The following is a 66,761-nucleotide window of genomic DNA, read 5'->3' as shown; positions in this document are numbered from 1 at the left end:
TGTGAAAATTATGATTATGCTCTTTCAGTGTAAGAGCTGTTTGAAAAGAATTCCTTAAATTTCAGCCTGTTTAAGTGGGATGGAGTTTTGGCCTTCCATGGTGACATCACCATGCAGTAAATTAGTTAACAGACCAATATTAAGAAAGAGAGTTCCAAACCTCTGTGTTAAATTTTCATTTACCCGCTACCCAGTCAGACCACTCCCAGAAAGTCCTCGAAAAATTATTGCTTGAGAAAGTGCTCTTAGCTAAGAAGCTATTTTTGTTTCTTTTTGACCATTTAAATTTAAAACAATCACAGTAAGGTACTTAGTCATTAACCAGAAATGATGTGATATTGAGATAAAAACAGATGCATTGGACCTTTAAATAGTAATGTAGAAGGATGTTGATATGGGCGGCGAGGAGGAGGGGCAGAGTAACGAAACAACAATAATGTCTAATCATCATCATTACCATCGTCATCATCATCATAATACTCAGATGTGCTGCATTTTCAGAAACACCATTATCATTATTATTGCTAATATTACCGATGACGAGGATTCCACGGCCCCTGACTGGCCCCGGCAGAGACGTCGTCATGCTAGCAGATGACAGAATGCCACAAATCTTTATTGAATTATGCTAAAAGCCATTCAGAGCAAATGGGGCTTGAACTCTTCGCAATCTGATGAAGAGTAGCAATGGGTAACATCATTGAGCAGACATACACAGACAGCGAGAGAGAGAGAGAGAGAGAGAGAGAGAGAGAGAGAGCAGCCAGACAGAGCACTGAGAGGCCATAGCCTATGTCTGACAAGACACAGATTCACTCGGACAGATCAACTTTTTGTGTTGTTGCATTGTTACACAATACACATTAGAACTAGATAAAGCCGCTAAACTGTGCATGCCACCTCTCTTCAATAAAACACCTGTTTCTATCAATGCCCTGTGTCGGAGAGTTACAGGTTGGTTGAGCATTCATTGAAATAGTTAAATGTGCATGATGGGAAAACGTATTTATCTGCTGAAATCATCCATCAACTCAACACTTCTGATCTATCTGGTCTGATCTATCAAAGTAGTCAGGCACGGTGGGAAAGTACATTGTGGTAAATCACTCAGGAAGTTGTAGTGGCTGGTATCGTCACCCCTTCCCAGCTACACCATATATACAAAAGCATATGGACATCCCTTAAAATTAGTGGATTTGGCTATTTCAGCCAAACACGTTGCTGATCGGTGTATGAAACCGAGCATACAGCCATGCAATCTCCATAGACAAACATTGGCAGTAGAATTGCCTTACTGAAGAACTCAGTGACTTTCAACGTGCCACCATCATAGGATGCCACCTTTCCAACAAGTCAGTTCATCACATTTTTGCCCCGTAAGAGCTGCCAAGGTCAACTGTAAGTGCTGAACAGCCGAATGCTGAAGCGCATAGCGTGTAAAAATAGCCTGTCTTTCGGTTGCAACACTCACTACCGAGTTCCAAACGGCCTCTGGAAGAAACGTCAGCACAATAACTGGGAGCTTCATGAAATGGGTTTCCATGGCCAAGTAGCCACACACAAGCCTAAGATCCCCATGCGCAGTCCCAAGCATCGGCTGGAGTGGTGTAAAGCTCGCCGCCATTGGACTCTGGAGCAGTGGACGCGTACGCGTTCTCTGGAGTGATGAATCATGCTTCACCGGCTGACAGCCCGACGGACTAATCTGGGTTTGACGAATGCCACGAGAATGCTACCTATAACAATGCATAGTGCCAACTGTAAAGTTTGGTGGAGGATGAATAATGGTCTGGGGCTGTTTTTCAGGGTTTGGGTTAGGCCCCTTAGTTCCAGTGAAGGGGAATCTTAACTAAGAATGCACAGAGCACTTTACTTATTCGGCAACTTTGTTTTGCTATACATTTGTGCTGCTGCTAATGTTGATCACTAGTAGGCCTACTGTATATATTTGTATTGATGGCTGTCAGACCTATGACTTGATCAACTAGCTCATTGTATTCACTATAACTGTGTGTCATTGTGATCCATATAGATTGTATATGTTCAAGGTTATTTTTGCTGCAAAACCAATTGCCCTCTGGGACAAATACAGTTTAATCTTGAACTAGAAGTGAGCTTATAACGTCATCAGAGAAATTATCTAGAATACGAATACGTTATTAGATATACAGTGGGGAGAACAAGTATTTGACACACTGCCGTATTGCAGGTTTTCCTACTTACAAAGCATGTAGAGGTCTGTAATGTCTATCATAGGTACACTTCAACTGTGAGAGACGGAATCTAAAAAAAAAATCCAGAAAATCACATTGTATGATTTTTAAGTAATTCATTTGCATTTTATTGCATGACATAAGTATTTGATACATCAGAAAAGCAGAACTTAACATTTACTACAGAAACCTTTGTTTGCAATTTCAGAGATTATACGTTTCTTGTAGTTCTTGACCAGGTTTGCACACACTGCAGCAGGGATTTTGGCCCACTCCTCCATACAGATCTCCAGATCCTTCAGGTTTTGGGGCTGTCGCTGGGCAATATGGACTTTCAGCTCCCTACAAAGATTTTCTATTGGGTTCAGGTCTGGAGACTGGCTAGGCCACTCCAGGACCTTGAAATGCTTCTTACGGAGCCACTCCTTAGTTGCCCTGGCTGTGTGTTTTGGATAGTTGTCATGCTGGAAGACCCAGCCACGACCCATCTTCAATGCTCTTACTGAGGGAAGGAGGTTGTTGGCCAAGATCTCGCAATACATGGCCCCATCCATCCTCCCCTCAATACGGTGCGGTTGTCCTGTCCCCTTTGCAGAAAAGCATCCCCAAAGAATGATGTTTCCACCTCCACGCTTCACGGTTGGGATGGTGTTCTTGGGGTTGTACTCATCCTTCTTCTTCCTCCAAACACAGCGAATGGAGTTTAGACCAAAAAGCTCTATTTTTGTCTCATCAGACCACATGACCTTCTTCCATTCCTCCTCTGGATCATCCAGATGGTCATTGGCAAACTTCAGACGGGCCTGGACATGCGCTGGCTTGAGCAGGGTGACCTTACGTGCGCTGCAGGATTTTAATTCATGACGGCGTAGTGTGTTACTAATGGTTTTCTATGAGACTGTGGTCCCAGCTCTCTTCAGGTCATTGACCAGGTCCTGCCATGTAGTTCTGGGCTGATCCCTCACCTTCCTCATGATCATTGATGCCCCAAGAGGTGAGATCTTGCATGGAGCCCCAGACCGAGGGTGACTGACCGTCATCTTGAACTTCTTCCATTTTCTAATAATTGCGCTAACAGTTGTCGCCTTCTCACCAAGCTGCTTGCCTATTGTCCTGTAGCCCATCCCAGCCTTGTGCAGGTCTACAATTTTATCCCTGATGTCCTTACACCCTCTCTGGTCTTGGCCATTGTGGAGAAGTTGGAGTCTGTTTGATTGAGTGTGTGGACAGGTGTCTTTTATACAGGTATCGGGTTCAAACAGGTGCAGTTAATACAGGTAATGAGTGGAGAACAGGAGGGCTTCTTAAAGAAAAACTAACAGGTCTGTGAGAGCCGGAATTCTTACTGGTTGGTAGGTGATCAAATACTTATGTCATGCAATAAAATGCAAATAAATTACTTAAAAATCATACAATGTGATTTTCTGGATTTTTGTTTTAGATTCCGTCTCTCACAGTTGAAGTGTACCTATGATAGAAATTACAGACCTCTACATGCTTTGTAAGTAGGAAAACCTGCAAAATCGGCAGTGTATCAAATACTTGTTCTCCCCACTGTATATATATATTAAGTCAACTGTATGCTAATGTGTGACTAATGAAAGCCTTTTGATCTATGAACTGTCATGTGCCTGTCTTCTACTTCTCTCTTCTACAGCAGAGTATAAATGAAGGAATTAGAGGCAGTTTGTCTCATAGTCTCTCTGCGCACAATGCATAAATCCTGTTCCCGCATTAATATGTAAGAAATGATCTTTGAAAACATTTTTTTTTTTTGTATTGAGATTTTTATTTTATTTTTATAAACTAAAAATAATCTAAAGAGAGAAAATGGGCTGTTGATTAAAAAGTCCTCGCCTTGAACAACAATAAAGAATAATTAAGATGATTTGACTTCGTATGCATCGCCAGTTACTGTGTGGAGGGGCTTTTAAAAATATAAAAAAGCTTCTCTGAAGGATTTCATCTCCTTTGAATGGTGTTTATGACCTGTCTTCATCATTTACAGCAGTTTATGGTTAGATTAATCCTGACACTAGAGCTAACATTGATACCAAATTATAACGTTTCTGGTCACCATCTACTAATGTGTCATGTCCGCAATAGTCATGTGAAGTGACGTGTATATTTTGGGATGTGAACACTCAGTTTGTTTGTTTGACCTGACGAAGATCTGCTTGGGATTGAAATGTCGATACATCAGTGAATTGGGAGCTTTAACAGTGTGCGGGCCTTCTTTTCTTTACATTATCTGCTCATCAAACCAACAAGTTATCTTGTACCCCAGAACATGTGCGTCTGTGAGGGGTGGATATACAGTAGGAGTTAAACACAGAACAACATTTGATGAGACCACAGGAGGTTGGTGGCACCTTAATTGGGGAGGACGGGCTCGTGGTAATGGCTGGAGCAGAGTCGGTGGAATGGTATCAAATACATGGTTTCTTTGTGTTTGACGCCATTCCATTTGTTCCGTTCCAGACACTATTATGAGCCGTCTTCCCCTCAGCAGCCTTCACTGGATGAAACTGAACCTGTGTGGCTGGACTTTTTAGTGACCAAAAAGAGGTAGAACATACAAACAAATGACAAATCAGTAAGAGATATTACATACAATACAACACATACAAATGACATGCATACAAAATAAGATTGAAATACAGACATTTTTATATAGGTGACATTATCGTGACCAAATTATCTTGAATCATAAGGGACTCACACAGTGAAAAGCAGGAAGCCACTAAATGTACTTTTGCGTTGTGAATCGTCAAAGATGTGTGTGTTGGCCGCAAGACGCATGTACACCTGATCTCCCCTGTTCAGCTGAAAGGTAGCTCCATTCGCCACTGTGTCAGCAATGTCCGTTCTACTGGAATGATCCATAGCAGTGACCACTCTTTGTCCATTTTTGAACAAGGCACACACTATTCTCCATTCACCCCCTGCATGGCTGTAGAAAGTGAAGAAGTATACTCCTCTCACTGGTGCTGTGAATAATCCTGAACCAAGAGAGAGGGTGTATTACCACCAGAGCACGTACAGTAGATTATCGTACTTCAGATGCATCAACACAAACACACACACACACACACACACACCCACCAACGCATGCTCGCATGCTCGCTACACATACACACAAAAACCATTACCTCATCCAATGGCATATATCAATGGTCAATTCTAGATACTCCCATCTCAAATACAACCCCAATGAGACAGTGAGCCTCTTAGGTCATATACTACGTCAACATCAGAGGGGACATACAATGGTTCCAGACACTGCCATACTCTTCCCCAAATGGGAAAAGTAGGGAGTGACAAGCACACAGACATTGTGGAGCCAAGAGATAATTGGTTCCCCCTCAATCATCCCTTCACATGGTTTAAAAGATACGTTCACATATGAAGACAAACCTGACCTCTCCCCTCTCTGGGGCCCGAGTAACTTTGCCCACATAAGTATACTTATGAAAATTGACAAAACATCTTATTTATCAATGTTACCTAATTAATCACTACTCACTGGACCCTTATGATCACTCGGCTAAGCATGCCTCTCCGTAATGTCAATATGCATTGTCTATTGCTGTTCTGGTTAGTGTTTATTGGCTTATTTCACTGTAGAGCCTCTAGCCCTGCTCATTATACCTTATCCAACCTCTCAGTTCCACCACCCACACATGCGATGACATCACCTGGTTTCAATGATGTTTCTAGAGACAATATCGCTCTCATCATCACTCAATGCATAGGTTTACTTACACTGTATTCACATCCTACCATATCTTTGTCTGTACATTATACTTTGAAGCTATTTTATTGCCCCCAGAAACCTCCTTTTACTCTCTGTTCTGGACGTCCTAGACGACCAATTCTCATAGCTTTTAGCCGTACCCTTATCCTACTCCTCCTCGGTTCCTCTGGTGATGTAGAGGTGAATCCAGGCCCTGCAGTGCCTAGCTCCACTCCTATTCCCCAGGCGCTCTCTTTTGATGACTTCTGTAACTGTAATAGCCTTGCTTTCATGCATGTTAACATTAGAAGCCTCCTCCCTAAGTTTGTTTAATTCACTGCTTTAGCACACTCTGCCAACCAGGATGTCCTAGCCGTGTCTGAATCCTGGCTTAGGAAGACCACCAAAAACTCTGAAATCTCCATCCCTAACTACAACATTTTCAGACAAGATAGAACGGCCAAAGGGTTGCAATCTACTGCAGAGATAGCCTGCAGAGTTCTGTCCTACTATCCAGGTCTGTACCCAAACAATTTGAACTTCTACTTTTACAAATACAACTCTCTAAAAACAAGTCTCTCACCGTTCCCGCCTGCTATAGACCACCCTCTGCCCCCAGCTGTGCTCTGGACACCATATGTGAACTGATTGCCCCCCATCTATCTTCAGAGCTCGTGCTGCTAGGTGACCTAAACTGGAACATGCTTAACAGCCCAGGCATCCTACAATCTAAACTTGATGCCCTCAATCTCACACAAATGATCAATGAACCTACCAGGTACCACCCCAAAGCCGTTAACACGGGCACCCTCATAGATATCATCCTAACCAACTTTCCCTCTAAATACACCTCTGCTGTCTTCAACCAAGATCTCAGCGATCACTGCCTCATTGCCTGCATCCGTAATGGGTCAGCGGTCAAACGACCTCCACTCATCACTGTCAAACGCTCCCTAAAACACTTCAGCGAGCAGGCCTTTCTAATTGACCTGGCCCGGGTATCCTGGAAGGATATTGACCTCATCCTGTCAGTAAGGATGCCTGGTTATTCTTTAAAAGTGCCTTCCTCGCCATCTTAAAACTTCTTATGGGCAGGTGGGACGCTACCGACCAGGCATCCTCATCCTCATTTTTTTTAAATGCCTTCCTCACCATCTTAAATGAGCATGCCCCATTAAAGAAATTTAGAACCAGGAACAGATATAGCCCTTGGTTGTCTCCAGACCTCACTGCCCTTAACCAACACAAAAACATCCTATTTCGTTCTACATTAGCATCGAACAGCCCCCGTGATATGCAACTTTTCAGGGAAGTTAGAAACTAATACACACAAGCAGTTAGAAAAGCCAATGCTAGCTTTTTCAAGCAGAAATTTGCTACCTGCAACACAAAAGTCCATGGAGAATAAGAACACCTCCTCCCAGCTGCCCACTGCACTGAGGATAGGAAACTCTGTCACCACCGATAAATCCACTATAATTGAGAATTTCAATAAGCATTTTTCTACGCCTGGCCATGCTTTCCACCTGGCTACCCATACCCCGGCCAAGCCTTCCCCATTTCTCCTTCTGCCAAATCCAGTCAGCTGATGTTCTGAAAGAGCTGCAAAATCTGGACCTCTACAAATCAGTTGGGCTAGACAATCTGGACCCTTTCTTTCTAAAATGATCTGCCGAAATTGTTGCAACCCCTATTACTAGCCTGTTCAACCTCTCTTTCGTGTCGTCTGAGATTCCCAAAGATTGGAAAGCAGCTGCGATCATCCCTCTCTTCAAAGGGGGACACACTCTTGACCCAAACTGCTACAGACCTATATCTATCCTACCCTGCCTTTCTAAGGTCTTCGAAAGCCAAATCAGCAAACAGATTACCGACAATTTCGAATCCCACCGCACCTTCTCCGCTATGCAATCTGGTTTCAGAGCTGGTCATGGGTGCACCTCAGCCATGCTCAAGGTCCTAAATGATATCTTAACTGCCATCGATAAGAAACAATACTGTGCAGCCGTATTCATTGACCTGGCCAAGGCTTTCGACTCTGTCAATCACCACATCCTCATCGGCAGACTCGATAGCCTTGGTTTCTCAAATGATTGCCTCGCCTGGTTCACCAACTACTTCTCTGATAGAGTCCAGTGTGTCAAATCGGAGGGCCTGTTGTCCGGGCCTCTGGCAGTCTCTATGGGGGTGCCACAGGGTTCAATTCTTGGGCCGACTCTCTTCTCTGCATACATCAATGATGTCGCTCTTGCTGCTGGTAAGTCTCTGATCCACCTCTACGCAGACGACACCATTCTGTATACTTCTGGCCCTTCCGTGGCCTCCAACTGCTCTTAAATACAAGTAAAACTAAATGCATGCTCTTCAACCGATCGCTGCCTGCACCTGCCCGCCCGTCCAGCATCACTACTCTGGACGGTTCTGACTTAGAATATGTGGACAACTACAAATACCTAGGTGTCTGATTAGACTGTAAACTCTCCTTCATGACTCACATCAAACATCTCCAATCCAAAGTTAAATCTAGAATTGGCTTCCTATTTCGCAACAAAGCATCCTTCACTCATGCTGCCAAACATACCCTCGTAAAACTGACCATCCTACCGATCCTCGACTTCGGTGATGTCATTTACAAAATAGCCTCCAATACCCTACTCAATAAATTGGATGCAATCTATCACAGTGCCATCCATTTTGTCACCAAAGCCCCATATACTACCCACCACTGTGACCTGTACGCTCTCGTTGGCTGGCCCTCGCTTCTTACTCGTCGCAAACCCACTGGCTCCAGGTCATCTACAAGACCCTGCTAGGTAAAGTCCCTGCTTATCTCAGCTCGCTGGTCACCTGTAGCACACGCTCCAGCAGGTATATCTCTCTGGTCACCCCAAAAACCAATTCTATCTCTGGCCGCCTCTCCTTCCAGTTCTCTGCTGCCAATGACTGGAACGAACTACAAAAATCTCTCAAACTGGAAACACTTATCTCCCTCACTAGCTTTAAGCACCAGCTGTCAGAGCAGCTCACAGATTACTGCACCTGTACATAGTCCATCTATTATTTAGCCCAAACAACTACCTCTTCCCCTACTGTATTTATTTATTTTGCTCATTTGCACCCCATTATTTTTATTTCTACTTTGCACATTCTTAAACTGCAAATTTACCATTCCAGTGTTTTACGTGCTATATTGTATTTACTTTGCCACCATGGCCTTTTTTTTGCCTTTACCTCCCTTATCTCACCTCATTTGCTCACATCGTATATAGATTTATTTTTCTACTGTATTATTGACTGTATGTTTGTTTTACTCCATGTGTAACTCTGTGTTGTTATATGTGTCGAACTGCTTTGCTTTATCTTGGCCAGGTCACAATTGTAAATGAGAACTTGTTCTCAACTTGCCTGCCTGGTTAAAAAAAAAATCTGTTTTTATTATATCAAGTTAAAATTACATTAACGTTTTATCATGATGTGAGAAATCAAGCCTCATGAAAGTCTCCTCTGTTACAAAAGAACAACTACAGTATAGAACATCACTGGTATGGTAAAATACTGTACCTCTTCTCTGTATGCTCAGTCTCTGCAGCATGGTGCTCTGCTTCCGAAGTGTAGCTCTCAGCTCAGACACCAGGACTCTCTTCTCTTCTAAGAGACCCTCAGCAGCTGTCAGCCTGGCCTCCAATGACGGGGAGTCAGACACCTTCTCTACCCCCTGCACCTCAGCCTGAATGATATTCATCCTCATCCTCTGGCACCCACTCTCTCTCTCTCTCCCACCGTCTCTCCCTCTCTCTTACCCCACCCCCTCGCTTTTACTATCTCTCCTCTTCTCTGACCCTCACCCCACTCCCTCTCTCCCTCTATCTGTCCTTCTCCTGTGAGGACCTGTTTCTCCATGGTATCATTAGTGAGACCCTGTGCTCCAAGCAGGCACAGAAACACTAGAGTCAGAGTTAGAGTTGCTCACTCTATCATTATTCTGTGCTGGAAGTTAAGTATTGTTTTTCTTCTGTAGGCTACAGTTAAGTCTTCTTTTTCTACTCCTCAGTCCCACTGCCTTTTATACATGTTGCACTAAACCACATGTTAAATACCAGTAGCAGGTACTGATTTGGTAATGTAAATGTTGTAAAACTGTTATTAAACTAAGGTCAAAGTGTATGTTTATGGGCATAGATCGGTCTTCATTTGCCCATAACATACACTTTGACCTTGGTTTTATAACAGTTTTATAACATTTACATTACCTGCTGCTAATATTTAACATGTGGTTTAGTACAACATTGATAAATCTTAATTTGTTTTCAATAGTAAAACGTGTCTGATAAATAACTCTAACTGTGCGTCGTAGGTCGTTCTAACAATTTGAAGATGTGTATATTGGTGAAGAATATTTTTGATTTCAGCTCTTTTTAACATTCTGTCATAAGAACACATGTTCAACTTAATAAATAAAAAAATCCCATCTCAAGAGGTTAAATAAAAAAAATACTATAGTAAGTGCCAATTAAGTGCCCAATAAAGTAACAGGGTTGACAATTTCATCTTACAGTGCATTCGGAAAGTATTCAGACTGCTTGACTTTCTCCACATTTTGTTTCATTACAGCCTTATTCTAAAATGGATTTAAAAAAATTAAAAAATCCCCATCAATCTACACACAATAACCCATAATGACAAAGTGAAAACTGATTTTTAGAAATGTTTTCTAATTTATTAAACCTTAAAAACAGAAATAAGTAGTCAGACCCTTTGCTATGAGACTTGAAATTGAGCTCAAGTGCATCCTGTTTCCATTGATCATCCTTGAGACATTTCTACAACTTGATTGGAGTCCACCCGTGGTAAATTTGATTGATTGGACATGAATTGGAAAGGCACCCACCTGTCTATATAAGGTCCCACAGTTGACAGTGCATGTCAGAGCAAAAACCAAGCCATGAGGTCGAAGGAATTGTCTGTAGAGCTCCGAGACAGGATTGTGTCGAGTCACAAATCTGTGGAAGGGCACCAAAACATTTCTGCAGCATTAAAGGTCCCCAAGAACACATTGGCCTCCATCATTCTAAAATGGAAGAAGTTTGGAACCACCAAGACTCTTCCTAGAGCTAGCCTCCCGGCCAAACTGAGCAATCGGGGAAGAAGGGCCTTGGTCAGGGAGGTGACCAAGAACCTGATGGTCACTCTGGCAGAGCTCCAGAGTTCCTCTGTGGAGATGGGAGAATCAGAACCAGGCCTTTATGGTAGAGTGGCCAGACGGAGCCCTGTCCTCAGTGCAAGATCTATGACAGCTCGCATGGAATTTGCCAAAAGGCACCTAAAGGACTCTCGGACCATGAGAAATAAGATTCTCTGGTCTGATGAAACCAAGATTGAACTCTTTTGCCAGAATGCCAAGTGTCACGTCTGGAGGAAACTTGGCACCATCCCTACGGTGTAGCATGGTGGTGGCGGCATCAAGCTTTGGGGATGTTTTTCAGCGGCAGGGACTGGGAGACTAATCAGGATCGAGGGAAAGATGAAGGGAGCAAAGTACAGAGAGATCCTTAATGAAAACATGCTCCAGAGCACTCAGGACCTCAGACTAGGGCGAAGGTTCACCTTCAAACAGGACAAAAACCCTAAGTACATACACAGCCAAGACAACACAGGAGTGGCTTCAGGACAAGTCTCTGAATGTCCTTGAGTGGCCCAGCCAGAGCCCGGTCTTGAACCCGATCAAACATCTCTGGAGAGACCTGAAAATAGCTGTGCATCGAAGCTTCCCATCCAAGATAGGCTTGAGAGGATCTGCAGAAAAGAATGGGAGGAACTCCCCAAATACTGTCCCAAGCTTGTGGTCATACACAAGAAGACTCAAGGCTGTAATCTCTGCGAACGGTGCTTCAGCAAAGTACTGATTAAAGGATCTGAATACTTATGTAAATGTATATTTCCGTTTTTATTTTAAATACATTTGGAAACAATTCTAAAAACCTGTTTTTGTTTTGTCTTTATGGGTATTGTGTGTAGATTGATGAGAAAAAACAATCTAATCCATTTTAGAATAAGGCTGTAACATAAGAAAAGGCGGAATGCACTGTAAATCAGCCATAAATCCCCTTGTGACAGGTGAAATGGAAGCTGGGTGCAACAGGGAGGGGCAATTCAATGCAAACTTCATCCCGAAAATATAACAATTCAAACATTCCTAGCCTGTCCATCTGTGAGTAATAGGGCTGGCGTGTTGTGCTCATCCCACTCAGTTTTCCATCACAAAAATATAAAACATGCTAATAATTGTAGAACCACAATGATATTACTATTAGATGTTCTATGTTCTATACTTTCACCATATTAAAATGAGAGTTCAGTCCATGTACCAGGGTTGACCTTAAAATGACAACAATTACCCATCTATCAATAGATTTGCTGATGCGTTATAAAATAAGGTCAAAGTGTATATTTATGGGCATAGGTCAGTCTTAATTTGGATACAATAAATGTTCATTTGTTTTCAATAGTATAACGTGTTTGGTAAATAACTCTGATTAACTGTGCATGTGACCGTGTGGGTGTGTCTTTATGCGTCAAGTGTTTGTGTAAGTGTGCGTGACTGTACTGTATGTGAGCAGACACACACACACACACACACACACACACACACACACATACCTCCAATCATGTCTGATGAGAAGTTTTATGATTCCATGCTATTGGAAAACTTGTAACTTGTAAACTTGTAATTACAGTAAGATGTATCTGCCATTCAAGCCATTAACACTGAACCCCCACGACCTTGGATCTTACAGGTCACTAATATGTGAAATGTTATTTACCATTTCCCCATGTTACATTCATTGCAAAATGACAAGACTGACTTCTAATCAAAACAACTTTTTACAGTAGTTCATTTATTTTGAATGGAATAATAACTGAGCAGGTGAGAACATGCCTATCTACCTAGCTTAGTCTGTCTGGTAAAAGTCAAGTTGACTGATCAGGAACTTTGTGGTTCAGCATGGAGACAGGAGATTTGTGCCATATTACAGAAACACTCATCAGTAGCAGCTCCATTTTATAAGTGTTTAATGTGTGATGAAACAAATAGTAAATCACAGCTTAAATGTCATTCTGCATCCAATGCATTGCTGTTTAAAACGACCACTTCAAATATAACTCATGCATCAATGGAATGAACTCTTAAAACAAATAATACATTTTATTTTCAACAAAAACAGATTCAAAGATAGTTAATCAGAAGATGACAAAGCAGGAATGAATTAATGCACACACACACACACACACACACACACACACCCTTTGCATATTTTGCCTTTTCTTCTACAATTAGGCAATTGACCTACACTACATTTGCTAGAGTGAAATAATTTGCATACAAAATTTGAGTGATGTCCCTCAACTATGTTGATCAGAAAAGACTAAGACACTTTTACATTTTACTGTCAGTCAAAGAGACAAGTACGTGGACATTATGACAGATCGATGTAAGAAAGCATAGTTGTCAGAGAGAAAGAAACCAAAACAAAAAGAGAAAAAGAGAAAGAAACCAAAACACTATACTGTATCATGTGTCTATAATACAGCTGTTGCCAGTGGATCAATATCAATATTCACATTTCAATGTCTTTTAAATCCAGAGAGGATGATCTAGGCATAGAACAGATGGGTAGTGCCACATACAACAAGGCATTTGTTGGCATAATGTCTTTCAAATTGGATCCTCAACAGTTAAAGGTCCAATGCAGCCATTTTATCTCAATGTCAAAGAATTTCTAGGTAACAATTAAGTACCTTACTGTGGTTGTTTTTAGTTAAAATGGTCAAAAAGAAACAACAATAGCTTATTAGCAAATAGCAATTTCTCAAGCAAAAATGTTGCTAGGACTGTCTGGGAGTGGTCTGAGTGAGGACGGGAAAACTGAACATTTGCTGTTAATTGGCAGAGAGGTTTGGAACTCTCTTTCTTATTGGTGTATTAACTAATTTAGCGTCTGGTGATGTCACCAGGCAGGCCAAAGCTCCACCCCACCAAAACAGGCAAAAATGTTCAAACAGCTCTTACACTGAAAGGGCATTATCATACTTTTCACAATTTCACTGTTTTATTCCAACCTCAGTGAGGAAATATATCCAAAACACAGGAGAATCTAGTTTTTGACTGCACTGGGCCTTTAAACTAACTCTGCATACATGTATAACTACATAATTTCATTTATTTTCACAGTTAGTCTTTAATTGAAATGTTTCATTACAAATATGGGAAACACCTATAACACCATATCATTCATTACTAAAGTTCTTCAGAAAAGGCTAATATTATTTTCTGCAGAGCTAGATGAGTCTATCAAATTGATGCCTTCTCATTGGGTTAAAGGGGACAACTAGTGGATGGACTCATGTTATTCATCAGAGTCATGTGGTTGGGCAGTCTCAGATTGGTTAGAATCATGTTGTTCTTCCTCTAGGATGGCGACGGCGTTAGTCTGACTGCTCACATCCAACTCTTTCAAAATGGCGTCCTCCTCCCCTTTCCCCTCTATTTCCTCTTCCTGCTCCATATCCCATTTGTCCAGCGAGATCTACAGTCCACTCCTCCCCTGTAGTTCTCTTAGGCTGGGTTGGGCCTGCTCCATTATAGAAGAGCTGGTCCTGGTCCGTGTGGTGTTGGTTGTGATTCTCTCTGTGGTTGTGGTCCTGGCTCGGATGTTGGTTGTGTTGGATCTCACTGTAGTGCTGTCTATGGTTCTGGTGAGTGTAGCTGTGGTGCTGGCTGTGGAAGAAGCTGAGGATGGTGTGTTTGGGCAGGCCCAGCTGGGCTGACAGTGTGTGGACAGCCTCCTCGTCTGGGTTCAGACCAACGTCCTGGATGAAGCTCTGCAGGATCCCCTGTGCCTCTCGGGACACCCGAAACCCCTCGCCATCACTCCCACCATCGCACTCGCCGTTAGTCTGTCTGCCCCCCGCCCACCGTCCCTCTCCCCCTTCCTTGTCATTGTTACACACACCCCTAACCCTGCCCTGGCCCCAACCCCTACAGCCCCTGCCAGTAATATCATCTTCCCTCCCATCACCCAGACTACTTCCCCACCAGGTCCTCAGTTGCCCCCTACCCCCCTCAGTCTCGGCTGGTGATGCTGTGGATGGTTGTCGTGGCGGCAGGCGAGGCTCCGCCTGGGGCTGCAAGGGCAGCTGGGACAGAGCGGTCAGTGTTCGTTGATGGTGTTGTTGTTGCAATGGGGAGTGGCGTTGGAGCTGGTGGAGACAGATGGATGTTAAGTTACAAACAAACCAATGGGAGCTGATGATATACACATTTGAGTGTGTATATATGCATGTACATTTACACTGTAGAATTGTGTTTGTGTTGTGTGCGTGTGCTTCCATGCGTGTATGTAGGCTATCCAGAGTAGACTGACCAGTGTGTTGTTGTTGACTAGCTGTGTGAGTCTGTCTGTACAGTGTTGTTGTAGAGTGTTGCTCTCCTGTTCATAGATGGCGTCTCGTTCCATCTGGGCCAGACTCAGGAAGCGCCGGATCATACACAGGTTCTCCCACAGGGTTCGGTTCTCTGGGGACGGATCCTCCTTCCAGCGCAGCAGCTCACACAGCCAGCCCTGCAGAACACACACACCCACACCCACATCAGAACCCGGTCAGAGAATCCATAGAATAGAAATACAAACCTTCTCAGAACCCATTCAAGTAAGGTACTAAAATATACTATCTCTTGTAAAGATACTGAAACACAGCTTCTGTTTTTATGACCAGAAAACAACATTGTAATTGATGTTTTATATAAAATAACTACAGTTCAAACGACTAGTCAACAGAGGAGAGGAGGAGGCAGAAAGGGAGAGGAGGAGGCAGAGAGGGAGCGGAGGAGGCAGAGAGGGCGAGGAGGAGGCAGCGAGGGAGTGGAGGAGGCAGAGAGGGAGAGGAGGCAGAGAGGGAGAGGAGGAGGCAGCGAGGGAGCGGAGGAGGCAGAGAGGGAGAGGAGGAGGCAGCGAGGGAGAGGAGGAGGCAGAGAGGGAGAGGAGGAGGCAGAGAGAGAGAGGAGGAGGCAGAGAGAGAGAGGAGGAGGCAGAGAGGGAGAGGAGGAGGCAGAAAGGGAGAGGAGGAGGCAGAGAGGGAGAGGAGGAGGCAGAAAGGGAGAGGAGGAGGCAGAGAGGGAGAGGAGGAGGCAGAGAGGGAGAGGAGGAGGCAGAGAGGGAGAGGAGGCAGAGAGGGAGAGGAGGAGGCAGCGAGGGAGAGGAGGAGGCAGAGAGGGAGAGGAGGAGGCAGCGAGGGAGAGGAGGAGGCAGAGAGGGAGAGGAGGAGGCAGAGAGGGAGAGGAGGCAGAGAGGGAGAGGAGGAGGCAGCGAGGGAGCGGAGGAGGCAGAGAGGGAGAGGAGGAGGCAGCGAGGGAGAGGAGGAGGCAGAGAGAGAGAGGAGGAGGCAGAGAGAGAGAGGAGGAGGCAGAGAGGGAGAGGAGGAGGCAGAGAGGGAGAGGAGGAGAAAGCGAGGGAGAGGAGGAGGCAGAGAGGGAGAGGAGGAGGCAGAGAGGGAGAGGAGGAGGCAGAGAGGGAGAGGAGGAGGCAGCGAGGGAGAGGAGGAGGCAGAGAGGGAGAGGAGGAGGCAGCGAGGGAGCGGAGGAGGCAGAGAGGGAGAGGAGGAGGCAGAGAGGGAGAGGAGGAGGCAGCGAGGGAGAGGAGGCGGCAGAGAGGGAGAGGAGGAGGCAGAGAGGGAGGCAGCGAGGGAGAGGGGAAGCAGCGAGGCAGGCAGCGAGGGAGAGGAGGAGGCAGAGAGGGAGAGGGGAAGCAGCGAGGGAGGCAGCGAGGGAGAGGGGAAGCAGCGAGGGAGGCAGCGAGGGAGAGGAGGAGGCAGAGAGGGAGAGGGGAAGCAGCGAGGGAGAGGAGGAGGCAGAGGGGAAGCAGCGAGGGAGAGGAGGAGGCAGAGAGGGAGAGGAGGAGGCGGAGAGGGAGAGGAGGAGGCAGCGAGGGAGAGGAGGAGGCAGCGAGGGAGAGGAGGAGGCAGAGAGGGAGAGGAGAAGGCGGAGAGGGAGAGGAGGAGGCAGAGAGGGAGAGGAGAAGGCGGAGAGGTAGAGGAGGAGGAGGCAGCGAGGGAGAGGAGGGGAGGAGGGAGAGGAGGCAGAGAGGGAGAGGAGGAGGCAGAGAGGGAGCGGAGGAGGCAGAGAGGGAGAGGAGGAGGCAGAGAGGGAGCGGAGGAGGGAAAGAGGGAGAGGAGAAGGCAGAGAGGGAGAGGAGGAAGCAGCGAGGGAGAGGAGGAGGCAGCGAGGGAGCGGAGGAGGCAGAGAGGGAGAGGAGGCAGAGAGGGAGACGAGGAGGCAGCGAGGGAGCGGAGGAGGCAGAGAGGGAGAGGAGGAGGCAGTGAGGGAGAGGAGGGGGCAGCGAGGGAAAGTAGCGACAGTGCCAAGCTCTTATCCTCTACACAATTACTTTGGCACACACACACCTGGCCGTAGCCCAGCAATAGCACACAAAGCCATGCAGTGACAGTGAGAAGATACAACAAAGAGCTCTAACATGGTGCTGCCTGCCAAACAGCCCTACACGAACGTGAGCTCCAACATGGTGCAGCCTGCCAAACAGCCCTACACTAACGTGAGCTCCAACATGGTGCTGCCTGCCAAACAGCCCAACGTGAGCTCCATGGTGCTGCCTGCCAAACAGCCCTACACTAACGTGAGCTCCATTGTGCTGCCTGACAAACAGCCCTACACTAATGTGAGCTCCAACATGGTGCTGCCTGCCAAACAGCCCATTAATAATGTGAGCTCCAACATGGTGCTGCCTGCCAAACAGCCCTACACGAACGTGAGCTCCAACATGGTGCAGCCTGCCAAACAGCCCTACACTAACGTGAGCTCCAACATGGTGCTGCCTGCCAAACAGCCCAACGTGAGCTCCATGGTGCTGCCTGCCAAAGAGCCCTACACTAACGTGAGCTCCATGATGCTGCCTGCCAAACAGCCCTACACTAACGTGAGCTCCATGGTGCTGCCTGCCAAACAGCCCTACACTAACGTGAGCTCCATTGTGCTGCCTGACAAACAGCCCTACACTAATGTGAGCTCCAACATGGTGCTGCCTGCCAAACAGCCCATTAATAATGTGAGCTCCAACATGGTGCTGCCTGCCTAACAGCCCTACACGAACGTGAGCTCCAACATGGTGCTGCCTGCCAAACAGCCCTACACTAACGTGAGCTCCATGGTGCTGCCTGCCAAACAGCCCTACACTAATGTTAGCTCCATGGTGCTGCCTGCCAAACAGCCCTACACTAATGTGAACTCCATGGTGCTACCTGCCAAACAGCCCTACACTAACGTGAGCTCCATGGTGCTGCCTGCCAAACAGCCCTACACTAACGTGAGCTCCATGGTGCTGCCTGCCAAACAGCCCTACACTACCGTGAGCTCCAACATGGTGCTGCCTGCCAAACAGCCCTGCACTAAACAGCCCTACACTAATGTGAGCTCCATGGTGCTGCCTGACAAACAGCCCTACACTAACGTGAGCTCCAACATGGTGCAGCCTGCCAAACAGCCCTACACTAACGTGAGCTCCAACATGGTGCTGCCTGCCAAACAGCCCAACGTGAGCTCCATGGTGCTGCCTGCCTAACAGCCCTACACTAATGTGAACTCCATGGTGCTACCTGCCAAACAGCCCTACACTAATGTGAGCTCTTTGGTGCTGCCTGCCAAACAGCCCTACACGAACGTGAGCTCCAACATGGTGCAGCCTGCCAAACAGCCCTACACTAACGTGAGCTCCAACATGGTGCTGCCTGCCAAACAGCCCAACGTGAGCTCCATGGTGCTGCCTGCCATACAGCCCTACACTAACGTGAGCTCCATGGTGCTGCCTGCCAAACAGCCCTACACTAATGTCAGCTCCAACATGGTGCAGCCTGCCAAACAGCCCTACACTAATGTGAGCTCCATGGTGCTGCCTGCCAAACAGCCCTACACTAACGTGAGCTCCATGGTGCTGCCTGCCAAACAGCCCTACACTCATGTCAGCTCCAACATGGTGCAGCCTGCCAAACAGCCCTACACTAATGTGAGCTCCATGGTGCAGCCTGCCAAACAGCCCTGTACTAATGTGAGCTCCAACATGGTGCAGCCTGCCAAACAGCCCTACACTAATGTGAGCTCCATGGTGCTGCCTGCCAAACAGGCAAGACGGGAAGCTAGAAAGAGAGTGAAAGAAAAGCAGAGAGAGAAAGACAGAAATCACTCCATTCTACAGAGGGAAATGATCCAAAAACAAAAGGCAATAACAAGCTTATGGTTCTGCCTGCACAATGGAACCACCAGTGTGTCTGTGTGTTGGCACGCATTTGGTGTGTGTTCAAGTGTGTGTGTGTTTGTGTATAAGTGTGTGCGCATGTGTGTGACATGTGCGTGTTTATGGGTGTGTGCACATTCATGCAAGCGGGTGTGTGTACACTGGTGATTTATAGAACAATAACTGTCTGATGCGGTGATCAGAGCTCTCCATAGACAGCAGCTGCTAGTTGATCATTTCCTACACAACCGGTTACTGCCCAACTTGGCTCTGTGTAAAGATGTTTTCATAAATTCATACATCACATACGAAATCTGATATTATAGGAACTTGCGGAAATGTGTGTGTGTTACACACTTACTAATATCAGTCTGTAATAAACGTTTTCTTCTGTTTCAGTGCAAGATTAGCATTGTTTCCATAGGTATCCCTCAGTCAGTGAGTACCATACTCTCTTTTCTTTGTGCTTGTGTGAGTGTTTGTGTGAGTGTTTGTGTATACCTGACTCTTGGACGCAGCCATCTTGGCAAACATGGCCTGAGAAACCTTGGCTCTCTTCATCTCCTGTTGGATCTCCTCATAGATAGAACTGTTGATGTCTAGAACACATCCCAGGTTCTTCACCCCTCTGTCTAGAACACATCCCTCGCTCTTCACTCCTCTGTCTAGAACACATCCCTCGCTCTTCACCCCTCTGTCTAGAACACATCCCTCGCTCTTCACCCCTCTGTCTAGAACACATCCCTCGCTCTTCACCCCTCTGTCTAGAACACATCCCACATTCTTCACCCCTTTGTCTAGAACACATCCCTCGCTCTTCACTCCTCTGTCTAGAACACATCCCACATTCTTCACCCCTCTGTCTAGAACACATCCCTCGCTCTTCACCCCTCTGTCTAGAACACATCCCTCGCTCTTCACTCCTCTGTCTAGAACACATCCCTTGCTCTTCACCCCTCTGTTTACTACTGCTACTGGAGACAGCCTCACCTGCAGAGGGGAGAGAGGCGTTGATGTGGTTACTAAAACAGCTGTATCGTTTGATTAGTAAAGATATTTCCGTTCTGATTTCAGTTTGATTAGCAGAGAAGTTGCCATTGTCACTTTGGCTATAAAGCATTTACACTTTGAGAGAGAGAGAGAGAGAGAGAGAGAGAGAGAGAGAGAGAGAGAGAGAGAGAGAGAGAGAGAGAGAGAGAGAGAGAGAGAGAGAGAGAGAGCTTACTTTAGGAAATACAATGGAAACCTGGGAGGGCCAATCTTCAGCCTTAACAAAGTTTCCCTCTTCCTTTCTGGTCTGAAACATCAGAGGAATACATCTTAGACTATCATGAACAAGATATAACTTCAACCCACACACACATGCACACACACACACTCCATCTCGCTCTGTCTGTCCGACCTGTGTGTGGCGAGGTGTGGTAGTGTTGTTGGGTGAATGGTTGATAATGGTCCACGTGGTCAGACTCCTCTCTCTCTCCTCCTGGTAGATACGGTCGCGGTCACCTTCCGGTATCTGTAGGAAACTCTGCATGGACCGCAGGTTGACCAGGAGAGACTGAGACGCACTCTTAGGATTCTCCTCCTTCCGCAGGATCTCAGACAGCAGGCCCTGACACACAGGATAGAAAGACACATGAAGACAAGATACACACCATGGAAATAGAATCACTACGTTGTGAAAACAGCTGCTACACTGGACATGCAACTTTTGTTAGCATGAGCAGAGCAGGAATTTGCCTGACGACTCAAACTGAATTCTTCCGCAGCTCTGTCGTTCGCTACATACTTCAGGTTGAGATTGCCATCATTGAAGTAATTTGTGGTGACGAGGGGCACTGTACAAACCAAAGCCATCAGCGATTGGTCTAATCAGAGTATCAAAGCCAATGACAATTTTTCTCCACGCCGCTTTACCCACGTGTGTTCTGGCTCTGGCCCAACCCATCAGTTTCTGGGACCAATCAGACGGTCTAGGATGGATTTCCATTCTAGAACTCGTTGGGAGGTACTCAGATCCAAACTCATTGTGGAGAATGAACTCATGTCCATGGGCGTGTTGTAGAGTTTGGCTGGAGCAAGGAGTTTGTGTAGCCAGGCAAAGCATGAATCACTTCATCAACCTGGGTGGGGGCTCCTGGGCAAGAGAAAGATGAAGACCCCTGATTTAAATGAATGAGAGTGTATCACACTTGGCAAGTTAGACTTCCAGGGTTGCAGCCCTGTAATGTTGACCAGGCCAAGAGAAACTTATAGACAATGATAAAGATAAATTATTAACACCATCAAACAAAACCCGAATGGAAAGTTTTGTGCAGGTTAGCATTTTGGTCATGAATGTTGTTCTGCAGGAAGCTCTGTAGAGTGGTCAATAGCTGGCACAGCCACAATGTCATAAAGTCTGATTTTAAACCTAACCCTAACCTTAACTCTAACCTTAACCACACTGCTAACCCTAATGTCTAACTCTAACATTAAAAAAGCGAATAAACATCAACCTGCAAGTTTCATACTAAAACTGTCTGAAGGCCATTAGTCTAGACTAGGATAACCTCTGAACATAGAGACTCACACCCACCCAGACAGCACACGTCCTCACAGGGAGTGTTTTTCCCTTTACAGTGCTGGAGTCAACATAGCAGATGACCAACTCCAGACACCTTCTAAAGCACTGCTAATAAACGGATTAGTCCCTTATTAAGTTATCTGTCAGCTCCTGCTCGTACAGCAGTCACTCACTCTTCCATACAATGGGACTCTAATAGGGGGTTGCTCTGCTCTCCCTCCCACCCAAAATATATGTAATTTTGTTAGGACTATACCCCTCTAATGTAGACCCCCCTCACTCCTCACACACACACACCCTAGCTATTAAGCCTTCACACTCCAATAAGGTCTTTACACTCCAAGCCCCATCCACTCTACTCCTTGGCACCTTGCCCAGGTGAGACATTCCTTCCTCTGCCCCACTCCCTTCTACCTGTTCGCAGAGCCCAGTTGTCACAGCGACAGAGAAATGCAGGGCAGGTGGCTATAATTGCGGCCTTTGATCATTATAATGACACCCATGATGATGCTGGTGATAATGACGGTAATAGTAACAGTGGGCTAGGTCTCTCTCGAAGCCATTAATGTGAGTGCCTTCTAACTGCAGGAGCAGACAGGATAGACAGAGGGAGGGAGGGAGGAAGGAAGGGAGGGAGCGAGAAAGGTATGAAATGGGGAAAGGAGAAAGATTTAAATGAAATGAGAAAAACAAGGTATAGACCTGTCAAATGGAGACGTCATGAAGTTGGATACAGATAAAAGGTGGAAATACATATAGGAAATATAAAAAGAAAGGAAGATAGTAAGTGATGGACAGAGAAAAGAAGATATAGAGAGGTAGATGTAGAGAGATGGACAGAGAGTGATAGAGAGATGAGAAAGAATAATGGAGGGATGGAGAGAAACAGAGGGAGAGACTGTGGAAGTGTGATTAGAGAGGGAGAGGTAGAGACTATGGGGAAGTGTGAATAGAGAGGTAGAAACTCTGGGGACGTGTGATTAGAGAGGGAGAGGTAGAGACTCTCTGGGGAAGTGTGGTTAGAGATGGAGAGGTAGAGAATCTTGGGAAGTTTGAATAGAGAGGTAAAGACTCTCTGGGGAGGTGTGATTAGAGAGGGAGAGGTAGAGACTCAGGATAATTGTGATAAGAATGATAGAGACTATGAGGAAGTGTGATTAGAGAGGGAGAGGTAGAGACTCTCTGGGGAAGTGTGATTAGAGAGATAAAGACTCTGGGGAATCGTGATTAGAGAGGTAGAGACTCTCTGGGGAAGTGATTAGAGAGGGAGAGGTAGGGACTCTCTGTGGATGTGTGATTAGAGAGGGATAGGCAGAGACTCTGGGGAAGTGTGATTAGAGAGGGAGAGGTAAAGACTCTGGAGAATTGTGATTAGAGATGTAGAGACTCTATGGAGAAGTGTGATTAGAGAGGGAGAGGTAGAGACTCTTTGTAATTGTGATTAGAGAGATAGAGACTCTCTGGGAAAGTGTGATTAGAGATGGAGAGACTCTCTGGGGAAGTGTGATTATAGAGGTAGAGGTAGAGACTCTCTGTGGAAGTGTAATTAGAGAGGTAGAGGTAGAGACTCTCTGGGAAAGTGTGATTAGAGAGGGAGAGGTAGAGACTCGGAAAGTGAGATTCGAGAGGTAGAGGTAGAGACTCTGGGGAAGTGTGATTATAGAGTTAGAGGTAGAGACTCTCTGGGGAAGTGTGATTAGAGAGGTAAAGACTTTGGGGAATCGTGATTAGAGAGGTAGAAGTAGAGACTATATTGGGAAGTGATTAGAGAGGGAGAGGTAGGGACTCTCTGTGGATGTGTGATTAGAGGGAGAGGTAGGGACTCTCTGGGGAAGCGTGATTAGAGAGGTAGGGGTAGAGACTCTCTGGGGAAGTGTGATTAGAGAGGGAGAGTTAGGGGCCCTGGGGAAATGTATTAGAGAGGAAGAGGTAGAGACTCTGGGGAAGTGTGATTAGAGAGATAGAGGTAGAGACTCTGGGGAGGTGTGATTAGAGAAGGAGAGGTAAAGACTCTGGGGAGGTGTGATTAGAGAGGGAGAGGTAGAGACTCTGGGGAAGTGTGATTAGAGAGGGAGAGGTAAAGACTCTGGAGAATTGTGATTAGAGATGTAGAGACTCTATGGAGAAGTGTGATTAGAGAGGGAGAGGTAGAGACTCTTTGTAATTGTGATTAGAGAGATAGAGACTCTCTGGGAAAGTGTGATTAGAGATGGAGAGACTCTCTGGGGAAGTGTGATTATAGAGGTAGAGGTAGAGACTCTCTGTGGAAGTGTAATTAGAGAGGTAGAGGTAGAGACTCTCTGGGAAAGTGTGATTAGAGAGGGAGAGGTAGAGACTCGGAAAGTGAGATTCGAGAGGTAGAGGTAGAGACTCTGGGGAAGTGTGATTATAGAGTTAGAGGTAGAGACTCTCTGGGGAAGTGTGATTAGAGAGGTAAAGACTTTGGGGAATCGTGATTAGAGAGGTAGAAGTAGAGACTATATTGGGAAGTGATTAGAGAGGGAGAGGTAGGGACTCTCTGTGGATGTGTGATTAGAGGGAGAGGTAGGGACTCTCTGGGGAAGCGTGATTAGAGAGGTAGGGGTAGAGACTCTCTGGGGAAGTGTGATTAGAGAGGGAGAGTTAGGGGCCCTGGGGAAATGTATTAGAGAGGAAGAGGTAGAGACTCTGGGGAAGTGTGATTAGAGAGATAGAGGTAGAGACTCTGGGGAGGTGTGATTAGAGAAGGAGAGGTAAAGACTCTGGGGAGGTGTGATTAGAGAGGGAGAGGTAGAGACTCTGGGGAAGTGATTAGAGAGGGAGAGGTAGGGACTCTAGGGAAGTGATTAGAGAGGGAAAGGTAGAGACTGTGGAAGTGTGATTAGAGAGGTAGAGGTAGAGACCCTCTGGGGAAGTGATTAGAGAGGTAGAGGTAGAGACTCTCTGGGGAAGTGATTAGAGAGGTAGAGGTAGAGACTCTCTGGGGAAGTGATTAGAGAGGGAGAGGTAGGAACTCTGGGGAATCGTGATTAGAGAGGGTGAGGTAGAGACTCTCTGGGGAAGTGATTAGAGAGGGAGAGGTAGGGACTCTGGGGAAGTGTGATTTTAGAGGTACAGACTTTCTGGGTAAGTGTGATTAGATAGGGAGAGGTAGAGACTCTCTGAGGGAGAGTGACTAGCTGACCCAGCAGCTGCTTCACCACTGGCATGAGTTGCTACTGCAGAGAAGAGCTGGCACACACACGCACACACAGACAGACAGAGCACACACACACACATTCACCAGCACATGTATTCACACACACACACACACACACACACACACACACACACACACACACACACACACACACACACACACACACACACACACACACACACACACACATACACACACAGACACACACACAGAACAGACAATGCGGCAAAGGCCATGCCAAGAGCTATAATCACCATGCACACGCGCACACACTCAATCCGATAACACCAGCACACAGTTTACACACACCATAACACTCTGTCCTTCACTAACCCCACCCCCTAATTACTCCCTAACCCTTAGTTTACAGCACAGTCCCATACATACAGTACCCCTATCTCCCTGTCTGTGTCCTACCTGGGTCCTGTTGAAGGCCACACGGGCGAACACAGCCTGGGAGATGCCTGCTCTCTTCAGCTCCTCTCTCACCCACTGGTAGATCTCACATGAGATGTCTGATGGTCCACACACCTGGCTCTGGGACCCAGACCCGGGTCCTGGTGGTCCAGCCTGATGCAGGGGGTCGAGGCCCTTGGCTAGGGCCAGGGAGGGGGGAGGCCTCCCCACAGGGGGGTGGTTGAGGAACTGCTGGGGGGAGGTGGAAACAGATACAGACAGGCTTTGCTGGGCTAGCATATGGCTGACTGCATACTGCTGGTTGAGGAACTGGGCCATGACTATCTGTTGGGGGCTGACTAGCTGGGGGCTGAGGGGGGCGGTCACCAGCCCCGGGGGGCAGAGACTTGGGGCCAGACAACTACGCCCAGAAGTGTGGGTGGCACCCCCGTGAGGAAAGGGGAGGGGTGAGGAGCAGACCTGCTCGGCTGTGCTGCCTGGGAATGATTGTTTGGTTGATGGGTGTGTGGAGCTCGTTTGGGATTGGTCAGAGAAGCTGTCAATCTCTGAAGTGAGGAAAAGAATAGTGGAGAGAGGGATGAAGGAAGAGAAACAGAAATGAGAGGGGGAGTAAATATCAATAGTCAAAGCTACTATTTGCTAACATTAGCATTGAGGATCAATATAAGTGAACTACCCCTTTAAGCCCCCCTGTAGTCTTACCCATGATGCCTTTGGTATTCATGAAGTGCTTATACCAATGGCCAAACTCGTGGCACTTGGAGGCCGACACATTTGCATAGTAGGTGCTGTTAACAATGGAGGAGATCATACTCTGAGAGAGAGGGACAAAAGACACAAAAAAATAGAAGAAGATGGAGTCGTAACAGTGGCAGGGAAAAGCATTATGAATACTAAACCACAGCAGATCAATGCAACATATAGTACTATTAAATAGAATGCATGTTATATACTGTACATACGCTAGCCTGAGGCCCAGTCTATTAAATAGAATGCATGTTATATACTGTACATACGCTAGCCTGAGGCCCAGTCTATTAAATAGAATGCATGTTATATACTGTACATACGCTAGCCTGAGGCCCAGTCTATTAAATAGAATGCATGTTATATACTGTACATACGCTAGCCTGAGGCCCAGTCTATTAAATAGAATGCATGTTATATACTGTACATACGCTAGCCTGAGGCCCAGTCTATTAAATAGAATGCATGTTATATACTGTACATACGCTAGCCTGAGGCCCAGTCTATTAAATAGAATGCATGTTATATACTGTACATACGCTAGCCTGAGGCCCAGTCTATTAAATAGAATGCATGTTATATACTGTACATACGCTAGCCTGAGGCCCAGTCTATTAAATAGAATGCATGTTATTTATATACTGTACATACGCTAGCCTGAGGCCCAGTCTATTAAATAGAATGCATGTTATATACTGTACATACGCTAGCCTGAGGCCCAGTCTTTTAAATAGAATGCATGTTATATACTGTACATACGCTAGCCTGAGGCCCAGTCTATTAAATAGAATGCATGTTATATACTGTACATACGCTAGCCTGAGGCCCAGTCTATTAAATAGAATGCATGTTATATACTGTACATACGCTAGCCTGAGGCCCAGTCTATTAAATAGAATGCATGTTATATACTGTACATACGCTAGCCTGAGGCCCAGTCTATTAAATAGAATGCATGTTATATACTGTACATACGCTAGCCTGAGGCCCAGTCTATTAAATAGAATGCATGTTATATACTGTACATACACTAGCCTGAGGCCCAGTCTATTAAATAGAATGCATGTTATATACTGTACATACGCTAGCCTGAGGCCCAGTCTATTAAATAGAATGCATGTTATATACTGTACATACGCTAGCCTGAGGCCCAGTCTATTAAATAGAATGCATGTTATTTATATACTGTACATACGCTAGCCTGAGGCCCAGTCTATTAAATAGAATGCATGTTATATACTGTACATACGCTAGCCTGAGGCCCAGTCTATTAAATAGAATGCATGTTATATACTGTACATACACTAGCCTGAGGCCCAGTCTTTTAAATAGAATGCATGTTATATACTGTACATATGCTAGCCTGAGGCCCAGTCTATTAAATAGAATGCATGTTATATACTGTACATACGCTAGCCTGAGGCCCAGTCTATTAAATAGAATGCATGTTATATACTGTACATACGCTAGCCTGAGGCCCAGTCTATTAAATAGAATGCATGTTATATACTGTACATACGCTAGCCTGAGGCCCAGTCTATTAAATAGAATGCATGTTATTTATATACTGTACATACGCTAGCCTGAGGCCCAGTCTATTAAATAGAATGCATGTTATTTATATACTGTACATACGCTAGCCTGAGGCCCAGTCTATTAAATAGAATGCATGTTATATACTGTACATACGCTAGCCTGAGGCCCAGTCTATTAAATAGAATGCATGTTATATACTGTACATACACTAGCCTGAGGCCCAGTCTTTTAAATAGAATGCATGTTATATACTGTACATATGCTAGCCTGAGGCCCAGTCTATTAAATAGAATGCATGTTATATACTGTACATATGCTAGCCTGAGGCCCAGTCTATTTTCCTCTTGGCAACAGAGCTCAAGAACTGGGCAATAATTGCACTTGAAGTCAGAAATAACTTATTATACATCAGTTTCAATAAAAGCGACAAATAAGTAACAATTCACATTTTAAATAATCGCTCTGTCTCTCATTTTGTCTTAGTTTTAACAGACTCCATTTCTCTCCCTGGGTGTGTGTGTGTCTCAGCTGAACATAGAATGTTTGATGATAACGGATTCAGACCGGGGTTATTAAAACACACCCGCAGGTAAACTCTTTAATAAAGACAGATGAGTGTGTGTGTGTGTGTGTGTGTGTGTGTGTGTGTGTGTGTGTGTGTGTGTGTGTGTGTGTGTGTGTGTGTGTGTGTGTATGCTACCTCATCTAGGTGTCATCAGTCATTTAAGAAATGGATGCTGAAGTTAATCCCTCAAGACAATCCTGTGTCATTTTAACATCTGATTACACCTTTAATCACTTCATATTTATTCTAATCTGAGAAAGAGAGAGAGAGAGAGAGAGAGAGAGAGAGAGAGAGAGAGAGAGAGAGAGAGAGAGAGAGAGAAACTTTTCTTTATTCCACTTCCTTTGGCAATGTAAACATATGTTTCAAAGCCAATAAAGCCCATTGAATTAAGGGAGGGGGGGCAGAGTCAGAGAGAGGGAGACAGTTGGAGGGAGAGAATGAGCTAGAAAGACGGGAGGGGGAGCAAACATAAAAATAAAGAGAGAGAGAATGTCTGTTTATTAGACTGAGGCTGTAGTTGTTGCTCTCAGGGTGAGTAACAGACAGACTATTTTGATTGTTATAAATATTCACAACACACATCCATCTGTTCTCCAACAGCAGGTGCCTCTACGCTGTGTTCCTTCACAGTAACAAGTGTGTGTGTGTGTGTGTGTGTGTGTGTGTGTGTGTGTGTGTGTGTGTGTGTGTGTGTGAGTGAAATGCTGTGCATGTGTGGCCGACTGGGTTCAAACTTGGGTCACCTGCCTGCCTGTTACAAGGCTGTTTTAGCCCGCTGAGCTAAAGGCTGGGCATGCAACAAGTAGGAGAAACACACACAGAAAGAAAGACAAAGACAGAGATTGACTAGGAAGAGACAGACAGTAGCAGAAGGGTACAGTGGTATAGTATGTGCCAGCAGAGCCTAAAATGACATACCCAAATCTAACTGCCTGTAGCTCAGGCCCTGAAGCAAGGATATGCATATTCTTGGTACCATTTGAAAGGAAACACATGTGGACATTTGAATTGAATGTCGGATAATATAACACAATAGATCTGGTAGAAGAACATACAAAGAAAAAATCTACCGTTTTAAAAAAAATTATTCTACCACCATCTTTGAAATGGTGTCCTATAGGATATACTACACTCGTAATGATATAGGTAAGTCTGGTTACATTCTAGGATCTCTGAGGAATACATTTGAATGTAATTTGACTGGTTGAAACAACATTAGGGTTAGATTTTCACAGATTCCTTTCTTTGCAAATTGAACGTGTGGAAATACAAAATCGATTGTGCTATATGGACCTTTTTAGGATATGAAATAGGATTTTATCTAACAAAACGACACTTCATGTTATCTCTGGGACCCTTGGGATGATAAATCAGAGCAAGATTTCAGTATGTAAGTACACATTTCACCTTCAGAGGTGAATTTATCAAACCTGTCGCGGTGAAAAAAGTGTTTTGTTGTTAGGAGCTCTCCTCAAACAGTAGCATGGCATTTTTTCGCAGTAATAGCTACTGTAAATTGGACGGTGCAGTTATATTAACAAGAATTTAAGCTTTCAGCCGATATAAGACACTTATATGTACCGACATTTGTTGTTTCTCTGACATCTGCGATCGTGACACACGGCGCTGCATGATTTACAACTGCCCCGTTGACGGGACGCCTATCCCTATTAAAAGATAAACATCCCTTATATCTCTCTCTGCCCGCAAACCTTATTTGTCTCAGCAATCCGTGCACGTGTTTAGGCCTGTTTGTGTGTGCGCGTGTTCGTGCGTGAGTGTGTGTGTGTGTGTACGTGTTTATGCCTATGTGTGTGTGTGTGTTTGTTTGTGTGTGTATTTATGTGTTTATGCCTGTGTGTGTGTGTGTGTTTGTGTGCGTGTGTGTACGTGTTTGTGCCTGTGTGTGTGAGTATGTACGTGGTTAGGCCTGTGTGTGTTTGTGTGTGTGTGTACGTGTTTGTGCATATGTGAGTGTGTGTGCGTGTATGTACGTGTTTAGGCCTGTGTGAGTGAGTGTGTGTGTGTGTACGTGTTTATGCCTGTGTGTGTGTGTGTGTTGGACAAAATTAAGTATTTTTTTTTTGATTGGGGACAGTAACATTAGTAATCTCAAAAAATATACTTTAAGGAATTTTTTGTTTTGTTATATATATACTGCTCAAAAAAGTCAATCCAAGTCAATCACACTTCTGTGAAATCAAACTGTCCACTTAGGAAGCAACACTGATTGACAATACATTTCACATGCTGTTGTGCAAATGGAATAGACAACAGGTGGAAATTATAGGCAATTAGCAAGACATCCCCAATAAAGGAGTGGTTCTGCAGGTGGTGACCACAGACCACTTCTCAGTTCCTATGCTTCCTGGCTGATGTTTTGGTCACTTTTGAATGCTGGCGGTGCTTTCACTCTAGTGGTAGCATGAGACGGAGTCTACAACCCACACAAGTGGCTCAGGTAGTGCAGCTCATCCAGGATGGCACATCAATGCAGCTGTGGCAAGAAGGTTTGCTGTGTCTGTCAGCGTAGTGTCCAGAGCATGGAGGTGCTACCAGGAGACAGGCCAGTACATCAGGAGACGTGGAGGAGGCCGTAGAAGGGCAACAACCCAGCAGCAGGACCGCTACCTCCGCCTTTGTGCAAGGAGGAGCAGGAGGAGCACTGCCAGAGCCCTGCAAAATGACCTCCAGCAGGCCACAAATGTGCATTTGTCTGCTCAAACGGTCAGAAACAGGCTCCATGAGGGTGGTATGAGGGCCCGACGTCCACAGGTGGGGGTTGTGCTTACAGCCCAACACCGTGCAGGACGTTTGGCATTTGCCAGAGAAAACCAAGATTGGCAAATTCGCCACTGGTGCCCTGTGCTCTTCACATATGAAAGCAGGTTCACACTGAGCACATGTGACAGACGTGACAGAGTCTGGAGACGCTGTGGAGAACCCACCTCTGGCGGTGGGTCAGTCATGGTGTGGGGTGGCATTTATTTGGGGGGCCGCACAGCCCTCCATGTGCTCGCCAGAGGTAGCCTGACTGCTATTAGGTACCGAGATGAGATCCTCAGACCCCTTGTGAGAACATATGCTGGTGCGGATGGCCCTGGGTTCCTCCTAATGCAAGACAATGCTAGACCGCATGTGGCTGGAGTGTGTCAGCAGTTCCTGCAAGAGGAAGGCATTGATGCTATGGACTGGCCCACCCGTTCCCCAGACCTGAATCCAATTGAGCACATCTGGGACATCATGTCTCGCTCCATCCACCAACGCCATGTTGCACCACAGACTGTCCAGGAGTTGGTGGATGCTTTAGTCCAGGTCTGTGAGGAGATTCCTCAGGAGACCATCCGCCACCTCATCAGGAGCATGCCCAGGCATTGTAGGGAGGTCATACAGGCACGTGGAGGCCACACATGTACACATGGCCTTAGTATTCTGTGTTTTCTTTATTATTTTGGTTAGGCCAGGGTGTGACATGGGTGATGTATTGTGTTTTGTCTTGTCTAGGGGTTTATTAGATTTATGGGGTTGTGTTCAGTGTAGTTGTCTAGGTAAGTCTATGGTTGCCTAGAGTGGTTCCTAATCAGAGGCAGGTGTTTATCGTTGTCTCTGATTGGGAACCATATTTAGGCAGCCATATTATTTGGGTATTTTGTGGGTGGGTGTTTCCTGTCTCTGTGTTCTCTGCACCAGTTAGGACTGTTTCGGTTGTTCCTGTCTCTGTGTTCTCTGCACCAGTTAGGACTGTTTCGGTTGTTCCTGTCTCTGTGTTCTCTGCACCAGTTAGGACTGTTTGGGTTGTTCCTGTCTCTGTGTTCTCTGCACCAGTTAGGACTGTTTCGGTTGTTCCTGTCTCTGTGTTCTCTGCACCAGTTAGGACTGTTTCGGTTGTTCCTGTCTCTGTGTTCTCTGCACCAGTTAGGACTGTTTCGGTTGTTCCTGTCTCTGTGTTCTCTGCACCAGATAGGACTGTTTCGGTTGTTCCTGTCTCTGTGTTCTCTGCACCAGTTAGGACTGTTTGGGTTGTTCCTGTCTCTGTGTTCTCTGTACCAGTTAGGACTGTTTGGGTTGTTCCTGTCTCTGTGTTCTCTGTACCAGTTAGGACTGTTTGGGTTGTTCCTGTCTCTGTGTTCTCTGTACCAGTTAGGACTGTTTGGGTTGTTCCTGTCTCTGTGTTCTCTGTACCAGTTAGGACTGTTTGGGTTGTTCCTGTCTCTGTGTTCTCTGCACCAGTTAGGACTGTTTGGGTTGTTCCTGTCTCTGTGTTCTCTGTACCAGTTAGGACTGTTTGGGTTGTTCCTGTCTCTGTGTTCTCTGCACCAGTTAGGACTGTTTCGGTTGTTCCTGTCTCTGTGTTCTCTGCACCAGTTAGGACTGTTTGGGTTGTTCCTGTCTCTGTGTTCTCTGTACCAGTTAGGACTGTTTGGGTTGTTCCTGTCTCTGTGTTCTCTGCACCAGTTAGGACTGTTTGGGTTGTTCCTGTCTCTGTGTTCTCTGCACCAGTTAGGACTGTTTGGGTTGTTCCTGTCTCTGTGTTCTCTGTACCAGTTAGGACTGTTTGGGTTGTTCCTGTCTCTGTGTTCTCTGCACCAGTTAGGACTGTTTGGGTTGTTCCTGTCTCTGTGTTCTCTGCACCAGTTAGGACTGTTTGGGTTGTTCCTGTCTCTGTGTTCTCTGTACCAGTTAGGACTGTTTGGGTTGTTCCTGTCTCTGTGTTCTCTGTACCAGTTAGGACTGTTTGGGTTGTTCCTGTCTCTGTGTTCTCTGTACCAGTTAGGACTGTTTGGGTTGTTCCTGTCTCTGTGTTCTCTGTACCAGTTAGGACTGTTTGGGTTGTTCCTGTCTCTGTGTTCTCTGCACCAGTTAGGACTGTTTGGGTTGTTTCCTGTCTCTGTGTTCTCTGCACCAGTTAGGACTGTTTGGGTTGTTCCTGTCTCTGTGTTCTCTGTACCAGTTAGGACTGTTTGGGTTGTTCCTGTCTCTGTGTTCTCTGTACCAGTTAGGACTGTTTGGGTTGTTCCTGTCTCTGTGTTCTCTGTACCAGTTAGGACTGTTTGGGTTGTTCCTGTCTCTGTGTTCTCTGCACCAGTTAGGACTGTTTGGGTTGTTCCTGTCTCTGTGTTCTCTGCACCAGTTAGGACTGTTTGGGTTGTTCCTGTCTCTGTGTTCTCTGCACCAGTTAGGACTGTTTGGGTTGTTCCTGTCTCTGTGTTCTCTGCACCAGTTAGGACTGTTTGGGTTGTTCCTGTCTCTGTGTTCTCTGCACCAGTTAGGACTGTTTGGGTTGTTCCTGTCTCTGTGTTCTCTGCACCAGTTAGGACTGTTTGGGTTGTTTCCTGTCTCTGTGTTCTCTGTACCAGTTAGGACTGTTTGGGTTGTTCCTGTCTCTGTGTTCTCTGCACCAGTTAGGACTGTTTGGGTTGTTCCTGTCTCTGTGTTCTCTGCACCAGTTAGGACTGTTTGGGTTGTTCCTGTCTCTGTGTTCTCTGCACCAGTTAGGACTGTTTGGGTTGTTTCCTGTCTCTGTGTTCTCTGTACCAGTTAGGACTGTTTGGGTTGTTCCTGTCTCTGTGTTCTCTGCACCAGTTAGGACTGTTTGGGTTGTTCCTGTCTCTGTGTTCTCTGCACCAGTTAGGACTGTTTGGGTTGTTTCTGTCTCTGTGTTCTCTGTACCAGTTAGGACTGTTTGGGTTGTTCCTGTCTCTGTGTTCTCTGCACCAGTTAGGACTGTTTGGGTTGTTCCTGTCTCTGTGTTCTCTGCACCAGTTAGGACTGTTTGGGTTGTTTCTGTCTCTGTGTTCTCTGTACCAGTTAGGACTGTTTGGGTTGTTCCTGTCTCTGTGTTCTCTGCACCAGTTAGGACTGTTTGGGTTGTTCCTGTCTCTGTGTTCTCTGTACCAGTTAGGACTGTTTGGGTTGTTCCTGTCTCTGTGTTCTCTGTACCAGTTAGGACTGTTTGGGTTGTTCCTGTCTCTGTGTTCTCTGCACCAGTTAGGACTGTTTCGGTTTTGCCACGTTTTCTTATTTTGTATTTGTATAGTGTTTATGTTTTCGTCTTTATTAAAGATGCTTAACAATATCCACGCTGCATTTTGGTCCTCTCCTTCCCAGGAAGAAAACCTTTACAACACACACTACTGAGCCTCATTTTGACTTGTTTTAAGGACATTACATCAAAGTTGGATCAGCCTGTAGTGTGGTTTTCCACTTTAATTTTGAGTGTGACTCCAAATCCAGACCTCCATGGGTTGATAAATTTCCATTGATCATTTTTGTGTGATTTTGTTGTCAGCACATTCAACTATGTAAAGAAAAAAGTATTTAATAAGAATGTTTCATTCATTCAGATCTAGGATGTGTTATTTTAGTGTTCCCTTAATTTCTTTGAGCAGTGTATTTTTCATTTCTTATTTTTATGTTTAGGTCACGTAAAAGTATGCATTAAGGTGTCTGTAATATAATACATTTGGCAAAAATGAGTGTAGACATTAATAAATATATTTCTGTAGCTTCCAAAATATTCGGTGGGGGAGTGCCAAGATGGCTAAGCTGTGGCTTCAACACAGCGCCCCCTATCAGTCATCTAGTGTATATATAAATCATTGGTTGTACCTGGGACAGAGGGCACTCTTTGGCCAGTGAGCTCTGGTTCATGTCTCTCAATAGCTCCTTCAGGGCGTTTCTCACTGTGGAGTGACTCCACTGTTCTGGAGGGAGGTCCTCCAACATGGGACAACTAGAGAGGGGGGGGGGGGACGGAGAGGTAGAGGGGAGAGATAGAAGAAGAGAGGGTAGAAAAGAAGTAGATTGACAAATGAATGAAGAAGCTGTCTGAAATTGTGGGGGCCCTCGCCTGTGGAGTGGCAGATTTAGACTTTGGCTGACTGCATGTTTCTGTGCGTGTGTGTTCCTATGTGTATGTGTATGTGCATGTGCCTGTGTGTGCGTGCGTGCGTGCATGTGTGCGTGCATGTGCCTGCCGGCCTGCCTCACCTGGTGGTAGTTATTAGTTAATTACTTCACACAACACATCTGCTGTGTTTTCAGAATGGTGAGTTATTATTATATCATGAACCACGAATGCAGCCAAAAAGATTTTCACGCCAACCATTTCCTGCCACTACACACCCCCACTGAAAGCAGGTTGATAGATGTAGCATCAGAAGCTTTGTCTTGGTCTACCTAATCGCGGCAACCCAGAAACAAAAATCGAATCTAAACTACTCGATTAGGTGCTGGGGGTGGAGGTATGACATACGTATCTATTGCAAGTGCCAGAACCTCTTTGGTAGCTCCACCCCCCCTCTCTCCACATGTCTCCTGGAAGTCTATGGGCCACATGTGCCCTCCTCTTCAGAAATTCAAATAATGCAGCGCCTTGTGAAATTGTGATTCATCCAAATAACCAGTGACACAAAACCAGTGCACTGGAACAATGTTCCTCGTTAGTTGTCCCATCCCATAGTCTGCAGACAGATGTTAAGATACTGTTTATGTTACGTATGTCTGTCCACAAGAGATGATGGTGTACCTGGTGAGCTGGATCTTGAGGGTGGTCACATGGTAGAGGTCCTGCAGCATGTCAGCCACTGTGGCATCAGGAGCATCAGTCACACAGGACAGAGGGACAGGGTTCCACCTACCCACCTGGATCGAACCTACACACACAGACACAGGCTCGCGCGTGCGCACACACACACACATACATACACACACACGCAAACACTGTGTTACAAACACTGACACTGGAGGAAGAGAAGGTGTGTGTGTGTGTGTGTGGGTGCGTGTATGTGTGTGTGACCATGAGTAATGTATGTGTGTGTGAGTGAGTGTGTGTGTTGGTGTGCATGTGTGTGTACCTTTGGCCTGTGCTGCTGAGCTGTGAGAGTAGCCCAGGGCCAGTAAAGCCATCTCTATCAGCTGGTTAAACAGCAGGTCTCTCCTGACCAGTACAAACTCTGCATGCTCCTCTCTCCTCTCAGCCTCCACTGCCAGGACCGGGCTCTCTCTGTGCTCCACCAAACACAGCACAGGCAGCAGGCTTCCTGGGATGACGGATACACAGCACAGCCAATCATTTCACAGCATCCAGATAGAAGCAGAGGGCATTGGAAATGAAAAGCTGAAGCATCATGCAAATTCCCCAGAATTCTTGAAATTTAAAAAAAATTCTAGTAGTTTACTGGTACATTTGGAATTTTACCTGGAAAATTCCTCTCATTTTACAATCCTACTATTCACCCATTCCTCCCTCTATTCACCCATTCCTCCCTCTATTCACCCATTCCTCCCTCTCGCCCTGCCACTCTTATTTTTCAGTCTTACCTCTTTTATGCCAGTTCTTGGGTTGTGGTGCGGGTGGGGTGAGTTTGGGGGCCGAAGTTCTGACCCCTGGGCTCCCCTGTCTCGTCCTGCCCTGGTGTGGACCTGAGGGGCCCCCGCCACCGTTCAACTCCAGGCGGACCAGTTTGGCAGGAGGGGGCCGGTGGTCCCCATTACCAGGAGTGTTACACCCCTCTGACACATCACACTGCTGGGGGTCCATCACATGTGGGACTGAGTGATCCCCACACTAATGATGCAGCTCACAAACACCAGAGAGAGAGAGAGAGAGAGAGAGAGAGAGAGAGAGCCTATTCACTAGACTTTGTTGTGGAATTGTTAGATATTACCTGTTAGATATTGCTGCACGGTCAGATCTAGAAGCATAAGCATTTCGCTACACTGCAATAACATCTGCTAACCATGTGTATGTGACCAATAACATCTGCTAACCATGTATATGTGACCAAAAACAACTGCTAACCATGTGTATGTGACCAATAACATCTGCTAACCATGTGTATGTGACCAATAACATCTGCTAACCATGTGTATGTGACCAAAAACATCTGCTAACCATGTGTATGTGACCAAAAACATCTGCTAACCATGTGTATGTGACCAATAAAATTGGATTTTATTTTATTTGAAAGAGAGTATTTGAGTTCATTAGGGAACGTTTGCAGTTGGACCTTGAACAGTGTCTATATGAAGACATTGATGCTGCGCGCCTTGACCCCCTATTCATTCCACAAAAGACGCGCGGCAACAAATCGTCCCGTCACTGACTGGGGAAAGTTTTAGAGTCAAACGTTATGTCAGTTGTCATATTTGCACGTCGTCCATGATTGACGAATTGTGAATATCAACACAAATAAATTCCCCAATCTCCATCGCATTTATCTCAGGCAGCCTACTGGTATATCCATAAAAACATGTACATTTTCAATCGAAGTAAGTCAGACAGACCTGACATCCGCTGGCTGCTGGTTCCTGTTGAGATTCCGATATGCCGTAGGTAGTACAAGAATAGAGTTCCTCGTCTTGATTTATGTCCACGCTGTCTCAGTGAGTCAGAACATCACCTCATCTCTCTCTTTTACACTAGTCGTCGGTCTATTGTGTCTATATCATATAAGCTACGTAGCAACATACCCCGTCGTTCCTTGCTGGCTGCACGCGTTCGGACCTTTTCAACCAGCAACGGAATAAAACGAGTCTATCGGTGGTCTAACCGGGATATCAGTCAAAGCAATCCACAGTGACAGAGACTGTTCACGGAATTAGGCTACAGACCAGCTGGTATGCTACAAGGATTCCGTTGAAAAACTGGTGAAGCGACCAATACACGGTGAGTTCAGTTGTATGCTAGTCAATGCAGTCATCAGACAGTTTCAACCGTGTGAAGCAGCTCGCTCTTCTGCAGTAGGCTATTGGCAGACAAACACATGTGCTCGCTCTCTCATCTCTCTCTCACACACACACTGCATGGATCCAACGGCCACCTACCTACAGGGCACACACTGGCTGAATCAGCGTTGTTTCCACGTCATTTCAATTAAATTAAGTTGACCCAACATGGAATAGACGTTGAATTGACGTCTGTGCCCAGTGGGTAGTTTCTCTGGGCAACATTATGCTAATACTACACATCTATAATTTACTAATACTAATATGGGAACCAAATGTAGCCTAACTGTGTGAGCATGTGGAGTGTATCCATTATTATTATGAGAAGTAAATGTGAGAACCCGAATGAGACCTGAATGTGTCCGCTCTTACAGAGTTGGTTTAGTTTGTAGGCTACACAATAATGGTATGTTACCAGAGGCACACTGCATGATTTGACGGATATTTATCTGCCCCCCAATATAATTGTTTATTTCTTTTTAACCTTCCTCAATTTCAAATCGCGATGAAACACACGCGCGCGCGAGCAAGTAGCCCATAAACAGAGGCAGTTGTATTAACATACAGTTGGTGTAATAATGAATTCACCACTACGCCCCGGTAGGTATTAAATGTGACAGTTGCGCATAAATGTATTTATTCTTTTCTGCGGTGCCGCTGTTATATGCATGGCTTGTTTTTGTCCTAGGGATTTAATAACTCTCCATGGAAACGCTCTGGATGTGATGGGCTGCTTATCAACTTTTCTTACATATGTTTGCTGTTCAAATTATTCTCGCCCCCATCTCCATAGGAAATTACCTTCAATGTTTCCCTATTGTAGGCATATACTGTTTTATGGCGGCATGTGAAGCCGATGAATTAGGGGAAATCATTTTTGAGGATCTTGACTTAGAAAGTGATGTTGTTTATCATGAATAGCCTGGATAGGACGTGTAGCCTCTTCAAACAGTGTTTAAAGGGGAAAGTGAGAGATGGCCATTTCTTTCTCTACTGTCAATAGGAGCGTAGCCTACCTGCCAAAAACATGTACATAGTTGGAGAAGCTACTCTGAAAATATAGTAGGTTAGTTTCGCAAGCTACCAATTACTTCACACTGGAAGAAGTTAAGCTACACTAATGCTACCCTTAAGAAAAGCCTATACTAAAGGTACTTTGAAAAAGTAGTCCCCAACACTGAACATTTAAATGACACAGAGGGGGAAAAAAATCGTGTTTCAGCCAAATAAAAGTTTCAAAAAGACAAACTATTTGCATAGCCTAAAGTGTTATTTGCAAAATATAAGCTAACGATACAGTTGCAATAACGCATGCCAGAGTCAAGAAGTAAATTCTAAAAACTAAAGGTTTAGCCTACTGGCATACGCAATGGGGGTATTTTACTTGAAGAAAAATAATAAGAAAAAAATTGTATCAGAAAAAATAGCCAAAAATAGATAATTATAATTACCTTCAATAACAGCGGAATCCGTTGAATAGTTGGATATCCATTGAGATTAAACAACGTGTCTAAGGTCCCACAGAATGTACAATTTAGAATGCGCGATAAATTCAGTTACCTACATGTATTTCAGAAAGGTCACTCTGCTTCGGAGCTGCAGAACTGATGTCTGTCGTGTGTGACTGAACCTGCGGGTGAGCTTCAAGTGTCTTTCAAAGTGGCTCGTGGCGCTTTCCTCAATTAGGCTATCGCAAAATGGGTGACGAGAGAGAGAGAGCGAGAGAGAGAGAGATGAACTGAGTAAGAGAGGGACAGGGAGAGAGAGAGAAAGGAGAGGGAGAGTGCTGTCATCCGTACGCTCGAGCGTCTCCTGGTTTTTGTATTTCATGCGTCAGAAGGGGACGCTGCAGCCTGGAAGCAAGCGCTGCCAGGTATGCGTTTGTTTTCCGTGCACTTTCCATTTTATATACTCATATTAACCTCTGAAAAGAGATGAGCAAAATGAGGCCAGAATTGAGCTCCCCACACTGGAATAGAATGTACACTCCCTTACTGTGAGACAGGGACAACACAACTCACTTGACAAGTTATAGATTCATCAATGTTTTATATTAACCTTACAGGCGTAGCAAGGCAGAACAATATATATTGAACATTTTAGAAATTGAGATAGAGGACCTATGAGAAAGAGAGAGGGTGGGAGAGAGATAGAGGGCGAGAGAGAGACAAGGAGAGAGCTCCATTACCCTCTTGGTTAATTAGAAAAACAGAATTATCTATCTCACTATAGCCAGAGCAAGTCACGCCTGGTTAGTCTTCATTCATTGTGACTAACTAAGAGAAAGACATATCACTCTGATGTGTGTGTTTCTCTGCCTTTATTTATCTATTTCTTATGCTTAAATTCCTCATCAATGAAGCTGACAGTAAATAATGATTAAGACCATTAAATGGTCATAGCTGACATTGTAGTACAGCTCTCTCAATCTGCTGCTGATCCAAGGGGATTCCCTAACGTTCTCCCAGTACTGTCGCTACCCATATTAGATTATCTTCTATTGCATCTAATATGCTACGGTTATAACGTGGTTATAAATTATGAAACCGTCAGTCTCTTATAATGTCCTTACTACTGAATAGTGTATTTTCCAGGTGCGTAGAAGTCAAAATAAGAATACTGGAAGAGATGGAGACCCGCACACTATCGAAAAAAGGAATACATCCAAAACTAAGACTTGAATGCAAAATAAAGATGTTTATTATAACATCATGGCTCCCCAAAAAATCATAGTGCGAAACAAAGTGCATAAATAAAATGTGAACAAAAAAACCAAAACGTTTCGGCCTCAGGCCATCCTCAGTGTAAAGTTGTCGCCACACACACCTGGCTTCTATTTCCAGGATAATTGCATATGTCACATCTATAAATCTATAAATCAGTACCTAGTATAATACCTAGTAGAATGCATGATCTAGATTATATACAAAATGTACAAATGCGAACAAAGAAATATAATCAATTATCAATTGATAATGATCAATTATTTACTTATACCATGTGAAATGATCCTCAGAATAAATAACACTAGATACCACTAGATGGGGGTGTCGTACACCAATAAGAGGCAATACACCATTTACAGAAAACACTTCAATAACAATTCTTCATTCATGTGTGATGGGTGGAGAGTTTTTAAATAGAACATCCACCTGCATTTTGTCTGGAAAAGACTAAATTCCAGTTTATCACCCCCGACGTTTATCACCCCCGGCGTTTATCACCCCCTACGTTTATCACCCCCGACGTTTATCACCCCCGACGTTTATCACCCCCGGCGTTTATCACCCCCTACGTTTATCACCCCCTACGTTTATCATCCCCTACGTTTATCACCCCCTACGTTTATCACCCCCTACGTTTATCACCCCCTACGTTTATCATCCCCTACGTTTATCACCCTCTACGTTTATCACCCCCTACGTTTATCACCCCCTACGTTTATCATCCCCTACGTTTATCATCCCCTACGTTTATCACCCTCTACGTTTATCATCCCCTACGTTTATCACCCTCTACGTTTATCACCCCCTACGTTTATCACCCCCTACGTTTATCATCCCCTACGTTTATCATCCCCTACGTTTATCACCCTCTACGTTTATCATCCCCTACGTTTATCACCCCCTACGTTTATCACCCCCTACGTTTATCACCCCCTACGTTTATCACCCTCTATGTTTATCACCCCGACGTTTATCACCCCCTACGTTTATCATCCCCTACGTTTATCACCCCCGACGTTTATCACCCCCTACGTTTATCACCCCCTACGTTTATCACCCCCTACGTTTATCACCCCCGACGTTTATCACCCCCTACGTTTATCACCCCCGACGTTTATCATCCCCTACGTTTATCACCCCCTACGTTTATCACCCCCTACGTTTATCACCCCCTACGTTTATCACCCCCTACGTTTATCACCCCCTACGTTTATCACCCCCTACGTTTATCATCCCCTACGTTTATCACCCCCTACGTTTATCACCCCCTACGTTTATCACCCCCTACGTTTATCACCCCCGACGTTTATCACCCCCTACGTTATCACCCCCTACGTTTATCATCCCCTACGTTTATCACCCCCTACGTTTATCACCCCCGACGTTTATCACCCCCTACGTTTATCACCCCCTACATTTATCATCCCCTACGTTTATCACCCCCTACGTTTATCACCCCCTACGTTTATCATCCCCTACGTTTATCACCCCCTACGTTTATCACCCCCTATGTTTATCATCCCCTATGTTTATCACCCCCTACGTAGGGGGTGATAAACGCCCCCAGGCACCCTCATTTGTTGACTTCTGTGATCGAAAAAGCCTTGGTTTCATGCATGTCAACATCAGAAGCCTCATCCCTAAGTTTGTCTTACTCACTGCTTTAGCACACTCTGCTAACCCTGATGTCCTTGCTGTGTCTGAATCCTGGCTCAGGAAGGCCACCAAAAATTCAGAGATTTCCATACCCAACTATAACATCTTCCGTCAAGATAGAACTGCCAAAGGGGGAGGAGTTGCAGTTTACTGCAGAGATAGCCTGCAAAGTAATGTCATACTTTCCAGGTCCATACCCAAACAGTTCGAACTACTAATTTTGAAAATTACTCTCTCCAGAAATAAGTCTCTCACGGTTGCCGCCTGCTACCGACCCCCCTCAGCTCCCAGCTGTGCCCTGGACACCATTTGTGAATTGATCGCCCCCCATCTAGCTTCAGAGTTTGTTCTGTTAGGTGACCTAAACTGGGATATGCTTAACACCCCGCCAGTCCTACAATCTAAGCTAGATGCCCTCAATCTCACACAAATCATCAAGGAACCCACCAGGTACAACCCTAACTCTGTAAACAAGGGCACCCTCATAGACGTCATCCTGACCAACTGGCCCTCCAAATACACCTCCGCTGTCTTCAACCAGGGTCTCAGCGATCACTGCCTCATTGCCTGTATCCGCTACGGAGCCGCAGTCAAACGACCACCCCTCATCACTGTCAAACGCTCCCTAAAACACTTCTGTGAGCAGGCCTTTCTAATCGACCTGGCCCGGGTATCCTGGAAGGACATTGACCTCATCCCGTCAGTTGAGGATGCCTGGTCATTCTTTAAAAGTAACTTCCTCACCATTTTAGATAAGCATGCTCCGTTCAAAAAATGCAGAACTAAGAACAGATACAGCCCTTGGTTCACTCCAGACCTGACTGCCCTCGACCAGCACAAAAACATCCTGTGGCGGACTGCAATAGCATCGAATAGTCCCCGTGATATGCAACTGTTCAGGGAAGTCCGGAACCAATACACGCAGTCAGTCAGGAAAGCTAAGGCCAGCTTCTTCAGGCAGAAGTTTGCATCCTGTAGCTCCAACTCCAAAAAGTTCTGGGACACTGTGAAGTCCATGGAGAACAAGACCACCTCCTCCCAGCTGCCCACTGCACTGAGGCTAGGTAACACGGTCACCACTGATAAATCCATGATTATCGAAAACTTCAATAAGCATTTCTCAACGGCTGGCCATGCCTTCCGCCTGGCTACTTCAACCTCGGCCAACAGCTCCGCCCCCCCCGCAGCTCCTCGCCCAAGCCTCTCCAGGTTCTCCTTTACCCAAATCCAGATAGGCCGTGCTTCTACACCTGCATTGCTTGCTGTTTGGGGTTTTAGGCTGGGTTTCTGTACAGCACTTTGAGATATCAGCTGATGTACGAAGGGCTATATAAATAAATTTGATTTGATTTGAGATAGCAGATGTTCTGAAAGAGCTGCAAAACCTGGACCCGTACAAATCAGCTGGGCTTGACAATCTGGACCCTCTATTTCTGAAACTATCTGCCACCATTGTCGCAACCCCTATTACCAGCCTGTTCAACCTCTCTTTCATCTCGTCTGAGATCCCCAAGGATTGGAAAGCTGCCGCAGTCATCCCCCTCTTCAAAGGGGGAGACACCCTGGACCCAAACTGTTACAGACCTATATCCATCCTGCCCTGCCTATCTAAGGTCTTCGAAAGCCAAGTCAACAAACAGGTCACTGACCATCTCGAATCCCACCGTACCTTCTCCGCTGTGCAATCTGGTTTCCGAGCCGGTCATGGGTGCACCTCAGCCACACTCAAGGTACTAAACGATATCATAACCGCCATCGATAAAAGACAGTACTGTGCAGCCGTCTTCATCGACCTTGCCAAGGCTTTCGACTCTGTCAATCACCATATTCTTATCGGCAGACTCAGTAGCCTCGGTTTTTCGGATGACTGCTTTGCCTGGTTCACCAATTACTTTGCAGACAGAGTTCAGTGTGTCAAATCGGAGGGCATGCTGTCCGGTCCTCTGGCAGTCTCTATGGGGGTGCCACAGGGTTCAATTCTCGGGCCGACTCTTTTCTCTGTGTATATCAATGATGTTGCTCTTGCTGCGGGCGATTCCCTGATCCACCTCTACGCAGACGACACCATTCTATATACTTTCGGCCCGTCTTTGGACACTGTGCTATCTAACCTCCAAACAAGCTTCAATGCCATACAACACTCCTTCCGTGGCCTCCAACTGCTCTTAAACGCTAGTAAAACCAAATGCATGTTTTTCAACCGGTCGCTGCCTGCACCTGCATGCCCGACTAGCATCACCACCCTGGATGGTTCCGACCTAGAATATGTGGACGTCTATAAGTACCTAGGTGTCTGGCTAGACTGCAAACTCTCCTTCCAGACTCATATCAAACATCTCCAAGCGAAAATCAAATCAAGAGTCGGCTTTCTATTCCGCAACAAAGCCTCCTTCACTCACGCCGCCAAGCTTACCCTAGTAAAACTGACTATCCTACCGATCCTCGACTTCGGCGATGTCATCTACAAAATGGCTTCCAACACTCTACTCAGCAAACTGGATGCAGTCTATCACAGTGCCATCCGTTTTGTCACTAAAGCACCTTATACCACCCACCACTGCGACTTGTATGCTCTAGTCGGCTGGCCCTCGCTACATATTCGTCGCCAGACCCACTGGCTCCAGGTCATCTACAAGTCCATGCTAGGTAAAGCTCCGCCTTATCTCAGCTCACTGGTCACGATGGCAACACCCATCCGTAGCACGCGCTCCAGCAGGTGTATCTCACTGATCATCCCTAAAGCCAACACCTCATTTGGCCGCCTTTCGTTCCAGTACTCTGCTGCCTGTGACTGGAACGAATTGCAAAAATCGCTGAAGTTGGAGACTTTTATCTCCCTCACCAACTTCAAACATCAGCTATCTGAGCAGCTAACCGATCGCTGCAGCTGTACATAGTCTATTGGTAAATAGCCCACCCTTTTCACCTACCTCATCCCCATACTGTTTTTATTTATTTACTTTTCTGCTCTTCTGCACACCAATATCTCTACCTGTACATGACCATCTGATCATTTATCACTCCAGTGTTAATCTGCAAAATTGTAATTGTTTGCCTACCTCCTCATGCCTTTTGCACACATTGTATATAGACCCCCCCTTTGTTTTCTACTGTGTTATTGACTTGTTAATTGTTTACTCCATGTGTAACTCTTTGTTGTATGCTCACACTGCTATGCTTTATCTTGGCCAGGTCGCAGTTGCAAATGAGAACTTGTTCTCAACTAGCCTACCTGGTTAAATAAAGGTTAAATAAAATAAAATAAAAAAAGTTTATCATCCCCTATGTTTAACCCCCCCCATGTTTATCATCCCCTACGTTTATCATCCCCTATGTTTATCACCCTCTACGTTTATCATCCCCTACATTTATCACCCCCTACGTTTATCATCCCCTACGTTTATCACCCCCTACGTTTATCACCCCCTATGTTTATCACCCCCTACGTTTATCATCCCCTACGTTTATCATCCCCTACGTTTATCACCCCCTACGTTTATCATCCCCTATGTTTATCATCCCCTACGTTTATCACCCTCTACGTTTATCATCCCCTACGTTTATCATCCCCTACGTTTATCACCCCCTACGTTTATCATCCCCTACGTTTATCATCCCCTACGTTTATCATCCCCTACGTTTATCACCCCCTACGTTTATCATCCCCTACGTTTATCATCCCCTACGTTTATCATCCCCTACGTTTATCATCCCCTATGTTTATCATCCCCTACGTTTATCATCCCCTACGTTTATCATCCCCTACGTTTATCATCCCCTAAGTTTATCACCCCCTACGTTTATCACCCCCGACGTTTATCACCCCCTACGTTTATCACCCCCTACGTTTATCATCCCCTACGTTTATCATCCCCTACGTTTATCATCCCCTACGTTTATCATCCCCTACGTTTATCACCCCCTACGTTTATCACCCCCGACGTTTATCACCCCCTACGTTTATCACCCCCTACGTTTATCATCTCCTACGTTTATCACACCCTACGTTTATCACCCCCTACGTTTATCATCCCCTACGTTTATCACCCCCGACGTTTATCACCCCCTACGTTTATCACCCCCTACGTTTATCATCCCCTACGTTTATCATCCCCTACGTTTATCATCCCCTATGTTTATCATCCCCTACGTTTATCATCCCCTACGTTTATCACCCCCTACGTTTATCACCCCCTACGTTTATCATCCCCTACGTTTATCACCCCCGACGTTTATCACCCCCTACGTTTATCATCCCCTACGTTTATCATCCCCTACGTTTATCATCCCCTACGTTTATCATCCCCTACGTTTATCATCCCCTACGTTTATCACCCCCTACGTTTATCACCCCCTACGTTTATCACCCCCTACGTTTATCATCCCCTACGTTTATCATCCCCTACGTTTATCACCCCCTACGTTTATCACCCCCTACGTTTATCACCCCCTACGTTTATCATCCCCTACGTTTATCATCCCCTACGTTTATCATCCCCTCTGTTTATCATCCCCTACGTTTATCATCCCCTACGTTTATCACCCCCGATGTTTATCACCCCCTACGTTTATCACCCCCTACGTTTATCATCCCCTACGTTTATCATCCCCTACGTTTATCATCCCCTATGTTTATCATCCCCTACGTTTATCATCCCCTACGTTTATCACCCCCTAAGTTTATCATCCCCTACGTTTATCATCCCCTACGTTTATCATCCCCTACGTTTATCATCCCCTACGTTTATCACCCCCTAAGTTTATCATCCCCTACGTTTATCATCCCCTACGTTTATCATCCCCTACGTGTAGGTTTTATTTGCTGTATAGCACAGAAGGACATGGAGGAGACGGGGTGACCAGCCTCAGAGAAATAACATGCAATTGGGCTATTACATGGTTATACTGTTTCTGGTTGGAACGCTCACACACACACACACACACACACATACACACACACACACACACACACACACACACACACACACACACACACACACACACACACACACACACACACACACACACACACACACACACACACACACACACACACCACCCCACATCCCACACAAATCAAACCAGCACAGGACCTTTGTTCATATTTTTCTTGCGATGTCCCCAAACTAGAAAACATCTCAACCCAGAAACCTGGATGCAGGGAGTGATCTTGGGTGTCCATTCAATAACCCTCCCTCCCTCCTTGTGTTAGCCTTGATACAGGGGTCTGGATAGGACTCCTGAGACTGATAATAACGCTCCTTACGTGAATCAGGTGTTAGCTGGGACAGCCATGGCCCTAGTGGAAGGAGTATTTCTGTAGCTATTGAAGAACTCCTCAGTAGATGACATTCATAAAGGCCTATCAGCCACTGACCTCTTGGATTCCAAGGTTCTACAGATTTCAGTTCAGATAGTGCTGATTGTTCAGTACTGTATGCCATCACTGTTGGTATTAACTGGCATGAGGATTAGGCATGCGTGTGTCTCTGTATGTGTGCATTTGTTTCTGTGTGTGTGTGTGTGCGTGTGCGTGTGCGTGTGTGTGTGTGTGTGTGTGTGCGTGTGTGTGTGTGTGTGTGTGTGTGTGTGTGTGTGTGTGTGTGTGTGTGTGTGTGTGTGTGTGGTGGAGGGTTTTAGATCAAACAGCATGCAACGTGGCCTCCTCCGCCACACATCTTGGGGTCGGTTTTGATTCTGGTTTATTTGATTCTTGACGCTTGTCTCTCCTGACAGATGTCTGTGGGCAAGCTAGTTAAGAAAAATGTTGATTACAGTCTCAGTTTGTGTGGCATGGTGTTGAAGAGAGCGAAGTTGTTTGCGTATTCATTAGAGAGAGAAAGTGTATGTGTGTGTTTCTGTCTGATTGTGTATGTGTGTGTGTGTGTTTCATAGCTTTTGGCAGGCTCTGCCAGCATGTGGGTAAAGTCCCCATCAGTGCATCTGGAGGGCCATGCCCGCTCACTGGATGGTACCAGAGCGAATAATGTAACCTCGTCGTTACCATGGCTATGCTGGAATACTGGCACACTTAGAACCTCACCATAACTGACATGCCAAAGAGGAGAGGAGAGAGTTTGGAGCCAAACACATGGCTGGGTGCAACAGAGACATGGCCTACATGCTGTGTATAGCAGAGGAGGCTGGTGGGAGGAACTATAGGAGGACAGTTTCATTGTAATAACTGGAATGGAATCAATGGAATTGTCACACCCTGACCTCAGTTATCTTTGTTTTCTTTATTATTTTGTTTAGGTCAGGGTGTGACCAGCGTAATATGTGTGTTATTATAGGGTTTTTACTATATCTATGGGGTTTTGGGATTGTCTAGGTAAATGTAGGTCTATGGTGGCCTGAATTGGTTCCCAATCAGAGACAGCTGTTTATCGTTATCTCTGATTGGGGATCCTATTTAGGTTGCCATTTCCATTTTGGTTTTGTGGGTTATTGTCGATGTGTAGTTGCCTGTCAGCACTCATGTTATATAGCTTCACTTTCGTTTTGTTTCTTTGTTAGTTTGTTTAGTGTTTTTCCTTCATTAAAAGAAGAATGTATGCTTATCACGCTGCGCCTTGGTCTCCTCGTTAAGACGAAGGTGACAGAATAACCCACCATAACAGGACCAAGCAGCGGGAAAAGGAGGAGCAGATGTTATGGACTTGGGAGGAGATTTTGGACAGAAAAAGATCCTGGACATGGGAGGAAATACTAGATGGAGCAGGACCCTGGACCCAGCCTGGGGAGTATCGCCGTTCTAAGGAGGAGAAATACCGGAGAATAGAGGAACTGCGATGATATGAAGGTACACGACTTGCACGGAAGCCCGAGAGGCAGCCCCAATAATTTTGGGGGGGGGGGAACACGAGGAGTCAGGTAGGAGACCTGAACCAACTCCTCGTGCTTACCGTGTGGAGCGCTATTCTAGCCCGGTGCGCTCTATTCCAGCTCCTCGCATTTGCCGGACTAGAATGGGCATCCAGCAGGACTATTGAGCCAGCTCTATGTTCTGGATCTCCAATGCGTCTCCACTGTCCAGTGTATCTTGTGCCTCCTCCCCGCACTCACCTTGAGGTGCGTGTCACCAGCCCGGTACCACCAGTGCCAACACCACACACCAGGCTTCCTGTGTGCCTCCAGGGTCCAGTACGCCCTGTTCCTCCTCCCCGCACTCGCCCTGAGGTGCGTGCCTCCAGCCCGGTACCACCAGTTCTGGCACCACGCACCAGGCCTACAGTGCACCTCAGCAGTCCAGAGCGTCCGGTGACAGTACCCAGTCCAGAGGGTCCGACGACAGTACCCAGTCCAGAGTGTCCGGCGACAGTACCCAGTCCAGAGCGTCCGGCGACAGTACCCAGTCCAGAGTGTCCGGCGACAGTACCCAGTCCAGAGCGTCCGGCGACAGTACCCAGTACAGAGCTTCCGGCGACAGTACCCAGTCCAGAGCGTCCGGCGACAGTACCCAGTCCAGAGCGTCCAGCGACAGTACCCAGTCCAGAGCGTCCGGCGACAGTTCACAGTCCGGAACCTCCAATGACGGGCCACAGTCCGGAACCTCCAGCGATGGTCCCCAGCCCGGGGTCCCCAGCACGGTGTCTCCAGCGACGGTTCCCAGCCCGGTGTCTCCAGCGACAGTCCCCAGCCCGGGGTCTCCAGCGACGGTTCCCAGTCCAGAACATCCGGCGATGATCCACGCAGCGAGGGTTTGCAGCCCGGGGTCTACGGCGATTATCCGCAGTCCAGAGCCTCCGGCGATGATCCACGGGTCTGTGCTACAAGAGCGGACTCAGAGTAAAGAAAGGGGGCGGCGTCCAGAACCAGAGCCGCCACCAAGGTTAGATGCCCACCCAGACCCACCCATATAGGTTTAGGTTTGCGGCCGGGAGTCTGCACCTTTGGGGGGGGGGGGGTGTACTTTCACGCCCTGACCTCAGTCATCTTTGTTTTCTTTATTATTTTGGTTAGGTCAGGGTGTGACGAGGGTAGTATGTGTGTTTTCGTCTTCTCTAGGGTTTTTTGTACATCTATGGGGTTTTGGTATTGTCTAGGTAAATGTAGGTCTATGGTGGCCTGAATTGGTTCCCAATCAGAGACAGCTGTTTATCATTATCTCTGATTGGGGATCCTATTTAGGTTGCCATTTCCATTTTGGTTTTGTGGGTTATTGTCTATGTGTAGTTGCCTGTCAGCACTCATGTTATATAGCTTCACTTTCGTTTCTTTGTTTAGTTTTTTTCCTTCACTAAAAGGAAGAATGTATGCTTATCACGCTGCGCCTTGGTCTCATCAATATGACGAACGAAAGAAGAAATTGAAAGACTCGTTGATTTACTGTATTACTGTAAGTGATCCTAGAGGAGACGAACAAATGAAGTGATATATACATTATATTACTGTAAGTGATCCTTTAGAGGAGACAAACAAATTAAGTGATATATACATTATATCAAATCAAATCAAATTTATTTATATAGCCCTTCGTACATCAGCTGATATCTCAAAGTGCTGTACAGAAACCCAGCCTAAAACCCCAAACAGCAAGCAATGCAGGTGTAGAAGCACGGTGGCTAGGAAAAACTCCCTAGAAAGGCCAATACCTAGGAAGAAACCTAGAGAGGAACCAGGCTATGTGGGGTGGCCAGTCCTCTTCTGGCTGTGCCGGGTGGAGATTATAACAGAACATGGCCAAGATGTTCAAATGTTCATAAATGACCAGCATGGTCGAATAATAATAAGGCAGAACAGTTGAAACTGGAGCAGCAGCACAGTCAGGTGGAAGTTGAAACTGGAGCAGCAGCATGGCCAGGTGGACTGGGGACAGCAAGGAGTCATCATGTCAGGTAGTCCTGGGGCATGGTCCTAGGGCTCAGGTCAGTTGAAACTGGAACAGCAGCATGGCCAGGTGGACTGGGGACAGCAAGGAGTCATCATGTCAGGTAGTCCTGGGGCATGGTCCTAGGGCTCAGGTCCTCCGAGAGAGAGAAAGAAAGAGAGAAGGAGAGAATTAGAGAACGCACACTTAGATTCACACAGGACACCGAATAGGACAGGAGAAGTACTCCAGATATAACAAACTGACCCCAGCCCCCCGACACATAAACTACTGCAGCATAAATACTGGAGGCTGAGACAGGAGGGGTCAGGAGACACTGTGGCCCCATCCGAGGACACCCCCGGACAGGGCCAAACAGGAAGGATATAACCCCACCCACTTTGCCAAAGCACAGCCCCCACACCACTAGAGGGATATCTTCAACCACCAACTTACCATCCTGAGACAAGGCTGAGTATAGCCCACAAAGATCTCCGCCAGGTCACAACCCAAGGGGGGGGCGCCAACCCAGACAGGATGACCACAACAGTGAATCAACCCACTCAGGTGACGCACCCCCTCCAGGGACGGCATGAGAGAGCCCCAGCAAGCCAGTGACTCAGCCCCTGTAATAGGGTTAGAGGCAGAGAATCCCAGTGGAAAGAGGGGAACAGGCCAGGCAGAGACAGCAAGGGCGGTTCGTTGCTCCAGAGCCTTTCCGTTCACCTTCCCACTCCTGGGCCAGACTACACTCAATCATATGACCCACTGAAGAGATGAGTCTTCAGTAAAGACTTAAAGGTTGAGACCGAGTTTGCGTCTCTGACATGGGTAGGCAGACCGTTCCATAAAAATGGAGCTCTATAGGAGAAAGCCCTGCCTCCAGCTGTTTGCTTAGAAATTCTAGGGACAATTAGGAGGCCTGCGTCTTGTGACCGTAGCGTACGTGTAGGTATGTACGGCAGGACCAAATCAGAGAGATAGGTAGGAGCAAGCCCATGTAATGCTTTGTAGGTTAGCAGTAAAACCTTGAAATCAGCCCTTGCTTTGACAGGAAGCCAGTGTAGAGAGGCTAGCACTGGAGTAATATGATCAAATTTTTTGGTTCTAGTCAGGATTCTAGCAGCCGTATTTAGCACTAACTGAAGTTTATTTAGTGCTTTATCCGGGTAGCCGGAAAATAGAGCATTGCAGTAGTCTAACCTAGAAGTGACAAAAGCATGGATTAATTTTTCTGCATCATTTTTGGACAGAAAGTTTCTGATTTTTGCAATGTTACGTAGATGGAAAAAAGCTGTCCTCGAAATGGTCTTGATATGTTCTTCAAAAGAGAGATCAGGGTCCAGAGTAACGCCGAGGTCCTTCACAGTTTTATTTGAGACGACTGTACAACCATTAAGATTAATTGTCAGATTCAACAGAAGATCTCTTTGTTTCTTGGGACCTAGAACAAGCATCTCTGTTTTGTCCGAGTTTAATAGTAGAACGTTTGCAGCCATCCACTTCCTTATGTCTGAAACACATTCTTCTAACGAGGGCAATTTTGGGGCTTCACCATGTTTCATTGAAATGTACAGCTGTGTGTCATCCGCATAGCAGTGAAAGTTTACATTATGTTTTCGAATAACATCCGCAAGAGGTAAAATATATAGTGAAAACAATAGTGGTCCTAAAACGGAACCTTGAGGAACACCGAAATTTACAGTTGATTTGTCAGAGGACAAACCATTCACAGAGACAAACTGATATCTTTCCGACAGATAAGATCTAAACCAGGCCAGAACATGTCCGTGTAGACCAATTTGGGTTTCCAATCTCTCCAAAAGAATGTGGTGATCGATGGTATCAAAAGCAGCACTAAGGTCTAGGAGCACGAGGACAGATGCAGAGCCTCGGTCCGATGCCATTAAAATGTCATTTACCACCTTCACAAGTGCCGTCTCAGTGCTATGATGGGTTCTAAAACCAGACTGAAGCATTTCGTATACATTGTTTGTCTTCAGGAAGGCAGTGAGTTGCTGCGCAACAGCCTTCTCTAAAACTTTTGAGAGGAATGGAAGATTCGATATAGGCCGATAGTTTTTTATATTTTCTGGGTCAAGGTTTGGCTTTTTCAAGAGAGGCTTTATTACTGCCACTTTTAGTGAGTTTGGTACACATCCAGTGGATAGAGAGCCGTTTATTATGTTCAACATAGGAGGGCCAAGCACAGGAAGCAGCTCTTTCAGTAGTTTAGTTGGAATAGGGTCCAGTATGCAGCTTGAAGGTTTAGAGGCCATGTTTATTTTCATCATTGTGTCAAGAGATATAGTACTAAAACACTTGAGCGTCTCTCTTGATCCTAGGTCCTGGCAGAGTTGTGCAGACTCAGGACAACTGAGCTTTGGAGGAATATGCAGGTTTAAAGAGGAGTCCGTAATTACTGTAAGTGATCCTTTAGAGGAGACAAACAAATTAGGTGATATTTAAAAAATATATATATATATTTCGCCTTTATATAACCAGGTAGGCTAGCTGAGAACAAGTTCTCATTTACAACTGCGACCTGGCCAAGATAAAGCACAGCAGTTCGACACATATACACAGAGTTACACATGGAATAAACAAACATACAGTCAATAATACAGTAGAATTTAAAAAAAGAGTCTATATACAGTGAGTGCAAATGAGGTAAGATAAGGGAAGTAAGGCAATAAATAGGCCATGGTGGCGAAGTAATTACAATATAGCAATTAAACACTGGAATGGTAGATGTGCAGAAGATGAATGTGCAAGTAGAGATACTGGGGTGCAAAGGAGCAAGATAAATAAATAAATACAGAATGGGGATGAGGTAGTTGGATGGGCTGTTTACAGATGGGTTATGTACAGGTGCAGTGATATGTGAGCTGCTCTGACAGCTGGTGCTTAACGCTAGTGAGGGAGATTTGAGTCTCCAGCTTCAGTGATATTTGCAGTTCGTTCCAGTCATTGGCAGCAGAGAACTCGAGGAAAGGCGGCCAAAGGAGGATTTGGCTTTGGGGGTGACCAGTTAGATATACCTGCTGGAGCGCGTGCTACAGGTGGGTGCTGCTATGGTGACTAGTGAGCTGAGATAAGGCGGGGCTTTACCTAACAGAGACTTGTAGATGACCTGGAGCCAGTGGGTTTGGTGACGAGTATGAAGCAAGGGCCAGCAAACGAGAGTGTACAGGTCGCAGTGGTGGGTAGTATATGGCAGTATATGGGGCTCTGGTGACAAAACGGATGGCACTGTGATAGACTGCATTCAATTTGTTGAGTAGAGTGTTGGAGGCTATTTTATAAATGACATCGCCGAAGTCGAGGATGCTTTGTTGCGAAATAGGAAGCCGATTCTAGATGTAATTTTGGATTGGAGATGCTTAATGTGAGTATGGAAGGATAGTTTACTTGCCAGACACCTAGGTGTTTGTAGTTGTCCACAAGTCAGAACCGTCCAGAGTAGTGATGCTGGACGGGCGGGCAGGTGCGGGCAGTGATCGGTTGAAGAGCATGCATTTAGTTTTACTTGCATTTAAGAGCAGCAAGAGTGACATCATTGATGTATACAGAGAAGAGAGTCGGCCCGAGAATTGAACCCTGTGGCACCCCCATAGAGACTGCCAGAGGTCCGGACAACAGGCCCTCTAATTTGACACACTGAACTCTATCAGAGAAGTAGTTGGTGAACCAGGCGAGGCAATCATTTGAGAAACCAATGCTGTTGAGTCTGCCAATAAGAATGTGGTGATTGTCAGAGTCAAAAGCCTTGGCCAGGTCGATAAATACGACTGCACAGTAATGTCTCTTATCGATGACGGTTATGATATCGTTTAGGACCTTGAGGGTGGCTGAGGTGCACCCATGACCAGCTCTGAAACCTGATTGCATAGCGGAGAAGGTAAGGTGGGATTCGAAATGGTCGGTAATCTGTTTGTTAACTTGGCTTTCGAAGACCTTCGAAGACCCAGCTCTATCAGAACATCAGCTATCTGGATTTGTTGAAGGAGAAATGGGGGACGCTTGGGCGAGTTGCCTTGGGGAGTGCAGGGCTGTTGCCCGGGGTAGGGGTAGCCAGGTGGAAAGCACCGTAGAAAAATGCTTATTGAAATTCTCAATTATAGTGGATTAATCAGTGGTGACAGTGTTTCCTAGCCTCAGTGCTGTGGGCATCTGGGAGGAGGTGCTCTTATTCTCCATGGACTTTACAGTGTCCAATAACTTTTTTGAGTTTGTGCTACAGGATGCAAATTTCTGCTTGAAAAAGCTAGCCTTAGCTTTCCTAACTGCCTGTGTATATTGTTTCCTAACTTCCCTGAAAAGTTGCATATCACGGGGGCTATTCAATGCTAATGCAGAACGCCACAGGATGTTTTTGTGCTGGTCAAGGGCAGTCAGATCTGGAGAAAACCAAGGGCTATATCTTTTCCTGGTTCTACATTTTTTGAAAGTGTCATACTTATATAACCTCTCTTGGGTAGGGTGCAGTATTTTCACGTCCGGATAAAAAGAGTGCCCAAAGTAAACTGCCTGTTACTCAGGCCCAGAAGCTAGGATATGCATATAATTTGTAGATGTGGATACAAAACACTCTACAGTTTCTAAAACTGTTAAGAATGTGTCTGTGAGAATAACAGAACTGATTGGCAGGCGAAACCCCGAGGACAAACCAACCCCCCCCCCCAAAAAAGAAATTCGCCTACCACTGTTTTCAATGGCTGTCACTTTTATTATGAGGTGAAATCCTCTCCGATTGCAGTTCCTAGGGCTTCCACTAGATGTCAACAGTCTATAGAAAGAGATTCATGCTGGTTTTTGGAAAAATTTGCCAGAAATTAGTCGTTTTTCTAGGTGGCTCCCATTTTGGCTGTAGTGTTTCCAAGCGCATGGAAGAGAGCGCGTTCTTTGGTATTTTTCTCCAGTAAAGACAATAACGATTCTCCGTCTTAAATTTGATCATTTATTTACGTATTAGGGTACCTACAGTTTGATTATAAACGTTGTTTGACTTGTTTGGAAAAGTTTATTAGTAACGTTTGGGATTCATTTTGTATGCATTTTGATCGAGGGAAACTGGGTGGATTATTGACTGAAGTGCGCCAGCTAAACTGAGTTTTTATGGATATAAAGAAGGACATTATCAAACAAAAGGACCATTTGTGATGTATCTGGGACCTTTTGGAGTGCCAACAGAAGAATATCATCAAAGGTAAGGCATTTATTATATCGCTATTTCTGACTTTCGTGGCGCACCTGCCTGGTTGAAATAGGTTTTTCATGCTTTCAAAAGTTTCACGTTTGAGTAATGTGACCTGTGTATCACCTTAAACTGTACAAGGTTGTTTCTGGCACTCACTGAACTGTGGTTTATATTCCTGAGAGCTTCTACCCAGTCCTCATCTGAGATTTCTGAACCAAGTTCTTGTTCCCAAGCCCTTTTAATAGTGTCTGTGGATACCTCTATGTGGGCCTGTAGCACATCATACAGTCTAGAGACCGACCATTTTGACAAGGATCAGGCTATCTAATAGGATTATTTGGCTTAATGTCATACTGTGGGATATGTGTCCTTAAGAAATTCCTGATTTGGAGGTATCTGAAAAAATGTGTTGTTGGCATGTTGAACTTTCCCTGTAATTGTTGAAATGAAGCTAACTGACCATCCATGTATAAATAACCAATTGTTGTGAGCCCCTTCTCCCTCCACTGTGAAAACACCACATCATCCAATGCAGGGTGGAAAGCATGATTCAGGCAAATCGGGATGTCTATGTAAACAGTGGGTATGTTAAGAAAATAGCTAATCTGTTTCCAGATCCTAAGAGTATGACAAATGACTGGATTAGAGTCATAAGTGGCTTTTTTTCCACATATGATGGACTATTAAGTGTAGGGAGTGAGGAATGTTGACAGGAGTCCTGCTCAATCAAAAGCCATGAAGGCATATCATTCTGTCACATCTCAGGTAAACTTTCCCTCCAGAAAGACACAATGTTCAGATTAGCAGCCCAATAATACAGTTTAAAGTGAGGAAGGCCAAAGCCCCCCTCTATCTTGTACTTGCATAAATGCTTCTTTGAAATTCTGGCTGCCTTGTTATCCCATAAAAATTGAATTACTATTGAATCCAGTTTCTTAAAAATAGCTTTGTGGTATGAAATTGGGTAGACATTGGAAGAGGTAAAGAAACCTGGGTAGGACAACCATTTTAATAGCGTTTATACACAAAAAGCTATATTTTGTTTAAGCTGATAAATGTTCATGTCCTAATTCGCTTTCAATAGCTGATCAAGGTCTCTTGTCACTCACTACAATGCCAAGGCTTGTGAACTTGTCCATCACTGTTCTAAATGGGGGTAGATTGCAGAAATTGCATATCCACAGGCCGTGATATTGGCATCAATTCTCTTTTTTGCCAGTTTATCTTGTAGCCAGAGAAGGATCCGAATGTATTTATCAAGTTACGTAAGGGGGAATAGAAGTTTTAGGCTGGATAAAAACACAAGAACATCGTCTGCATATAGGGACATTTTGTGCTGCGTGTCTTTTATTTTAACAGAAGCTATATCCGCACATGCCCGAATGCGAGTAGCAAGGGGTTCCATGGCCCTAGCGAAGGTAGCAGGCGAAATAGGGCACCCCTGTCGGCAGCCCTTGAACAGGCTGAATGACTACGACATTTCTTGATTGGTTACCACGGACGCCATTGGGTGTGCATAAATAATCTTATCCAATTAATAAATTCCTTTCCAAACCCGAAATGCTCCAGAACCGACATCATATACTTCCACTCAATCTGATCAAATGCCTTCTCTGCGTCAAGAGCAATTACCACTTCCTCAACTTTATGATCGTGATACATTACGTTGAAAAGGCGTCTCAAATGGTAGTATATATGTCGGCCCGGGATAAAACCTGTCTGGTCAGGGTGTATGATGTCAGAAATATATTTTTTCAATCGGTTTGCCAATATCTTTGTCAACACCTTATTTTCTATGGGGAGTAACGACACGGGGCGATAAGAAGACATCTCAATGGAATCTCCATATTTTTTCAAGATCAGTGCTGTTGTAGCCTCATACAGTGTTTGCGGGAGTTTGGCATTTTCTTTGGATTGTTTAAACATCCGCAACGTGGAGCTAGACTGGCGCAGTACTTATTCTAGAATTCTATTACATATCCATCAGGCCCAGGTGCCTGGCTGTTTGGAAATTGTGCTATAGCTGTGTTCATTTCTCCTAAAGTTATCCCAACATCGAGTGCAGCAGCTGCCCCCCTGTCTGGTTTAGGACGTTCACATTCAGCGAGAAAGCGTTCCATAGTTTGTTGAGTCAGTAGCATCGCATTTTGATTGGTATAGCTCTGAGTTAAACTGCGCAAAGCATTTATTAATATCCTGCGGATCTGTTACTATTTTACCCTTCTTGTCTTGTATTTTGTGAATAGCTCTAGATGCCTGTACACGCCTTAGCTGTCTTGCTAATAATTTATGTGGTTTGTCACCCAGTTCAAAATAACTTTGTTGCGTTCTAGCAAGTAAAGAGCCCACCCGTTTCGAATGGTATTGTATTCATATTAGAACTTTGTGATCTTCCCAAGGACTGTATTCGAGGAATTCATCCTAAAAACGTTCTCCTGTTCCCCTAACTATCTTTCAATATCTCTCAGCCTAGTATTGGCGCGTTTCTTCCTCTCTGATGTATAAGAAACCTCTAATCACAGCCTTTAGAGATTCCCAAAGGGTGGAGTCGTCAACATCCCCGTGTCGTTAGCTCCGAGGAAAAGGGCAATCTGCTCCTTCAAATACTGACAAAAAGCCTCATCTTTCAATAGGTATGCGTCTAAGCCGAAGGTCGCCGACCTGTCGACATATTGTCGAGATTCAGCACCATGGACTGAGGAAAGTGGTCCGTAATTAGAATAGGGTTATTGTTAACCGACCCAGCTGCTGAAATGAGTTGCGAGTCCAACAAAAAATAGTCAATTCTGGAACATGATTTATGAACTGATGAAAATAAAGATGAATCCCTATCTGTTGGGTGCTTCAGCTGACTATCTACAGTTCCAGCTGACTATCTTTATTCCACTAGGTCTACTCTGTGCTCGGTCACTATGTGGCATTTCTTATTTTAGAGCAAATTGTTGCTGTCAGACAAAGCCCAAAAGAAAAACGTCCCGCCATGCGGAACTTGTCATGCAACCTGTATTAATAAATGTGAACATAAAACACAGACCCCATCTCTCCTCCCGTCCCTTTACTGAGTGACTTCTCCAAACGAAGCACTCCTTGTGTCACGTCCTGACCTTAGTTCCTTTTTTATGTCTCTATTTTGGTTTGGTCAGGGCGTTAGTTGGGGTGGGCATTCTATGTTTTGTTCTATGTTTTGTCTTTCTGTGTTTGGCCTGGTATGGTTCCCAATCAGAGGCAGCTGTCTATCGTTGTCTCTGATTGAGAACCATACTTAGGTAGCCTGTTCCCACCTGTGTTTGTGTGTAGTTGTTTTCTGCTTTGTGTATTGCACCTTGCAGAACTGTTCGTTTATTGTTCTTGTTCAAGTGTTTGTATTTATGAAACGCATTATGAATACTTACCACGCTGCACCTTGGTCCTCTTCTCCTTCTCCCGACGACAATCGTTACACCTTGACTTCCCTTCTTACATCAGCTGATATATCAAAGTGCTGTATAGAAACCCAGCCTAAAACCCCAAACAGCAAGCAATGCAGGTGTAGAAGCACGGTGGCTAGGAAAAACTCCCTAGAAAGGCCAACACCTAGGAAGAAACCTAGAGAGGAACCAGGCTATGAGGGCTGGCCAGTCCTCTTCTGGCTGTGCCGGGTGGAGATTATAACAGAACATGGCCAAGATGTTAAAATGTTCATAAATGACCACCATGGTCAAATAATAATAATCACAGTAGTTGTCGAGGGTGCAACAAGTCAGCACCTCAGGAGTAAATGTCAGTTGGCTTTTCATAGCCGATCATTGAGAGTATCTCTACTGCTCCTGATGTCTCTAGAGAGTTGAAAACAGCAGGTCTGGGACAGGTAGCACGCCCGGTGAACAGGTCAGGGTTCCATAGCCGCAGGCATAACAGTTGAAACTGGAGCAGCAGCACAGCCAGGTGGACTGGGGACTGCAAGGAGTCATCATGCCAGGTAGTCCTGAGGCATGGTCCTAGGGCTCAGGTCATCAGAGAGAGGGAAAGAAAGAGAGAAAGAGAATTAGAGAGAGCATACTTAAATTCACACAGGACACCGGATAAGACAGGAGAAATACTCCAGATATAACAGACTGACCCTAGCCCCCCGACACATAAACTACTGCAGCATAAATACTGGAGGCTGAGACAGGAGGGGTCAGGAGACACTGTTGAAACCCCCGGACAGGGCCAAACAGGCAGGATATAACCCTACCCACTTTGCCAAAGCACAGCCCCCACACCACTAGAGAGATATCTTCAACCACCAACTTACCATCCCGAGATAAGGCCGAGTATAGCCCACAAAGATCTCCGCCACGGCACAACCCAAGGGGGACTCCAACCCAGCCGACTTCCCGAATGGCCTCGGTGGCGCGCCCTTGGCCGGCTTCGTTGCCTGTGATCTGTGTGCGTGGTCGATCATTAGGGCCGTTTTGAAGTGTTCACTCCCCAGCAATGCCGTATCAGCTCCAGGACGAATTCAGTAGGTTTCCCTTTTTCAGTGTCCTCCTGGATCCCAAATATTCTGATATATATCAAGCATTTCCAATCGGGCTTTCAGGGTTTTGTTGTAATTTTTTAACGTTGCGCACTGTTTCTCTATATCCTGTAGCCTGGCCTCGTGATCGACTGTCGTCTGCTCAACCTCATGCACTCTTCCCTTAGTTGCCTTCACAGTTTCAGTCAAAGTCCCAATACTTTTTGAGATATCAGCCAACCTTATGTCCACCTTCTTGCATAGTGAGCTTATGGCAGCCAGTATGTCACATTGAGTAGGCTCTGTGGGGAACTCTTGGAAGCTAGCATCTTCAGCTAACTCCTCGTGGGTCGGCGGTGTTGAAATTGGTTCGTTGTCTATCTCATTCAAATGATCTTGTTTAGCGCCCCCTTTTTTGTTGCCTTTTCCCTTTGTCATATTGCAAGACAATGTTTGAAGTTATAGGTTGTGAGAGGTTAAGATAAATATGAATTTGTTTCAAAATAGAGCGGAGCTCTAGCAAAGCACGTCTACTCCATAGCACGCTCTCTAGCGTCCCCATCCTGGCTAGCTTTTGATGGGGGTTCCGGGTTCTTAAGTATAAAAATAGCAGATCCGTACCACATTGGGTGAGGCGGGTTGCAGGAGAGTATATTCAGTCCATAGATGGAAAGTGATATTGAAATATATATAAATGTAAATGTTTACACGGGACAGGAAGGGACAAAAACACACGTCCGACTGCTACACCATCTTGGAATCAAGATCAAGATCCATCATTGATGGATATAATGGATACAGAATCTCAATTAAAGACCCAGTGCAGTCAAAAACATGATTTATATATATTCACACTATGAGGTTGGATAAATACTGTAAAATTGTGGAAATTATGATAATGCCCTTTCAGTGTAAGAGCTGTTTGAAAGATGTTTAGGCCTTCCATGGTGACATCCCCATGCAGTAAGTAGTGAGTTAACAAACCAACAAAAAAAGCGAGTTCTAAACCTCTCTGCCAATTACAGCTAGTTTCCACTTTCCCCTCCCTACTCAGACACTCCCAGACAGTCTTAGCTAAATTCTTGCTTGAGAAATTGCCCTTTGCTAAGAATATATTTTTGTTTCTTTTTGACTATTTTAACGGAAAACAATCACAGTAAAGTATTTAATTATTAACTAGAAATGATTTGATATTGAGATAAAAATGGCTGCATTGGATCAGTGAGCTAGTTTAGGTAGTTTAGTGTCTTTACTGAGAGTACTGTCATAACTCTCCTGTGATGATCTGAAGGATCAGGTTACAGAGGGTCTGCTCTACAGCGTGCTACGAGGGAGAGCGGGAAGTCGGCTGTTTTATGGTGGTTGTAAAAATATGCTGCCTCTATGCTCTGTAGTGTTCGAGGTTGGAATGTAAACTGTGGAACACAGAGAGACACTTGGACATCAAAAGTTTGAATATGAGAATGTGGGAGTGGTCCCTGGACACTTAAGGGACAGTCATGTCGAGTGTGTTTATCTCATGAAGGACAGGAAACACACATTACTGTGTCTCTGGTTGTGTCCACTTCTCCATTATGGGGTTTACATCTAAATGTTGTGAAACGTTAAAATTATTTTTTCTATTATTTTTTATTGCTAAATATATTGCAAAAATTATTATTTTTATTTTTATATTATCTTCCGAATAAACTCTTAAAGATTTAGCAATATTTTACATCAATAGCAGTCAATATTAATCGTCATCTTACTTCAGTCTCATATTCTGAAAGTTGGAAATTCTTGGTTATCTGCAAGAATCCTGGCTAACAAGTTGAATCAGCAATACAAAACTGGGTTTAATTATTTATTTACTAAATACCTAACTAATCACACAGAATAACATATACAAAGAATTAATTATACCGGGATAATTCTTTACTAGCGGGCGGAACAGATATGACAGCTTGTTACACAAAAGAAAAGGGGCTGGGTTTGAGTGAAAGAGCGGGAAGACTGAGGAACAATGGGAAGAAGCTGTGTTATCATAAATACAGTATCTTATGCATTCTAAATTACCGCCCATTTGGAAAAGGAAAATGCAATAAATATTTACTCTGAGCTGCGCTTCAGTAGGTTGGTGGTAGATGGAAGGTCGTGTTGCCAAACCGAGTCCTTTCTCCTTTGAAGAATGTATCTGGTGGTCACTTGAATAAGTTGTAGTAACGTCGTTGTGTAGTAGAACGCTGTTGTTTGGTAGATGGGATACTCTGTCTGTTGCTTCCTAACCTGCGTTTGAAGCTGCGGTCGCTAACTCAACGGCTAGGAGGTATCACTTCTGTCGTGAATAAGAGTTCAAAGTTCATACCATTCGCAACCAAAGCTCATGCTGATGTTGGCTTCGTTCTGTAGACTTATTTGAACCATTCTGACATAGGATCGTCATCCTACCTCATCGGAACAGAAAGTTATATTGTAGTCAAGAGCTTATATAGGAAGGAAGAGGAGGGTGTGTTTGAAAAGTTTTATAGCCTTTGTCCCTTCACAGGGGAGGGCCAATGATTGAGCAGCCCTATCTTATGAAAATCCAAATCTCACATTTTAGAAGCTAAAATCACATTTCATCCCATCACAAATAATTTCATATTCAAATATTTAAATTGAACAACAATTCCATGTGAATCTGATAACTCTGATGTGTAGAATTTCCACTGTAGAGTTTGTCATCTTATCATTGATGAGAATGTCTCAGATGACAACCGAACTGACATCATATTCATTAAGTACCACTGCATATGTTCAATTGTTCGGATTACCAGAATATAGTTCATTTCCCCCCACATACTGATGTGCTTCTACACCTGCATTGCTTGCTGTTTGGGGTTTTAGGCTGGGTTTCTGTACAGCACTTTGAGATATCAGCTGATGTACGAAGGGCTATATAAATAAATTTGATTTGATTTGATGTTCCCAGAATCTCTATGTTAACCAAGGGTTTTTTAAATGTAACCTCAGTAGGTTAGAGAAAAGAAAAGGGGTAAGAGGTATTTATGACGGTCATAAACCTACCCCCCAGGCCAACGTCATGACAAGAGTATGGATTTTCATATAAAGTTTAACTAGTCAGTGGCCACGCCCCTGAGTACAGACATTTATATTGGCTTCAAGGAACGCCGCTTCTTCCACAGAGTATAAATCCACCCTTGACAAAATGTACATTTTGTGCCAAAGAGACCCACAGTAAGCCGGGTGTCTCGAATGGTTAAGAAGATGAGAAAACATGAAGCGGTAGCTACATGTTGAAATGGTTGGCAACTCTACAAGAGTCATAAATGCAAGGACGAGGTCTCCACGTTGAAAGGGCTAAGAAATCTATGAACTAAAGAACAATTATTCAGACTGCAGCTGTTTAAATACTTTAGTCTGGTAAACGCTTCCGATCTAAGAACATTTCCGAATGGTACTCTGAAGTACCCATTCTAACAACCTATGACTTTGATCTCTGGTGGACAAACCAGAGGCTCTCTGTCAACGGACTATACAGCAGGCAGATTGGCAATCGCAGAGAGGGATAACAAAGGCAGACACTCGTAAATATATAAATTGCAAATTCTTTTCAAATGAGCGGTTGTTCATGATCAAAATATTAGCAATTTCTATATATGTAGTGAATCCACTCTGAGTTTCCCACTCTTGAACTACCCCACCCATTTCCTTTGTCTATCAAGCCATTATATCTTTCCTATCATGATAGTAATCAATGTATGACCTATGTGTGTGTGTATGTAATTCTGTGATTGATTAAGTTAGTAAATAAATAATTGAGACAATTTGTATATCGCTGATTCATGATTCTATGCTAGGGTTCGTGCAGATATCCAAGGGTTTGTGACGTTCAGTAATGAGACTGATGAGGTAAAATTTATTAATAAGCAACTGTTTTGATAAGATATGAAAATATATGAAGAGTTATATTGACACTCTATAAACAACCTTTTTCCCTGGTGCCCCGACTTCCTAGTTAATTAAAGTTACATGATTAGTTTAATTGCGTAATTAAATTACACATAGAGTATTGATTTCATAATACACAGTCGTCACATTTAATTATAGTCAACGACACGACAGTACACTATAGGGCACAGGGAGCCAGTCTCTCCACTACTACTACTACTACCACACACACACACGCACGCACGCACGCACGCACGCACGCACACACACACACACACACACACACACACACACACACACACACACACACACACACACACACACACACACACACACACACACACACACACACACACACACAAACACAGCCATAGTCTAAATCTGCCACTCCACAGGCGAGGGCCCCCACGATTTCAGACAGCTTTTTATTAATTTGTCAATGAGTGTGTGTGTGTGTGTGTGTTGTTTGTGTCAAGCATGTGTTTCCATGAAAAATCACAAAGGGGCGCCATTGGGTTACTAAATGCCCAACGTTGCCATTCTTCAACTGCTATGTATCCGTTGCACCATTAGGGGATGGCAGAGTCTCGTTCTAGACGATGGGGGAGGGGGGAGACAGAGAGGCGAGAGAGAGAGTCGGATGACAGACACTAATAACAAAATAGTCTGGTACTCGACTATCTATTACATGTGTTTGCTCAATGTGTAGCTTACTGTTCTCCCTTTTTCCTGACGCTCCTTTGTCTCAGTTAGGCCCTATGTCAGAGTCAGCTGATTGGAACAAAAGACTACACAAAAGACTGTACACCTGTGCATTTATGGTATTTTTGTGTTCCCCTAGTCTTGTCACTAAGGCGTGTGACCTCATAGGCCTACTCAACTTGCCCTAACCTGCAGGCTTAGGCTATTATTATACTTCTTATTTATATCTTAAACGTATAGTCTATAATTCTAAGGAGTATAGATATTTCAATCGAGAACCAGCATTCTTAATGTATTTGGGATACATTTTATAGACCACTGTTATGTTCAAGCTGTAGGCTACTTTCTTTTATTCAAAGTTGAACGTTATTTATTACTTTTCTGACGAGAACGAACATACTGCATTGAAGATCGAAAAAGTAGCCTAGAGAAAAATAAGAGATAGAAATAGTACGTTTCCTAGTTGGCTGCAACATATTCACCCTTTCAGACAGTTTAAATCATTTGCTTGAACACATAGTGTTGTAGTCTGTTTGATTGATCGCCTCCGTCATTGCACAGTGAGAAATGATGATCATTGAAACCATTGACATAATAATGAAACTGCTGACAGAAAGCTCGTTCCCGCGTCTGGCTTTCTCGCGGGCGTCGCGGAGTAGCTGTTACCTGAATTGCACCTGCAGGCGTCACATCCACTTGTCACACACATACCCACATTCACACACGGTTCCAGTGAGCGCGCATCTCTCTCACACACACTCTACACTCGATAGAAATCGGATTCCACGGATGTATCGCGGACGACTCCGGCGGATCGTTGTTAACGTGCGCGCCTCACACATATTAGGTCGGCTCACACCTTCTTTTCCGTGACTTTGATGGGGACTTGGACAACAGGGAGGGAAAATGCCTGTGATGAAAGGATTACTTGCGCCACAGAACACGTTTCTGGACACCATAGCCACACGGTTTGACGGCACGCGTAAGTTTGTTCTCTTTCTCTTTGATGCTTAATGGGACCTTAACCTATATCCTGTTAGGCTATTCGTTCAGTCCCAACCCGTTTGTTGCACTTGCTTTCTAAGATTTAGATTTATGGATATTGCTAAATCAATTGGTAGGAAAACGGCTTTTAGTCATCATTTGTATATTTCTTCCAAAACAGCCAGTGAAATCAAATCACAAAGTAACAATAGAGCAAGTTCATTTAGGTAGGATATATTTTGAAAAGTTATTTTTCTCTTAAAATGGAATAGCCTATGTTTGGTTG

At 45.1% G+C, this 66,761-nt stretch overlaps 2 protein-coding genes across 3 annotated transcripts in view; one reads left to right on the top strand and one right to left on the bottom strand.

Moving 5' to 3' along the window:
* Positions 1 to 13,985: 13,985 nt before the first annotated feature.
* LOC109908506 (DNA-binding protein SATB1) lies at positions 13,986 to 38,089 on the bottom strand. 2 transcript variants are annotated; one of them, XM_031795208.1, is made up of 12 exons: positions 37,548 to 38,089; positions 36,582 to 36,828; positions 36,116 to 36,301; positions 35,788 to 35,914; positions 34,869 to 34,992; positions 26,111 to 26,222; positions 25,409 to 25,953; positions 20,650 to 20,859; positions 20,473 to 20,544; positions 19,749 to 20,237; positions 15,372 to 15,569; positions 13,986 to 15,207 (listed from the first exon to the last, which is right to left on the bottom strand). In XM_031795208.1, the coding sequence occupies exons 2-12, from the start codon at positions 36,799 to 36,801 to the stop codon at positions 14,434 to 14,436; spliced, it is 3,057 nt and encodes a 1,018-aa protein (XP_031651068.1). In that variant the 5' UTR covers positions 36,802 to 36,828; positions 37,548 to 38,089; the 3' UTR covers positions 13,986 to 14,433. The 2 variants fall into 2 exon arrangements, with proteins under 2 accessions (XP_031651068.1, XP_031651070.1); XM_031795210.1 differs by lacking the exon at positions 37,548 to 38,089 and having other exon boundaries at positions 36,582 to 36,870.
* An 11,963-nt stretch (positions 38,090 to 50,052) lies between these two features.
* The window catches only part of LOC109908502 (potassium voltage-gated channel subfamily H member 8), a 102,814-nt gene continuing 86,105 nt past the window's right edge, over positions 50,053 to 66,761 (top strand). The window contains exon 1 of the mRNA XM_031794968.1: positions 50,053 to 50,158. Within this exon, the coding sequence (XP_031650828.1) occupies positions 50,053 to 50,158 (106 nt within the window). The remainder of the gene's footprint in view (positions 50,159 to 66,761) is intronic.

This window comes from Oncorhynchus kisutch, linkage group LG17, assembly GCF_002021735.2.
Source record: "Oncorhynchus kisutch isolate 150728-3 linkage group LG17, Okis_V2, whole genome shotgun sequence".
Taxonomy (NCBI): domain Eukaryota; kingdom Metazoa; phylum Chordata; class Actinopteri; order Salmoniformes; family Salmonidae; genus Oncorhynchus; species Oncorhynchus kisutch.
This window is presented reverse-complemented; position numbering and strand designations above follow the sequence as displayed.

Coding starts and splice junctions, on each gene's coding strand:
- LOC109908506 (XM_031795208.1), bottom strand. CDS start 36,801: ATGGACCCCCAGCAGTGTGATGTGTCAGAGGGGTGTAACACTCCTGGT. Junction 36,302..36,581: donor CAAGAACTGGCATAAAAGAG/GTAAGACTGAAA, acceptor CCGTCATCCCAG/GAAGCCTGCTGCCTGTGCTG. Junction 20,238..20,472: donor TTTCCATTGTATTTCCTAAA/GTAAGCTCTCTC, acceptor TCCCCTCTGCAG/GTGAGGCTGTCTCCAGTAGC.